Here is a 72,089-nt window from a genome sequence, read left to right as displayed (position 1 = left end):
GATGCTGTTGTATCTGGAAAAAAAAATAATATGGCAAGATGAGAACCCTTGAAATCCGAGGCATTTGACAGGAAACAAAATACTGGCATCGTGACTGGAAGCTGAGATGTCAAAAGTGAAAAGTCAAAAGTGTGGACACACCTGATTAAGAGAATGGGAAACATGCATTCAAAGACATTTTTACTGAAAGACTTAGGCTTACATGTTTGAAATGTTTCTTAGACAAATTTTAAAGAGTAAAGTTGATGAATTTGTTTCCTATATATATGAGAGAGAGACTATTTTGAAGAATGTAAAATATAAGAAATTTTTGTTGGTCACCGCATAACACCTGTCTATACCAAAGGCAGTCTGGAGGAGAAACTCACTCACTTGTATAGCACCCACTTGGCTGATGAAATGGCAGCCATTCTGAGACACAAGACTCCCTAGACATTAGCCCATTGAGGTGGGGAGCAAAGTATTTCCAACTGCAGGTTCACCACAACCTTTAATTCTACACTGAAATGGAACACAACGTTTTATCTTTATAGTTAACAGTAGCTAATAAGAGAAGCAAAATATGCTGCATTCTGTGATTGGCTTATTTGACAAAGCTTTGTCCTCAATAACACAGAGAGGTGCCCTCGCACGCAGTGTGTCTAATTCTGCATAAGGGTGACTGGTCAGGGTAATGTCTTACACATCAGCTGGTTTCACATTTGGCCTCGCTACACAGACTGGTTCCCCTCACGAAACGCATCATTTGCTTATTCAAACGTGGACTCGCTTTTAAGTGCTTCCTTGTCATGGCTGGTTGTTTATCGGTGTCCTCTGCTCCATATGGCGGCATTCAGCTCAATGTCACATCTGGACCTGCGCTGCATGGTCACTGTGATATACAGATGGCGTCTCATTCAAAAACATATATTTGCTTAATATCGCTGTTGCATGGTCACACAGGTTTACAAAACAATTTATATTGTTGCTTTTTAAATAACAACTGCAATACTTAAAACAGATGCAGATTACCCAACAATTTAAAACACAGTCTTTGATTTATGAAAATAGAATAATTCCCCCTGGATGTTAACGTTATATACATATGAATCATGGATTTGTTATCTAATTAAACTGTTAACTGACAAATGGTGGAGGTTACAACAGAGCAACATCTCCAAATGGGGTTTGATTAGTCACACAAAGGACCTTGGTATGTCTGACAGTGAGTTATTTCTGCTTCTTGTTTACTGGTTCAGTCCTTATTCAAATCACATATTGTATGTTAATTATATAACTTTTCAAATGAATCCCATCATATAAAAAGGAGGAAAAAAATGAGAGTAGAAATTAGATATCTACATTGAAATCCTGCCCCCTGCCATGATGCTTAATATACTCGCTTGTTTTTATTTATCATTTTTCATTATATTTCAGTTGTGACAGCCCCCGCATACATATGAGCACTATAGGCTTTAGGACCGTAACAGAGCTCAAATGTTGCCATATTGGCTTCCACTCCATGCTACCTATTTTCTAAATCAAGTGTAACCCAAGCAAAGCTAATTCATTGTTTTATTATTGGTAAGTGCATTAGATACAGTACATTCTTGCATGTTGAAAAGGGTCTGTGTGCTCCAAGGTGCCTTTATAAAAAGTACACTGATGGAGAGAAACCTGCTGAGAAGGCACTGTGTGAAGTTAAAAGAGAAGTGAAACAGGCAAGAGTAAGTAGTGAGAGTATAGTAAGAATATCTTATTAGCAAGGGGGTGAAAGAGTGCAGCATGATCAATACAAGAAACAGTCAGAGACAGGGCACTTTGGAACACTGCATATGTGTCAGGACAGCCCATAGGGAGTGGTGATCAGTAATTGCTTGACTTCACACAAAGGTGGAACTGTATAATATATGTGCAGAGATCATATTCTTATCATTATGTCCAAACCCAAAGCACTGATATCTCGTTAATTGACCTTTACAAAATGGAATAATGGAATACTAAACAGTAATCTCAATGATATGCACAGCTTGGCTAAAATTCAAATAAATGCACAGGACCTGCTTTTAAAAAGCCTTTGTTACCTTACACTATGGGTGTTTGCATGGGGCATCTTATGAGGTTGATGTAACCACAATGACAAATCATACACCTATTCAACAGTAAACCACATATTTTATTTGGAGACAAATCAGAGGGTTCATTCCTTGTAAAAGTAGTCACACTGACTAATTTTTAACAAAAGTTTGATCTAGAAAACATTAAGGCTTTTTTTAAAGAATTTATTTAGTTAATTTAAGTGTCACACGTCTGTGTATGGCACATGATCAGAATATGAGTCACTATATGAAGAACCGCTGCAGATGGGCAAGAAGCATACTTTATAAAGCTGTAGAGGACAAGTAAGTCAAACATCAGGAAATGGAGAACATGGTTAGAATTGCTCAGCAGAACTCTGAGCAGCTCAGAAACACTGATCACGATAAGTACCTTTCCACTGACCTGCCTTAGCTAGAGGTCAGCCATACCTGAGGCATGCCAGAGGCACTTCTACAGCAAATTGTGACAGGCTAACCATAGAGAGAGTAATATGTGGGCTGTGAGCCCATGTGAGTTAAACATAAATAGGTGCATTTCCCTCTGTCAAATACCATTGTGAAAATGTCTTTAATAACATTTCTAGATAGCATTGTCTTACCATAACTCCAGAGGCAAGAAATAAACAATTACCCAATGTTCTGTATATCAGATCAAAATGTGATCATTGTGCTTTACAATGATTTTTTAAACCTTCAAAATAGAATTTTATCTCGCACACATTTGGCAAGAAATCTCATAACATATATGTTATAGATAGATGGTAGATATGGTACAGAATATACTAAAATTTCAAGATTCTTTCTGGGTTCAGCAATGCCAGAGCCACATTATATATATATAAATATATATTCTCCATTGCCTTCCATTGAGTCAACTGTGCCAAACTCATCCTCTATAGCCAACTTGCCTATTGATGCAGAGCTGCCATTGGCCTTTGGCATTTCTTTCTCAGAAGCATCTCATTTACTGAGCTACCTCTACTTCTACAACTTTGCCTGTGTCCCATCAGGAAAAATAAAAACACCCAAACTGGGCCATTACCGGACCACGTAGTATACAAAGAAATACCATGCTGCTTCTCAACAACCAGGTACAGCTGAAGCTCCTATCTGTCACCCAGCTTCTCTTTCCACAGAACACACCTTGATCAGGATTGGATTAGACAACTCTTAGCCTTAGGAGAGTATAGCATATTTTGCTGTTCTAGACATCTGGTTGGCCTGGTAACAGAATGACAGCCGCAGAGTTTGGGCATATCCACTGTACTCTTGGCTTTTCACCAAGTCAACCGGAAGGATGGGGTGTCTCCCAAATACAAAGTAAGGTGAGTCGTCTCTGGAATCATGCTGTCTGCTTTTATATGCATGCGTCATAGTGTCAACATATTCATGCCAGCTAAACCTGAGGTGTGCAGCCAGTATGCAGTCAGCCATTAGAGTTCTGTTTATTCTTTCTTTGGTTCCTTTCCCTTTCAATTGATAGGCTGAGGTATGTGTCTTAGTGACACAATTAATCCAGACTGACTGACAGGAGTAACTGACAGGAGTAACAGGAGTAACAAATCTGTGAGCCAGTGAACCTTACCTTCATACAGAATTGAATGAATATCATTTATGACAAGCCTTTTAAATATTCATATATCCCTGTTTGATAACAATAAACAATTATATCAGCACACTTACAATGCATTGCAACTGTTTTAACTTCAATATTAGGTTTTGAAATCATTTTCACTGCATTCAGCAGACATACGGATGGAAAGCCACAAAACAAAGTAATGAAGTGCACTTGTCAAACCCATGATAGCATACTGCAGTACAGCATGGTTATCCAAATGACCTTCTACCACAAAGAACACCTAAGTGCATAGACGTTTTTGTGTCTGCTAAAGGGCATTGGCAGCATATGGAGAAAATTGGATGTCATTTGACATAGAACATTTTTTTTTTCCAACTGCTGTTAAAGGGTACTTGTTTGCAATGTGATTGGCACAATGAGAAAAAAAAAGACACTTCCTACTGTTGCAGTACCATACATATCAATGGAACATTACCTGATTGAATTCAGATCACATGGGTTTTTCAAGGATAATAAGAAATTTATTTCAATGTTGAAATACAAAATTTCAGAGAGAGCAGAGCTTGAAATTTTATTATGAAAAAAAAAAAACATCTCAATTACAGAAACAGCTGAAAAAGCAGAAAAGTCAGCACAGTGGTGGGAGCTGTACTGATGAGCTATATTTTACTGAAAATGTGGCACAGGCAAAAATACCCCATCAAAAATATAGATAGCTGTTCACCTGAAGAAATACCTCAAATCCTTAAGAATCTGACCAGTGCCTAAAGACCAAGTACAAAATAATTATACTGCCCACATAGTAATGTTAAACGAGGAAGATTTTCACAAGGTAAATTGTTACACACAATTTATGGCCCACAGCAGTATATCATGTCATTGTTATTTCTGACACATTATGATGTTAGTAGGTTTTTCAGAGAATGCATTTATCAACAAAAAATGTCTTTAATGTACAAAAACACAGTTACTCACACCCATTAAGTGCTAGAAGTGTACTAGTCAGAAAATGTGAATATCAGGATGACTTTGGACAATTTTATGAGTATAAATATCATACTACTATGCTATGCTGTCATACACAGACTACTGTGGGAGAAATGTATAATCAGAAAAAAGAAAAAAAAAATGAAAACCAGTTCAATCCAGTGAGTCATTTGGAATTCCATTTTCAGTCTATATAACTACCATGGATCAAAAAAACAAACTCTGTGATTATAGAGGATATCTGAACTGTTCCTCTGAACTGTGTATCACTCTGCATGTGCACACACACACACACACACTCATTGACATACTGTTCTACTGATGAAGTTCCTGCCAGCTACACATTATTATTTTTTTTTCTGTACATCTTAACATTGTACCAACCATTTCATTAAAACAATGGTACCAGTTGTTATGACATCTTTAACCCAACTGAGCTACTAGCAATAGTAAGCAAACTAGCAAGCTCGGCAGCCAATGAGTTTAGCTTACTGTCTCCCCAAGGGAGAGGTGGGAATTAATTTCTTGTGTGTGTCAGCCCACACTGTGAAAAGACAAATTCTTTTCATTTCACTTCCTACTGCTACATGCTGCAAAACATGTTCATATTATGAGGTTGTTTACAGTTAATTAACAACTCAGACAGGGAAAGCACTGTAGCCTATGCAGACATAATTTTTGTGTATATTTCCCCCCTACTCATGTAAGCTATCAGCTAAGAAATAACCTAAATATACAGCTCCCCTTGTTAATGTTATATACAATTGCCACCTTGTGACCTTGGCTTGAATTGTAAAGAAGAGATGTGAACTTGTGGAATGACATTTACATGCCTCGTGTACTCTTCCCCCAAAGAGTTTTGTCACAAGTGGATATTATTATTATGCTTCTAAATAGGCATGAGACGAAATATTTTAAGTTTGAATTTCACAAAATCAGAAAACTATTAAATATTTTGTTGCCCTGAGATCATATCTCAAATTCAAATTACCACTTGATTAAATTACAACTGGCTTTAATACAATTTACATTTTTCTACAGATTTGTCAGTGGAATTTTACTTACTTTACTCAATAAACCCTCAGCAGCACTATGAAAAAAATATTTTGCGATATTTGGGCTCATTTCTGTCAAGTGGATTTAAGAACAGGTACTTTTTGTAACCAGCAGCTCAAAACAATGTGTGGAAATTTTACTTTTTTTTGTCAATTCATTGGTTTTTCTCAACAGATGGTTTCCCCATGACAGCAGATGTTGATTCAGACTCATGCTTTGCAGTCTTGGCTTAGGCTACAACAAATTTATTTAGACATTCTGGGACTGTCTGTGGTTAAATTTAAGTTAACTTCATATTTAGGAATCTACCGTATTTAAATACAGGATGGGTGGCTTTATGAATATTTGTTGCCTTTGTTACTGACAGTAATGGCTATTTTTATTTTCCTTTTCTTGAAAATCTCCATCTGAGCCTTTGAGGCAGAATATTCAGATGTGACCGTCGTGAGTCCTAGCATATGGTATTTTCTGCTCTAGTATTTCATCGTATGGCTGCAGTTCATGATGTTGCTGATAAAATGTAAGTTGCTTACAAGATGAAAAACATATGCAATGGTTGTTAATGAATGTAGTAATTCCTGTGGGTTGAATGAGATCTGTGCTATGTACTTGAGAAAAATAATAATAATAATGATGATGATAGTAGTGATGAACCAAACAAGTGTATTGGGTTGGACACACCACACGTTGTTCATACTCATAAACATATGGGAACATTTTCTGCTCCAGTATTTCTTGATACAGATTCAGTCAGTGATGTATATAGCTTCATGATACCAGATGTAGCTTTTCCACCCTTGGCTTGGTTATGGCCCAAAGAAATGTTATGGTTCAAAAACAACATGATTACCATCTGGGCTTGGAGTTGCTACATGCATTTCATATTTTTAAAACACGGGGTATAAAACCTTGAAGAAATACAAGTAATAATTATATCTGGCCCTGCACATTTTGCATTTTTTATATTTTCAATCATAATAGCATTGCATGCATGGAAACATTACATGTGTGTAGTGCTTTGTCTCAGCATGAACATAAGTATTAACCTTGAAATATTTTGATACCACAAAAATTCCTGGAGAATCCAAACATTTTGGATTGGTATTGAAATAAAGTCAAAATAATACCCAAAAAAAGTGTGTTTACTGCTTATTTCACACATAACCTAAGCATGCATGGGTGATCTGAATTGAGCAATGCCCCACACAATGCAAGAGAAAACACTTGTTTATCACCACATGACTTCCTTCAGTTTGGCAATGAAGTAAAATGTCACCAAGCATAAAGTCTTTAATGACTACAGGCCCCTTTTTTATTGGAGGAGAAATGAGAACCTAACCTCTACAGAGAACATGAATTCTATTACTGTGGTTAAATAATAAAAATCAGATATAAAAGTAATCACCAGAGGCAACAAGCAGATGCAAGGTCATATCCTTGAAGGTTTGCTCACGAAAAAAAATGATTATAGTGTAAGTACAGACATGAATCATGACAATAGCATAATAATAGCAGAAAAGGGAGAAATACACAGTCAAGTGATGTGTTCATTCATGGCGATATTACAAAAAAATAAAATAAAATCCAGAAGAAAACATATAGACATTGGTGCATTGGTACAAGACATTAAGCATTTAGAAAAGAAAACTCAGCACAAAACTTCAGTAGAAAATAAAATTCAGCACCTACTAGGGTGGATCATGCCACCTGTAGACCCTTCATAGGAGGACTCACAGGGTCTTTCATCTAAGACGGGTCTTTGACAGTGCTTTGAATAAAAATTATTTATCTGTGTACATAATGTGCATTAAATACCTGTGTTCATATTTGAGGTGCATGTCATGCAATTTCTTTTCTGTTAAATACATTTTAATTATTAGTCCATTTAATTTCCATGTCTATATAAATGATGTTTTATTTGTGTGTCTAGTAATAAAACATTAAATATTAATATGATCTCATGGAATCTACACTATATGGACAAAAGTATGGACACACCTGTTTTTCAGGGTTTGGGCTAGGCCCCTTATGTGGGGCCTGTGCCCCCCTCTGTGGCCCGCACAGAGCCCTGACCTCAACCCCATCGAGCACCTTTGAGATGAACTGGAACGGAGATTGCAAGCCAGGCCTTCTCGTCCAACATTAGTGCCTGACCTCATAAATGCTCCACAGAATGAATAGGCACAAATTTCCAAAGAAACACTCCAAAATCTTGTGCAAAGCCTTCCAAGAAGAGTGGAAGCTGTTATAGCTGCAAAAGGGGGACAAACTCCATATTAAAGTATATGTATTTGAATACAATGTCATTACAATGTAATGGTCAGGCGTCCGAATACTTTTGTCCATATAGTGTACCTACTTATGTTTTGACCTTATACTGGTTAATCAGCTGGTGTTGGGCCACCTGCACCATTTGGCCATATTCACAGTGATATATATTTGTTCCTTACTGATCTTTTGTTCTCTCTAGGATTCCAAATTTCACTATTTTCAATTTTGATATTCTGATGCTTGTGTGTTACCTGTTCTATGTCTAAATAAAGAATCCTGTTACTGCTATTAATTTTAAACACTAAACATTGCTCTGGTATTTATGCTTCCCTAACCAGGCTGTAGTCTGTCACTAAAATGTAAGCAATTAATTGCATTATATGCTCTTATACCGATTTGCTTTGCCTGTTTTATGAAGAGATGATGTTATATTCAATGTGGGGCTGTTGAACAATGGTGTGATTAGTGGGTCAATGAAGCTGCAAATAAATTACAAGGTGATTTGCTGAGTGATCTTATTAGTAACACATTGATTTGTCTGCTTTAAACGTCACATAGTTTGCAATAAACAATGCTTGCTGCTTGTCTTCTCAACCCAACCATACAGCGGCCCACTATAAAGCCAGGACTGGTGATTATGTGGGACTAATTTATAAATGCTTACAGCATGAGACACCTCAGAGCAGACCGAACAGAATCATATTTTGTGAGTCTGCTCTGGATGTGGACAGCAGTATGAACACTTTTGAAAGACAGGAGGACATGAAGCATGCTTTGCTCCAGCAGTACCAAGAAGATGAGTACTAGATTAGATTTAATATAGTGTCATCATTTTGATCCTAGTTAACAAACTATATATTTTCTCCAAGATTTCAAACAAAGAGGGTTGGGGAGATGAAACATGTAATATACCTTTCAGTTGGGGGCTGTTATCCAACAGTGTCTGGATATTCAACTCTGTTGAACTGAAGTTTTCTTAGTAATGTCAAAGTATCAATACCGCAAATTAGGCCTGTTAATATGAACATAAAACACTTACTTTTTATTTTTGAATGACAGTATCATTTAAACTGCCAGTTTCTTTCGGCATGGTTTGATCATGATAGCTCTGTTGGAGTAACATGGTTCAAAGAAGAGTTAATGAATTACTGATTGCAAGAAGCCAATAAAAATTCAGCACAAAATGAATATTCACACGGCAAACCTGCTATAGTGATGTTTTGGTCTTGGATCAGCAACACTGCACTGAAGGCATCACTGGTACTGAAATATGAACCAATTCAGATTTGAATTTTAGTCTAATACTTACAAAAGCTTAAGCACATGCTCTGTGTCAGTTAAGATATTCAGATATATTGAGTATTATAAATAATTATGAAATATCATTTAATATGGAAAACGCACTACTCTGTACAGGTACACTTTCACCTGGAACAAGCTTTGTACAGGTAAAAATGAGCTTAGAAAATACACATTTGTGTTGTTCTAAAGCATTAGGAACAGTGTTAAAAGGAGTGTTAAAAGGAAGAATGTGTGGTACATGCAACCTATTAAGTTCATCTAAGTATCTTACATTTTGCCATTTTGCTTCTGGCAAGAGCTGGTATGTCCTTCCATCAATGTTACTGACATCAGCTATAGGACAGAACTATCGTACAGTTTCTCACAAACACACCTGTGAAAGCATGCATCTGATGGATCTGTCATGATGTACGGTGTTGATATCTTGACTACAGTGTCAGTTTTTTTTTTTTTTTTTTTTTTTTTTGTCATAATTCAGGAGGAAGCAGGAATTTAATGCTATAACAATTTTCCTTTACGGAAATTTCCAGACAGCACATTCAATGTAAACAGAATGGTTCTCGTCATGCCCACACACCTACCCTTCAGCACATTTCTTTCTATTTTTTCTCACCCTTTTTTGTCATATTTTTTTCTTCTTTTTCACCTCACATTCCCCTGTTTGATTTAATTCAAATTACATTTGCTTTTTTTCTTTTCATTTCTCATATAGCATTCATTGATTTCAGTAACTGTTGAGGTAATAATGTTTGAGATGAAGCAAAAGGGAAGTATTTCTCAGAAATTAGAATTTTAAACAACTATTTAGGGGCTATGTTTCAAATTGAAACTGGACCGAGTACCAACCCAGATTATCAATGAGAATAAAGGGAAAATGGGTCAAAAGTGACATTTAAGAGAGACCTGAGAGGATTTAATTTGACTGACGAGCGGAGGGATCAAATAGTTATGAGTTGATTTGGTAGTGTCAGTCAACATTACACTTTGCCAATGGCAGTAAGCCATTTGATGGAATTCATATGTCTACTTCATATGAAGCCTATGTAGTGCTTATTGACCTTTTCATGTAGCATTTTCACCACTAAGCTGAATGGGCACATCTGCAGCCTGTCTGAGTTCATTATTCTCAGTGAACCACTTGTTCCGGGAGTATAGCAACACTGAACACATAGGGTTTTGTAGAGAACCACATATTTCAAGTGTTACCTCCAAAAATGAGAAAGAAAAAACATGTAGGGAGTGATTTAAATGAATAGTGCTGATGATAAATTTAGCTGAATTTGTGATTTTTGAGCAGTATATGTAGTAATCAGAACAGCATTATATACATGATTAAAAATAGTGTCAGTACACTGAAAACAAGAAAACAAAACTAGATAATATGTATTTCAACCAGACAAATGAAAAATGTGCCCACTGCATGAATATAAAACATGTATAATGTTCTCAATATCAGAATGTGTTTTTTGACAAATAAATTAAACAGTGTTAACTTAAATTGTAGGGATAATTTGCCCCACTGGATTGAGAGGAAAAATGTGTATTCTAAAATATTTTCACAGTAGTAAGTTTAAGATGAACATACTGTAAACCTTCCACATAAAAGAATGTAAAAACAGGAGACATTATTGGCAATTACTTTTTTATTCATAGTCTTCATTTTTTTTCCAGATAGATCACATTGAACACAGCCATTAGACAGTAGCAGTTGAAATAATCCATACAATGTTGGGGCCCACAAATATTTGGTGCAGGCCCCACTGACCATTAGGGTATGGGAAAGTCAGGACCTCAGTCAAATTTCATTCAGCTGGACTCAAACTTGTAACACACTTCAACAACCAAAATTCCTGCCCTGGCATGTACACCAACTGATCCTTCCCAATGTCAAAGAATGTAATTAGACGATAACAACCTCTGAAATGTATACTCCATTAGACAGCAAACAGTATGTCTTACACTTCACTGGAGTATAGTTGCATGTTGAAGAATTACCAGGTATGAATCTGAACACAAGACCTTAGCCAACAAATAACCATAAGCTATTTTAAAGAAAGAGGCAAACTGTTCAAAGTGACAATGTTGTTAAAAAGGGTCTCAAAGTAGGCAAGAATACAATCACTTTCGCATGTTACTCAGACTTTACAAATGCACAGTCAAAAACCATGAAAAATGAACAAAGTTAGTTCTAAAAACACAACATCAACACACAGAAACTATATTTGTCTTTCTGGGTTTGGATTACCACTATCAAAATATCTGTGTTCCATGAAGGTGTGCTAATTTCAATGGGTTTACTTGCCATGTAATGATAGGAAAGTGATGGAAAAAAAAAAAAATGTTGAATTCAAGCGGCGTTTTGTGAAGCTGAGGAAAGAAGCACAGGTGTTAGTATTTCTTCAGCTGGTTCTTTCTTCCATTCTTCCGAGCATGTCAGACTTGTCAGACTTTGAGCAGAACACATCCTTTAAAACTGCATCTCTGGCAGTGTATTGATAAATCTAGTGCACCAAAGAGAAAGACAAAAAAATAATAATAATGAACAAACATAAATTTAAATAATTCTGAGCGTTTGCAAATGGAGGAAAAAAATACGTCTTCATACTGTACAGTTCATAGGGAGCATCTATTGTTAACTCCCATTTTGAATTTAGTTTGCTTTATTAAGTAGAACTTATGCATTTCACAGAATGGCTAACTATCTGTATTTTTTTGTTTTTCTTTTTTTCAGTCTAAGAGTTTGGTCTTGTACTAGGAGATGGACAAGAAGTGGCCAAATATTGGAGTTTTGGTAATGATACGGCTTGGCATTGCACCTTCATTCAAATGTGATTAATTCAGGCTTCTTAAAACAGAACTGCTATGAATAACCTTCATTCTAAAAGGATCTCTACACCTGTTTATGAATGTTGTGTCAGTTAGCTTTACTGTTAAAACTGATTTTTTAAAACTCTGCCATGAAGAAAATGCATAAAGTTGTCAAAACATTACATAAAACCAGCAATTTAAATTCTGTTACTAGCGCTCTACATCAGTGCTTGACTTGAAGAAAAGTAAAATTAAATCAACATGAAACTTAAGTTATCAAGTTTTATACATCTGGAGAGTATGACAATTCTGATGGACACAACAGTGCTATGCACACATAAAATACATAAACTGCTCAAAAAGAACCTTTTTTGGTCCTTATTTACAATGAACACATTCGTAAATCCGTAAATCTGTCACTGCTTCACAGTAATAAAGAGCACTAAAGTTACAATAAGAATTGACCTCTGAGCAAGTAAGGCAGTTGCATGTTTAAAAGGGAAACAACTCTGTTGTATAAATGCCAGGTTTTCCATTAAAAATAAATAAATCAAAGTTTTAGCTGCCTTGGAACAATACATCAGCGTTGAAAATGTATTCCTATGATCATACATGGTTGTTGCTTTTTTCATTAGCTGGCTCATTAAGCTTTGAACAGTTTATATATCAGAAGCTACTATTCATTCTAAAATAATGCACTTTGTCCTTAAGCATAAGTAACATAAGTATGTTTTGCTTTTTTGACATATACACATCAGCTTCCAAGGTCATATTTGTCAAAAAGGTGACAGGTGACAAATTTGTGGCTCAGACTTAAGGACAAAGCAAATTGTGCTTAGACTGAATAGAAGCTTAAGTCTTTTTGACTGTACATTAAACGAGACTCTGCTCTGAAGCGCTGCTACCCAATCCTGTGGGACAAGGAGCAGAGAGAAAAAAATAAAATAAACTCATAGAGTTTGACAGCTACTAAGGCAACAGTTGCCAAATACAATATTTGCTCATGTATATTGCAACACAACTATATATTAATTTGATAAAATACACAATATAGCTCTTACACACTTAACAATTTGGCTCATATGCACAGAAATTCCAGTAAGTCAATACAAATATGTCATTTTGATGTAAACACATTAAATTCAATACATTTGCACATTAAATGAACTTGTGTACAGTGATAATGTGAAGGGATTTATATATATATATATATATATATATATATATATATATATATATATATATAATTTGGGGGCAGTTTATTAAGAAATATTTCACAATTAACTGCACTTCAGCAATTTAGTACTTTTTCCATTTTTAGTTTAATATTTTTTACAAAGTGTATAAATATTTTTGTTGATACCGGGACATTTTTAATATGTATATATGTATATATGTACATATATATTTTCACAGTAGTTGAAAAAAAAAACATCCCTAATGAACAGGAGTGTGATTGCCATAGGGTCTGGTTGAGCAAGTGGATATTACTGTGGGATGGGGAATGAAGAAAGAGGTTCTTCCACAATGAACAAGCTGTATTTTTCTACATCACCCATCTGGAATGTTCCATGTGTCAGACAAATAGAAGGGGACACAGTTTAAATATGAGTATTTATGGTAGGTGTGAACAATTATATTTTTTGTATAATCCCTATCCCACCCTTCAGATTTAAGATACCTTTTTTGCACTTTTAACACCTATAACCACAAATCATAAAATTTACATGTTAACCTCCCTTTAGTCAGACAGCATGGATCAGGAATGCATCCACTTGTCATAATACACCGATTGTCATAATATATCACTTTTCCTCTCATCATGGGTGTTCCCACACCCTCTCCATCTTTGCAGGTTCCTGCTGAGGAACAGAGTGTAGTGATACAGTTGTGAGCTGGTGGGCACTTGAGATGCTTACAAGAAGTCAGAGGCAGCATTTTCTGCAGTTCTCAAAGAATCCGAATGTCTGACAGCATTGTTGTTTTTTTTGATCATACTTTGTTCCTTTAGCTGGGTTTTGATCCCTGGCACATGTGTTTGTGTTAGTTTGCTGGCTTTACTTCCTGATTGCTGTGGCTTCGCTCCCCCGGCAGTCCTGCAAAAGCTTGTCAATATCCCTAATCACTCGATTGGCCTCCACGCCCTCCCTTTGAAGCTCACGGTTGCCCTGGTCCATCGGTTCCAGCCCATAGCTAATCTCGCAGTCGTGGTCCTGGGTAAGCCGTGATTGGACATCCGTCAGAGCCTTGGCCACGGGGTTGGGCGTCAGGTAGGGGGACTCTTTCAGCTGTTTATTTGGTGAAAGACACTGGCCGTCAGGAGATCCATAATGGCTGCTTGTCGATTTGCCCTCGGCCCCCTCGGAGGGTCCTTTGCTGGGGGACATGCACATTTTGGTGGGGCTGCTGGATGCTGAGGGAACCTCCTGCAGCAGGGGGCTCAGAGCGCGTTTGGTTTTTAAGTAAGGTTTGACATTGGCTACCAAGATGGCGTGGTCCCGCCTTTCCTTCCCGAAAGTACAGAAAGTCTTTTTCCCATTGGGGTTAATTGTCTCATAAGCCTCTGTCTCCACCATGGCCTCCATCCCTGCTGGTACGAAAACATTGGTACGGTAGTCTATACCTTCTGCCTGGTTTCCTCCTGCGAACTGGGGCATCCAGCACCTGTCGGAATGTCCTAGCACTCGGCATTCGTCTGTGCAATTAACACACTCTTCTTGTTCTAAGGAAAGAAGGAGAAAACAAATCAGCTATTTTTTTTTTCCCATTGACTTCATAAGTTGTCAAACCGCAAAGGTCCTCTGTATTGTGTTACACAGTTTGTAGGACCCCACTGTGTCTTCTAATTACACATGCATGGACACACAAAGATCATAAAAGAACAAAAAGAAAAACAGAATAATTACATAAAGGATGAAAGCACAATTTCAAGGGAATAGGGGATACCAGCTGGCAGATTTGTATTTTCCATGACTATGATCAAGGGAATGGCTGTGTTTACAGGGAGATGTGATTCCATTCTGAACTGAATAAACAAATAAAAAATAAATAAAAAATTTAAAAAAACAGTTCAATTTGGCAAAAACGGTGCACTGTTATCACAAATTTATGTCACTGCTTTGGGAAAGCTTCAAAGGCCAGACAAGCTATATATTATTGCCAAATGCCTTGTGCATTTCTGTGTCTGCTTCCCTTTCATCTCAATTCAGACATCCTGGATAATGTTTTGATGTTGTGTCAAATGGTCTAGCACACAAAAAATAGAACAAATATTTGAAGCACAATAAAAAGTCCAAGCAGCTGCTGTCTTGTGAATATAAATCATCAACGTGCTCAGGTAGAATATAATTTGAGAAATAACACTTTAGTGAGTCAGCTGAGTATTAACAGAGATGAATACACACGCATAAATACACATATGAAAGAATTTCCTCTACACACTTCCAAATTGGCTTCTTTCTGTGCGTACGTGTGTGTGTGTGTGTGTGTGTGTGTGTGTGTGTGTTTTTTTTTCATTAAAAGTACAGTTAAGTGACAAAACATTGCAACCATTGCCACTTGTAACTGCCACCACAGCGAGTTAGATAGAACATTGCACAGCATGTGCCAAAATAGTCGCATACCCGATGAGCACCAGTTCCTAGTAGTTTCCAAACAGAAATAATTTTCCATGGTATAAAACATTTTTTTTTTAATTTTGAATCAAAGAATATTATGATGAACTATATAAATATAGTCTGTGGGCTTCAAACAATGGTAGACGCTAAATCCACAGTGGAAAAATCAATACATTTCCCCAATTAGACAATATGTTTCATTAAGGTGAAAGAGATCATTAGAAAAAATTCTTATCCTGTATTCTTATCCTATTTGTTGTAGTTTTCAATGAAAAACATTAATTATAGTCTATTGTCATCATTTACATACAGTTCTGTGCCATCTATTTGCACTTTTCCCACTTACAGTGCTAAACACAAAATTACTTTCCCCTTAATCGGTTTGCTTTCATTGTTTTAAATTCCAGGATCTCTGGACATCCTTACAAGTCACAGTGCTATCAACCCATAATCTGTGCTTCGCACCAAAGTGCTTCATATTCTTGTTTTGGGGAGATCAGTATCGCTTCATGTGCGTCACATGAATGCTTATGAATGCTTATAAACAACTGGGGGAAAAAAATGTCAATGCAACACGTTTCTCAAACAGACCTATAATACAGTACATGGGTGGATTTGGAAGCTTTCATGGTTTGTGGTAGTCACAAAGCAGAACCTGACTCAACATGACTTCCTGTTGTCAGATTGCAGATGAAGTGATTGAAAACACTGCTATCGGCAGCTACGGGATTCACTGCTTGGCAGAAAGGCCTCCAATTTTTTGTAAAGCATCACCCTTTTATCATTTTTTTTTCAACGGTTGTCCATAAATCATGCATTCCTGTTTGTTTGCCTATGCAATGTAACAACACCCCCTCTCTGGTCTTTTTAGAATCTTTTTTTTGTGGTATGAAACAGACCATATCGCATCTTTTGTGGGCAAATTTTGTTTATGAAACTGCATGAAACATGGCCTCTGGCTGCTTGGATTTGCATCTATTTTCATTACAATTTAAAGAGAAAGATTTTCAATCTCTTCTCCTCTCTTGACACTGATGACTGGCTAAAGAACTCTGTCCTGGTTTACACAAAGCACTATCCATTTGATGGTGGAGTTTGATGTTGCTTGAAACCTGTGAAATTGCCATGTTTTTCCTCTGCCATTTTAAAACTGGTTGTCTACAGTGAACACATATCAATGTCTAAATAATAAATTCAGGTCCACATTCAAGCAAGTACTTTTAAATGTTTCTGTTCCAGTGGAATATAAGGCCAGTACACCACATCACATTAAAGGCTTTGAAAGAAACCAAAACCACAGAGGAATATTAGTATTTTACCATACTAAAGGTAATAGCATACTAATGCCAATGTTACCAAAATTCTGTCAACTTGAAATATAACCTTCATATTGACCATTGGGCATGTGTTACATCACCACATGCAACACCATTGGCATCACCCCCTGGGCCAGGGAGAGAACTCTGCTTGATAGGAAATTATGTACATGATGATATGTATGACAGCGAGGCCTTATATCAGCTCATTCATTACAACAAAGCAATCGTTTATAAAAGTAACTAAGTATAAAGAAGTATTACTACGATCCATTAAGGTGCATTAAGTATCAGATTAATACACATATGTTTAGCATGACCTCTGGGGAAGACAGAAAAAACTTGAAGACAGATTTTACTGATCTCATCTTATTCTGAATGGTTTTTGAATGTCTCCTAATGATTTATATTTCCAAGATGTCCATTTAGCACACTTCAGTGGACTCTAAACCAAAGCTCTATATGTAATTATGTGTTCAGAGGAAGCTGGGAAACAAGGGCCACCTGTGGTTTCATATATTGCGCTTTGCCAGCTACTGTAAAGAACCCAAATCCCTTGTGAACACCTAATGCACAGACAGAGGCATTAACAGATCCTGCCAGATCTTTTATTAGCATCTCATTTTTCACCCCATGTCTCTGCAGCAAAATATATGTGCAGCAGGCAATACCCAGGCTTCTGAGCTGTCTAGCCCACAACGCCCTGTGTTCATTCGACTTCTTCCATTGAGCGAACAAGGAGGGACGATTCTCTCAGAGCGGCCTATTTGTGAAATGTCAGGAGGAATAGAATTATGATGCCGAGATTACAAACAACATCAGCACACAGGCAACACAAAGCCCGGTAAAGTACAGTGTTAGCTTTCCTATTTCTTTGACTATCCTCCTCCCTCAGAGTGATACAAGGATTTCCCCCTTGGTTTTGATTGCAATGTGGCTGCAGGACAAATTAACAAAAGGGTGGATTGTTCCTTTCTCAAGAATCCTGGCATTCTTTTCTCAATGCTCCTAACATTCTGTTCCCAATACTGTCCGCGTTTCATTCACAGTGCCAACATGCTCATGCTCTCAGCTATTTCCTTCACATCATAACAGAAGTCAGAACGGAGGACAAGCCGAATGCCTAAAAGTCACCCTCACCCCAGACACTGACCTCCTATCTTGCATCGTTGTCCATCTTGACTTAACTGCTCAGCGTTATGATTAATACCCTCGGACTGGAGGAAGTGGTAGCTGAGCGTCAAGGCCCACAAAGCAGCTCACACCTGTGTCCTTGCAGCCAGGGCGAGTGGCAAGGGGGCAGAGTTCCCTGCGGCAGCTGGATCAAGCCCTGAGCATCTGTGACGGACTGCCTCTGCACCTGCTCACCTGGGGGGGAGCTCAGATCATGATCTGAATAAACACTCCCCAAACCATGATGGGACAGGCGGCCCCAGCGCTCACGCATGGCAGCCACCTAACGTTAACTGATTGATAAATATTTGGATTTAGATTTGTCTGCATGAGCAGTGAGGACTCCATTTGTCTCCTCTTCCTCATTTGTTTTTCCTCAGCCTCTCCTTTTCTGAGAATCAAATCCGAAGGTGAGCCCATCTCATTAAATTGTGTATGTCAGTAAGGTAAGCCAAGTGTCAGGAATGATTCCGTATTTAATGGTAAAAACATCTAGCCATCAGAATACCTATTCCTTTAGTCATGTTAACAAAAATTTTATGGGCATTGGTATGTTTTTAATGTATACTTACACGGCACAAATTGTACCCTTCATGCATGATTACCTATACCTTGCCATGCCACGTATGCTGTATGCTGTACCAGATCACATGAGGAACATTTAAGAAATTCTCAATTCCCACCTCATGTACCATTTATGCTTTCACCTATTTGCTCCGCAGCCCCTCTCCTGTTACAGTGCAGAGTATGTTAAACCAGAGCATGGGTTGAGGGCTGGACGGGCAACAGTTTTTTTTTTCCCTGTTGGGTTTGCTGCTTCATGCAAACACATGAATATGATCTTTTTTAATTTAAACAATTTGAAATTGCATAATTTGATATCTGTAAGGCATCCATCTGAGAGCTGGTCAGGAGCGTATTTTCAGTTGATAGGAGCAATTTTTAAAAGAACATATTAGATTTCCACCCTGATTGGGTTAACTGTAAACTTCAGGCAAGCCCTTTGTATTTGCTGTGTTTGGTGATTCTTCTTCAAATTATTCTTTTCTTGCAAGAGTTAATCAAAAACACTTGGTTACAGCATTCTTTGGTAATTATTACCTGTATCAGACTACAACTAGCACCTAAAATCTCTCGGTGAGAAAATACAAGCAGTCACTTCCATCATCAAACCTCTTGATTCTAAACACAGGAATTGTACCCTTGAAAAGGCCCAAAAATTCTTGTACCACTGAGGCAAATTTGTTGCACTCTACTTACATTGTCACTCAGCCACCTTGAATGTACTTATTTAAGACCTTGAGGTTACAATTTACCTGGATTGCTCTTTTAAAAGTCATTCAAAAATATTTCAAAACTGTCATTTTTAAGGTCTCTGCTCTCCAGACGATGCAGAAAAGTAGTCTGTGCATTTATTACATATGCATGAAGTTACAAAAATCCCCTTTTATCAGGATACTCCAATGCCACTTTGCTCCTATTCGAACTTCTGCAGCTGGAGTCCTGACAAGAATGAAAAAAAAAAAAAACATTACACCAGTTCTAGCATCACTTCACTGGGTACCAGTAAAATATCAGATTGATTTCAAACTACTGCTGGGTTTCAGGTTCCAGAACACAAAACAAAACAAAACAAAAATCTGGTGCTCTTCTACAGGAAGCTCCTCTATTATGGAAGAGCTTACCACATTTTGTATGAGAATCAGACACTTTTTTAAAACTAGACCTACATCGTTATGGTAGGTCTTATGGTTCTAATATCATACATATATACCATACATACACAGCCAACATCAGTGAACAAGGCAAAAAGTAAGCAAAACATCAGCTTTGAAAAGTCATAATGACATGGTAATGAAGGTGTATTGCAAGCTTTAAGCAGGTTGTATTAAGTTGCTGTACACTTACTGTCATATAAAGAATAACTTTTTTTTAAATCATTGAATCAGACAGGTCGCCTTTGAGGTATCGTAGCAATGCTCCATTTTCTCATGTTCAATCAACTTCAGTCATTTATCCTGAGAAATGATTCATTCCTCTTTTGTGTTCCTCCTTTGAGGGAGATTAAATTATAAAATAAATATGGCATTCAATGTTTCATCTGCTATTTTTCAACTGGATATAAATGCAGCCAATTTTTCTAAAATGCAGCCAATGTTTCTAAAATGTTGTGCAAGTAATATATTATGTCTTTTGCTGTTTGTATGACTTTCAGACCCATGTTGTTTGAGCAAGCAACTTGCATTAAAACCAAAGCCTTCCCCTCATTATCTGCTACTCATGACAGGCTTCTGGAGGGTATGCTGGTGGAGAAATTCTTAAAACACATTCCTTTAGTCAATAGCATTGATTTTCACTTTAAAGCAACAATTAACTAGTTTCAGAATTACTGTTCAGTACTGTTGGAAGAATTACACAAATATCCTGTCAGCCGGGAGGGTTACAACACTGTAAACTCACTGTGAGTTTTGCAGCGTAACAAAGCACTCCATGTCCCAGAGCGGCTACACTGTGTTGCAGGAGCAGCACTGGAATACATTTACCTTCAGCCAGTCTGCTTTAAACCTGCTGCCTTACAAATGTTTCACTTATGAACAGAAGACCAACAAGCTCTTGGATCTTATAAATCTAGCCTACTTAACATTCTAAGAGTTACCTGGCAAAGACGTGAAGAGACTACTTTTGTAAAGATCAAAATTGTGGAACTCTGCACACAAGTATTGTATATCTGAGGCTCACCTTAAATTGAACAATTTAAATTTCACAAATCTTATTCGCCATTTGAAATGTTAGAGTTTAAATGGTTTATTTGAATAATCAACAATCATTCACAACTGTGAACATTTTTACTAACGGACCATTTCTTATGAGAACTAAATTTTGCTTCTTTTTGTGGTTTTGCTGACCTTAGGCTTGCACTGTGATGCAATTTGGGCTTAACTTGAAAAGCAGGACATTTATTCATACATTTACATTTAGTCATTTGGCAGATACTCTTATCCAATGCGACTTACAAGTGAGCCAGAGTACAACACAAGCCACGGAGTCATGATATTAGAAGTGCTGCAAGTTTCAAGTACAAGCTACTTGGTAGAAACACAGGTGCATTAAAGGAAAACAGAGTTTAGGGCATAAGAAATTGCTTTAAGTGGTAGCAATTCAGGTGATCTGGTGAGCACGGAAGAGCTGTGTCTTCAGATGTTTCTTAAAAACAGTGAGTGATTCGGCAGAACAGACTATAAAATGGATTAGGCAGAAGTGTAGAAGGTAATTCCACCATTGAGGGACAACGGCAGAGACAGTTCTGGATAGTGATTCTCTGCTGCGATGTGATGGGACCATCAGATGCCGTTTGCTAGCAGATCGTAATGGTGGGGAGGGAACATACACTTGTAGTAGACCGTTCAGGTAGGTAAGTGCGGCTTTGTTGGCTGTTCTGAAAGCAAGCAACAAGGCCTTGTACCTGATGGGGGCAGCTACAGGGAGCTAGTGGAGCAAGACGAAGAGAGGTTTAACGTGGGCCCTCTTCGGCTGGTTGGAAACCAGATGCGCAGCCGCATTTTGTATCAGCTGCAGAGGCTTAATGATGCATGCAGTAAGGCCGGCCAAGAGAGCATTGCAGTAGTCCAGTCTTGAGATGACAAGAACTTGGACAAGGAACTGTGCAACATACTCATACAGGTAGAGCCTGTTGTACAGTGCAAATCTGTATGACCTGGCTGTTGTCGCAATGTGGTCCTTAAAGTTTAGCTGGTTATCAAACACTACCCCCAGGGTCCTTGCAGAGCTAGATGTAGTTAGTGTCGTTGAGCCAAGCTGTATGGTTGTTTATTTTCACAATTTGGCATTTTCGTGTCTACTTCTTACCATGAAAAAAAGAGTAATCAATAAGTATTAGGATATCACTCTGCTTATTTTACACAGTATTCATGTGAGGCTGTACATGCTTTAACATGTACTGCCATCTTATACGCGGATGCTTTTTTTTCATCTATTCACAGAGACTGATGTGTTATCCAGAGATTCTGTTTCTCACAGCGGCCCAGCAGCGCCAGATTCAACTGTGAGCCCTAATTCCCCGCTTCCATGTGATCTGACTGTAAACACGAACGCCGGGTATAATAGTGCCAACACCATCGCCTTGGCAACCGCAGCAGGATGCTTCAGCAAATAGATGATAAACCCCCTCCTATCGCTGAGGCTTCTTATGCCTTAATGCCACATCTGATGAAAGCTCAGAAAGCTGGACCCAAAAGCCCGGAAGAAACATTTAATTACGCTTAAAATGACAATATGGAGAGGTACTGACACACAACGCAGTGAGATTGCATTCTGCGCAATGTCAGATGAATTGGGCTTGCGATATAGACGTCTCGTCTGTTTCCAAATTTCCTGTATTCAGAGTTTTAATCATTGAACTGAACCTTATGGAATATGAGTCTGTAGTTAATTTGCTTAATCTATGAAATTTCATTTAATATTATACAATGGCTATATTTTCTGCTCTGAGGAAAGACATGTTTTCATTTCTGCATCTCACAAAAAAACACAGCATTGTCATCTACATACTACCTTATTATTAACATTTCATTTCTCACGAAGCATACTGCCACTGCACCTTAAAAGCAGACGTCTTACTATTGTTCAAAAGTGTGTTCAAATTAACAGTCAAAACACAGTTTGCTAGACTTAATAAGATGTTGTCCCCCCAGATGAAGATGGGTTAAGGAGGAATCTGTCACAAGAAAGAAAATAAAATAAAGTGGAGGAAAAACTATAATCATAGATTGAATTAAAAAAATAAATTGCATTACAGCACCAGATTAGGGTGAAAGATGTGTAAATTCTGGCAGGATTAACAATGGGATGAGATGAGCCCAATTACATTAAATTACAGACCTACGAGGCGACAAAACACCTGTATTGTAAACAACCCCAGATTACATGCAACCTCCTCCTGCACAACACAGCATGAAAACCTTTCTGCCCACGCGAAGCCGAAATGGAGGAGGAGGAGGCATCAGCAGTCAGACAGGATAACCCCAGATGGCCTCCCTTAAAACTATTAGACTGGGATTAATGACACGGTGTTCGCAACCCTTGGGACAGCACTGCAATCCATGATTGTTCTCTTGTTCTGTATGTAACTTTAAATCCCTGTTAAATACAAACATACTAAACCATACAAGGTTAACAATGGACTTATAATGGAGCTTACAGTTCATTATCTGGTTAATTCCTTCATAATATTATATCTCTTGGAACCCTGCCAAAATTACCAATCTAATACTGCATGTTTGCCTTCTGTCTGTAAACATGCCAACATGTAACTAACATGACATTACTGGACAATAAAGAGCACTATTACAATGACTTTGAATACATGGTTTAGGCAATGAACTGGGAACTGGGAACTAGTTCAGATGTTGAGGTCATCAGTAGAATACTGTTTTTTTTTTCTTTTTTTGTATTGCTCAGTGCTGTCTTGGTACCTACAGAGACAACATTTTTGACATAATTGTGATGCATGGATTACAAATAAAGTCATTTTCACCCAAAAATGGCGGAGGCCTTTAGAGTTTTACCATGGTAGAACATAAAATCTCATTGCCCACAAAAAGTAGCCAAGAGGAGGGTGTGTCTTCAAAATAGGCCTATGGCACCATACTTTGGTTCTAGCCAATAATGCTGCATTTGACAGATGAAAGACTTTACACCAACTGTTTTTGAGGTAAGAAAAACAAAACAATCTTCTTGGCTGGTGGACTTTCTCTTTAAAGAGAAAAGGCAAAAAAACAGTCTTGTAGTACAACACTTTAAAATACACATCTCAGTTGAAATGGAAATGATCAATGTCTTCAATAAAAGGATTATTAGGGAGAAAAAACATCTGTTATTTCCTTAATTGTTCTGCATGGTCCTTGTTGCGTTACACATAAGTGGGTATGAGCTCACCACTGTTATTGGAGGAGGTGCTAGAATATCTCGACTACATTATCCTCCTCTGGGTGTGCATTCCAACCACCACGGGTGACATCAATCGGCAAGACACTCAATCATTCTTTTATTTGAGAAAATTATGAGGCGAGAAGCCTCCTTTATTGTTTGCCGTTGTCCTTGTCGCGTCACGGCGCAGATTTTTGTGTGTGTGTGTGTGTGCTATGTCATCACGCTGAAGAGGCTGAAGAGTTATTATCCCAATATCTCCAGTAGATTATCCCCTGGATCCTCCTCAGGGTGCGCATTTCCACTTCTGAGGGAAATATAGACGGGTGAGGGGCTTACATGTCTTGCTGATTTGTGCTTTTGGTAATCAAAAGGATCTCTAAGCACATTTGGGACAGATGGATGGGCAGCTTTCAAGGTTCCCGCGGAAACAAACGGGCGCCATGTGCGCCGAGCTCCCCTAAGCATGTGACATGCTTCCACAATCCATTTATAAACAAAGACTCTTTTTGTAGGATGCTCTGGAAGTTCACTGAGTTTAATTGTGTGTAATATATACCTGTGGGTAGATGTGGGCTTTTCTTTCTGGAATATCAGCAAATGTTAATTGCAGTGAGTGAGCTAGAAGCTCTACTATTGTGGTAGGCAGAAAAAAAAATGCGTGTCAATGTTAAAAAAAAAAAAAAAATCACCGCTCTCTCTCCAATCATCGTTAATCTCCGCTGTTATTTACAGATATGGGGCTCCACACACATTTGCTAACTGGCTGCTCTGATCCCATAATAATGAATCTTAGAAGGACTAAAGAGGGCTGCCAAAATGAGCGGAAGGTTCAGGAACACTTCAAAGTGTCTCTCATTTTGTTTCTTCACAGATATGTGAGCTTAAAGCACAAGTGCAATATGGTTTTTAATAAAGGACATCACTAAGTCCTCGTAATGACCTGTGACAGACAAATTCAGCGTATCCAACCATCAGAAAAGGATTTCTTCTTCTTTGTGTATCTTTAGAGCGCCAGGATTTGGGGCTCACTCGGATCCACATTATAACAGGTAAAGATAGCCAAGTATGTTGCAGGATGATAGTTTTCCAATTAAATCCACATTACCTGAGGCCTGCAATCCCTCAAGGTATTGACATGACAGTTTAATTAAACGTACTCCTTATCTTAATTTACCCGGATAAAGAGGTGACAAACTGGAAACTGCTGAAGAAGACACCAGTCCCTGTATTCATGAAATTCTACAAGTGTTATTTAGAAGGCACCGAAGCCTGTACTGTGCACGGTTGCCAGACGAGCCATGTCACAGTCATGGATATGTATTGAAAGGTCAGTTTTAAACATGAGCAAAAGGAGAGCATCTTAGACAACATTTACTCTAGCACTGGACTTCTGACCCTTTCATCAGCCCAAAATGATCTTCCTGTCATCGATGGAACATCAAGCATGGATGTAGTCATGAGGAGTGTGAGTACAACATTAAATGTGTTTCTGGGACATCTAATCATTCAAGGTACTGAGGTCATAATGAAGTACAGTGCTTGCATTTTTTTCTATAATTATTACTTAGGCCTATTTTAGCACGATACCAATACATGCCCTGAGCTTAAACTTCCACATATAATGAGTGGAACTAGATGTACACAGTTAATTAACAATCACAATATGGGATGGTGATGCAACAGGGCCTCCTCAAATAACCTCCCTCGATGGACTCCCATGGATAGACTTGTCTTTTTACAATGAGCCTGAAAGACAAGGCTGCCGCTTCAGCACAGACACAGCGAATAAATGCCCTGCTCAGTTAAGGAGCGGATTAGCAGTCAGCTGAGAGGGGGAAACCTACACTACTGATTAATTAGGCTAGCGTTTAAAATGCACTCCAGAAACGACTTGCAATCACAATCATGTAATACAATACTATATGAATCCTTACAGTACTAAGTAGCACACAGCTGAAATGAAATACAGAATTATACATTTGTTGTGTGTATACAGTATGTTGACTTTTTCAAACCAACTAACTGTTCTTCCTATTTTGTCTTCTTATTCTATCTGATTTTCTTTATGAAACTCCTACTACAGCTAGTTAGCTACACTTACGAAACTTAGCAAATACCAGCTAGTATGGGACTGCATTAATTGTGCTTTACGTGTCAATATCAAAAATATTTATTGTCATATTCACCATTTTACATCAAAAGATTTCCCACTGACTAAGAAAGACAGAACAGTAAGAATCTGATCCGAACATTCAGACCATCTCTCAAGGAAAGCTTAAAACTACTAACTACTACTATGCTAAGCTTTTTAAGACAACTTTAAATTTTCCCACAAGTTTTTCTTCTTTCCAGTTATTACTATATCACTATTATAAGAGTTCTAGTTACACTTCATATCATAATTTTTCCTTGTGATCAACCCAAAATAATGGGTTGTGTAATAATTACTGCAATGTTATAATCACTAAACTACTGAACAAATGAAATCATTGAAACAATTTCCTGTTCCCATTCATGGATAGACAAGACTTATCTTTATTCTCATGATAACTAAAAGCTGAGATAGAGGTTTTTATACAGAATCAAAAGTTCAATATTTGCAATACCATATTTGTTTTGTTTTTTTTTATTTTGACTGAAGCTCATACTACAAGGAACAGACTTTAATCATTTATAAGAAGGTCTGTATATACTCAAGATAACCATTCATTCATGACTGCCAAGAACTACAATATACAGATGCAGCAACATATAAACCTAATTTAAATCAGGAAGAGGAACTCAGCAATAGTGGAGATCATGTTCAAAATAAAAATGTACAATACAAGAGAGGACAAGAATTATTTGGCCAGTTAATCTTAGGGATTATTAAGAGGCTGATTGGTAATTTGGCGAGTGCACTGGGGAACCCCCCACTCTTTGCAACTAACACAATGTGAACTTTAATGATCAGTACATAAGAACCTTTGTTTACCTTCTCATCTGAATGATACCATCACCAACAGCAGCGTTCCTCTGAATGCACTGGGACATTAGTCTCCTGTTTGAATAGTAACTGCCCCTAAGAAAGTAATGATATCCCTAACTAATGGATTTTTAAAATAAATAAATAAAAAAACGTGCCCAATGTAGACTATATTCACAATTGCTACCATTGTGCAGCTCCAAAACATTTTTTTCTTGTAAAATGTAAACTTGAAACTCGTCTTTGTGACCTGCAACATTCATTTGCAGCACTTAAGGGCATTTTCATGATGCTAGGAGTCAAAAAAGAAAAAAAAAAGTCTTACTGTTTTAGGCATATAAATAAGTTCTTCAAGATGTTCATGACTTATTTTTAGTCAAGTAAACACAAACTGTCCATTCTTTTACACACTGAAGAATCCAAGTGAAAATGGACTATGACCTTCATTTGAATATGGCAATATCTTTTAACACAAGAAAATACATTACGCCATATGCTCAATTTAATTAGGTTCCATACTCAATTATGTGTACTAAGCATAAAAGCTGTAAATTTGTAAAGTGTGTTTGCCCTTTATTGGATTAGTTGCCTTACTAAAAGGAGTCGATACAGCTGAACCGAATTTCCAAGCGAGTGAGCACCTATGCATAGACTCTCTCCTGAATGTATATTTCCGCCGACTCACTTTCTTTTTATTATTATTTGAACAGTGGGTGGTGGACCAGGGCCAGGCATCGAGGGAGCTCCCTGTAACTGTATTTATGGCTCCCACCCACAGAGCAAACCTATTCCTGCTGTTCTCCCAAACAGAACCCTTCCTTCTGGCAGGAGATACTGCTTCCCCCTTTCCTGTGTTCTACAAAAGGTCCACTGTGAGCATGCGGTTACAAACCATTCTGGATTCGGATGGATCTGAGGGCAGGGCCAGTGGGAACAATGCCAGCAGGACACATTGCCCCCCAGGGGGACAGATCCCTAGATTCAGATCCCTAGATCTGCTATGTGTCTGAACTTTGAGTGACAAGTATTACTATTATTATTATTATTATTATTATTATAACTTTATTTCTCATAGAGTAGTATGAGATTAGAGATTGCAATGATAAAAAAAAAAAAAACTGTGAAGGAAAAAAGAAATAATAATACACATACCTTTTCTGTATTTATGATACATGATAAGGACAGAGCATATTTCAGTTGTATTAAATCTGGGCCAGCCTCTATTTAACTGAGAGAAAACTCACAGACTAGAGCTCCTCAATCAGGCATTGGCATTCAGGCCAGAGCAAGTTATATTCAGAAATAATGCCTCCAGGAAGAGCTCATGCTTTTATCTTTCTGGTGCTTAACATTGCACATCACTGACAAACACTGCCTCTGGCTGTTGCAAATATTTGAACTGGGTATGCACTGTTATTTATGTTTTTTCTTCATTTGATGATAGCATCTAGGGTGATGCCATCTTTAAAAACAAATTTATTATTTCTGAGTATTTAAATGATATGGAATTTTAAACTCATTTGAATATGTGTGCATACAGGACATGTTTTAGTATTCTGCCAAGAAGATACTGCATAATTCCATAATTAGGAGTTATTTCAAAGCTGAAAACTCTGCAAATAGGGTAATCTTACGAATGGGTAACCATCAGAATGTCAAATGGATAATTCAACAGCCTATCCTGGTTTAAAAGGGAAGAAAGGGAGATTAGAAAAATAATCCAGGAAGAAAAAAAAAAAACACTTTGACATAACCTCAGAATTATGGCAACTGACAAAAAATGCCTACTTTTTTTTTCTTGTCATGGAATCCTGGGCACAAAAATACCTGCTAATAAGTAAATGATTCTACAAAATGGCTGTTTGTCGTTTTGTGGAATTGTTCAGTGCATATAATGGACACATGACCTGCTAGGAATAGTATATGTTATGTATATGTTAGTATATGTCTGCGTATCCCCAGGAATGCTGTGCCTTCATATCTCCTTACTGATAAACAAACATGGAAGTCCCTGTTCTAAGACAGATGGGCAAAATGGCATTTTGCCAGTGAGTAACAGTATCATAACAATCTCCTTCTGAGCAATAGCACTGGACAACTCTGTTCTATCGTGGAGGCAAAATACCAGAGATGCACTTCTGGGCTGTCTCAGGCTTGGCCTCTTTTTAAAAAGGGAACATGGCACAGTGCCACTTTGGATGGGCCATTTCCCAATTATGTTCCATCCGTCTGTTCCCTTTCTCAATTAAAAATGACCACACAGAAACTGTCATCTAGATGGTTCAGCAATTGAAGCCCTGAGACAGACAGCCCCAGGACAGAAATGTGTCCTCACCGAGCGTCACCCGTGCCCTGATTTTGCCTGTCAACATATGGGCAGCACTCTTGTTTAGTGGTTAAGTGACCATGACTTGAAACCAGAAGGTTGCAGGTTCCAGTCCAAGATGTAGCACTACTGTTGTAATTTGTGCTATACCTGTGACAAATGCACTCTACCTCAACTGCTTCTGTGGGTGATGACGTGTTTTAATATTTAAAAGCTATAAGGTATGTAATTTCTTGGTGAAGTGTCTCTGAAAAGGAAATGCATTATTAATATGAAACTTAAGACACTGGAGGTTTATCACCGGCTATCAAAGTGAAGTTATAATATTGTGAACAACAACAATAAAGCCTAATGTCCCACAAGAACAACAAAAACAAAAATACACACGTGAAATAATTTCAAACTTCGAAGTGACTTTTAAACAAATTGAGTTAAGTAGCAAGCTAAGTATCTCCAACAACAATCAAATCTTCTCTCACCCATAACACATTTTATTTCATCTGTAAAGAAGTGCATGGGTATGGCATGCATTTTCTAATCAACACTCTTAATAGCTTGCTAATGGAGCACAGCACATTTATGCACTTAGCAATGCCTTCAAGTAAAAGGTTAAACCACAATGCCTAATGTATTGCCTTGGGACAGATACAACATGTTAATTATACACACTTATTACTGCTGTGAAGTTCATTAATCAGTTTAAGAGGACACACACCATAATATATCTGCAACACCAAAGTGCAAAATATTAAAGAAGTGCATAATATTAAAATCAACAATAGCACATATCTTTCAGCTGATGTCAAATTCAAACCAGTATTAAATCAACACCTCAAAAAATACTATACTATACTACAACTGAGCAAAAAAAAGCTTTATCCTATACTACAACTGAGCAAAAAAAAAAAAAAAAGCTTTATCCTTTTTTAACATCGTAGTCAAAACAGTATACAACAGAGGGCAGCTTATTCCCCATTTATTCCCCTATAAAAGCATTGTAGTTATCAAAATCCAAAGTTACTTTAAGTAAATGCAGTTGTTACATACTATGACCATATGCAAATATAAATAATTGTATTGAGAAATATTTGTGTGTTGTGGTTGCAAAGGTTACATTTCTGCTAGGACCACACTGGATGAGCTCATTTCTGCTATGCTACTTCCTTTCCAGTGTTATATACTGAAGCACAACACTTCAAGTGTGTCTTGATGAATTTGCTTCCTCTGTCACTTCAGTGAACTGGACTGTTTTTCTAAAGGACCTAATGTCTTCAACTGGGTCAACAAAACTTGTTCGCAAACAGGTTTGCAAAGCATATCAAAGAACCTGCTGGAAAGCTGTTGGGCTTAAAGTAGTCTACTGGAAGGTAGAACAACACTTCTAATGAGAAGCCAGCATTCAGCTGTGAAAGCTGTTGAACTATGATCATGTAAGTCAGAATCTCTATTTATAACAACAGTAAAATCATTTTGGATGTATCAGCAGAAAAAAAAGTTCTCCTGTGCTTCAAACACCACAAAATTAAGTGACATGGGCTATTTCACTCAGTGTGTGTCCCTCATTCAGCAAACAAGTTTAAACACGTGTGTGTGTGTGTGTGTTCTCAATGCAAAAACTAATTCAGGGATAGAAACTTTGTGCCTACACTATAACACTTGCAGTATTCAGATTTAGACTATGAATTACAGCTACATTTGAGAAAAAGTCCAAATTTCTACAGGACCTCAGACCCACACTGACAGCAAAAAAACTGCTGAATGTAAAACCTGAATGTGAATTTAAGTTGCGTTTCCTATTTTATTAGTGTGCTAGAGAGAAGTCTGAGTATATTTCACAGTGTTTATTATAATATCAGTAGTTTTGCATATGCATGCACATATCTGTAACTTCATAATGGACATGAACTGATTTACTTCTGAATAATTCTCAGCATACAAAATGAGCTCTGCCAACAAAGCCCCCCAAAAGGTACTGAATATTTCAAAAATAATAAATTATCACTTAAGGCAAGAACAGAATGATTAACACACACATTTTCTCTAATTGAGAGTAAAGTAGTTTCATTGAGTGTTATCATTTCGAAGTGGTGACAAATTATTTTTAGCCCAAAATGTTATGTTCAGTAATGATTTACACAAGATAATGTACTAAATCTACATCTTTCCTTTCATTTCATGACAATTCAGCATGGCCCGCATGTACATTAAGATATCATGCACCTCATCCTATAGGACAATTAGCAGCAAGATCTATGAGAATTTTGTCATGTAGTATTTATTAAAATAAATTCATTTTGTAGGTTACATCACAATGTACTGAAAAATTCTGCTACTGAACTATAAGGAATGTGAAAGATATGGAAAACACAACCAATGAATACATAATATATGTGAATTCATACACATAGGATTAAACTGTTTGAGAGTAGCTGTTGTAGTGGTACATTGGTCAAATGAAGAAAGAGAAAAAAATATTTTTCAGCAATTTCAATTAACCACATAGAATGCACAGATGTGGTACTATGATACCAAATGACAACTGCCCATATGGTGCCTGTTTTGGTCTATGAGCACATCACAAAAGCTGCTTCCAGCAGATGTTAACACCTAAAAATAATGAGAAGTGCTGATTTCAGAATAAAAAAAAATATGTACCAATAAAATATAATCCCTACAGAATGAGGAAACGCTAGACCTCTATGGCAAAAAATATGAAATGTGTTTCATTATGTCTCACACAGTAATCTATGTTGAAGGCCTTATCAAATATTTTCTTTCAGGTGTAGGAATAATGCCCCTTTTAATGTAAAAGGAAACAGACACATCTATTCTCAGTTTCTCCCACATGCTATCTTATGCCTTTGAAATAACTTCTGATTTTGACCAAACTGCGGTAATTGATCAGGTAACAGTAATGAGCAAAGGTCATATGAAGCAAAGTAAAAGTCCTCAAGGCGGTTGTGTAGCAACCTTGCAAAGGAAAATTACTCTGTGCCCGTTTCTTTCAACTGAATACTTTAGCTGAAATACATCCTTTTGACAAATCACTGACGGTAATGTTTTAAATTTCAAAACAATTCTATAATGAAGGAATAAATGAAAATCATACATTGTAGCCTTCCATAGTTTTGTATCTGCTTTAGATCATATCTCACATACTAGACATGCCAATCTAAGTACACATTTGTGATCTCAGCACCAGGTTTACCACTGATGCTTGGTCATGTGTGGTTAGCAGTGTCCTGATTGTTTCAATTTTCAAATTTTCATTTAACATATTACTGTGTTTAAATGCTTGGTAATTTTGACTAATGTATTATGGTCTTAGAATTGCTACAAAGTTTCAATGTATTGAATCAGAACAGTTTAGACATTTACCCAGCCAACAAATGTCTCCATTTGCAGTCAATTAAGTTTGTGCCAAAATTCTGGCATTTCATTAACTTTGAGCCAAAATAATGGCATTTCCCCAATATTTACCGGAATCTCTTTGATATTAATGGAAGCTATTATTACTGCCAGCATTTACATTCCCTCAATTGAATTTTGTTCCTACCAATTAAAGTGGAAATTGACAGTACTCACTGAATGCCAGCAGTACTTATGCAAATTCTGTCGTCTACCATCTACTGTATTAATGTGTTATAATCACCATCTCTGAATCTCATAACTACAAACACACACACACAGACACACACACACACACACACACACACACACACACTATGGTTCATAACTGCCAGACCAAACAGCAGACCTATTTTCATTGGTTCAAACCTGAAAATGTGTAGCTATGACTGCATGTAAAACCTTAATCATTTAGTGGTGCTGAGAGACTTTTCATTTTGGTGGCTTTCTGGTCAAACTTATTTAACAATTATATCATAAAGAGCTGTTGTATCAGTGAAATTGTAATTAGATAGCTATTGATGCAAAATGTAACATCTGTTTGAGTTTTATTTCCATTAAGCTTTAATAGGTGTGGGAAGGGGACCATTTTGTACTTATCTCTTCTGCCTGAGACTGCTCATCACGTTAAAATCATCACTTGTGTTCCGGTGCACAGAAGATTCACTGAGTTCTTGTCAAATCTCTTCAGTTTAGCCAAAAATCTCTTCTGAGCCACAAAGCTGTTTCACAATGGTTTGATTTTATTTCTGCCATGTTAAATGTGTTCCTCTGAAACAATTTATATATCTTCAGCTAGGTTTATATAATACCTCTAGAAAAAAAACGAAGCCATTTCATGACATTTGTTACATACAGTAACTGTTTAGGAATGAAAACTAAATGATTCACCATTCAACATCTGAAGCCTTAGTCTAACCTCAGCTAGCCTTCCTTTGATGTAGGGGTGGGGGAAAGGTTCACTCCATCACACCATACAGGGCATGCAGCAAGAAATATGGCACAAAACCACAATGCCTTTCTGGCAAACTGATTAAACAAAGCGTAGAAACACAACTGGCATCTTTTGTTAAAGAAGCACTGGACCTCAATGTCGAGATGGGGGCGAATCGAATAGAAAGCAGTCTCTCAGCTACGTATTACGACAAACAAATTAAAGGCAATCAAGCGAGCTCAATCGGAACATTCTGAGAATCCACTGGCATCACTCTCATTTTTCTACCTCTGACAAAAGCTGTATTGTTTTCCCACTCTCGTAGGCTTTGTATGATGGAAGAAAAACAAGTCAAGCATGCTGCTGCTGATGAATGCATTTGAAGATTAAGTTTGTGCTGCTGGCAATTCCTTACATCAATTAATCACCAATTAATATACAGCTTCTAATATATATCTGCTTAATTAATGTAGCACTACTAATTTGGAAAGCTTAATTAATCAACTTTAAAATAGCTTCTCATGTGGTGAGAACTGAACAGCAAAAAGTATATAGACACAGCTCAATGCAAGGCATGGGGAAATTGAGAACATTTGTAAGAAAAACTTGATACTAATCCAATTAGGCTACAAAGACAGATGCACTATTTACCCCGAACTGCTATGAACCAGCAATGTTAAGAATCAAAAATAATGGGGACCTGAATTAGTTGTCCTGTACACGTTAACTTCTAGTTATGCTTTCCCAATAAATGGGAATATTTTAGTTTCCAGCTGGTCCATGCAACAAGGGAAACCAATTAAAGGGGATGGACTATGTATTAAGACAGGCAGAGCTGAATCTCTGAAGATGTACCCAGGGGTGTTCTGACCTCTGCTCAACTCCTAAATGTATGTTTTTAGAGCCTTGGGCATGTCTCCATGCACTGACTAAACTGCAATCTGCATTTCCCAATGTACAGACTGCTTAAACAACTGTAGAGGCTGGATTGCACTAGGGAAATTCAAGAACATCTTAGGCCATTTCAAAGAAATACTAACAACTAAGATGTCGTAATGGATGTTAGAATGGACCACAGTGCATTGTGGAAGTCTTTGTACTTTTTTGCTTTTATGTGCCCTTTGTTCTTTCATTATGCATGGGTATAAGGTGAAAAGTGGAGAAGACTGTTGTGGACTTTTGTGGCTCTTGTCTTCAGCAGAGAATCATCTCTCTCCTTGGAAAAAAACAAAAGGAACAAGGAGCAGGAAACTATTCTGGGGTGCAGACATGCTGGACTTCAAGGACCAAGGGTGACTGGCACCCCAGTCAATCACTCCAATTTATAATACATTCATTATACTATCAATTATTCCATGAAGCCTGTGACCTTACGTAAGTTCTGGCATTGATGTTTTCATGACATTTCCAAGACAGCTTTGTAGATCTCCATAATGCCAAAATTTGATACTGCCTGTTCCTTCATTTGGTGCATTGATGTTCAAAGGGGTTTTGTACCCAACTGCACCACTAAAATATAGTCAGACGGTTTTTTTAAGAAAATATGCCATGGTTTGAATACTTTTCGTATTTGCATAATCCGGCTGGATCCATTATTTGTGTACAGGGAATGTAAGACAGCATCCTCCACACCGATACACTGTATAATTGTTTAATAATTAAGTACTCAATACAGAGACAGCATTCATATTTATCATGGTGAAATGTGCAAGAAAATCGTTGATTTTTGGGATGCCTTTGTTTAATTGTTTTCAGAACAGAAAGAAGGCACTGATTCCACATGAGAAGAGACAGCAGATGGATCAAAATGGGAAGATTTGACAGTTTGATGAGCTGAAGTATTATTCTTAGCCTTTTGCTGCACTACAACGAACAACATCCATCTTCTGCTTCATCTTAATTATATAAAACGGCAGCTTAAGCACTCCTACAGTTGCACAATTGACATTATAACTGGCATTCTAACTGGCACTGTAACTACATTTCTATTGCTACAACCAAGTTAGCAGAAATGGAACTTAAAGATGCAAGAAACCTCTTCTTTCCAATAAGCCACCATTCCCCAACAAAAAGTATGCCAAAAACAAAAGAAATGATGCTGTGCTACCATAGCTTCAGGCGATATTAACAAACAATAAAATTGCTCCTCTGCACTCCAGAAATATGGCCTCTGTACCCCTGAAGGAAGGCAGTTACACCCTTCTATTGCAAGTGGGATAAACAGGCCTGGTCTTTGCTTATTTTTCATCAGATGTGCTGCATGCAAACATTTGGCAAATACAAATTGGCCAGGATCTCTTTCCATTATATTTCATCAAGGTAAAGCCAAATGACAACATAATAAACATGACTGGTGAACTTTTTTTTTTCTTACTGCTGAAACAAGCATATTCTTTTGACTAATCATGCAAAGGATTTACAGCTATTCATTTAAAGTATTAAATTTCATTTAAATTTTTGAATTTTGTTTGTCTTGATTCTATAAAAATACCTTCTCCAATTCCTTACCTTTAAGTTTCAGATGTTTGACTTCAGATTAATAAAAATGTAATGGCACTGAATTTGTAAACTGTTAAGTATTTAATAGATACTGCATCCTACTCAGAAATTAAAACTATATTGGTCAAGCTGTTGCTCTGTTAGAAGTTTCTTCTAACAGCTGTGAAAATAACTGTATTTAAAACAATCTGGAGATCCTACTTTGTCTAGCATATGATAACTCATTTTTAAGTTTCATAAAAAAAGTTGTAAGGAATAATGCTCGGGACTAGTTCCGAGTTTGGACAAAATGGCTGTGCATACATTTATTTTATATTATAATGGATGTTTCAAGATGATAAACTGACACTTCAAGTGACACTGCTTTAAGTGGTGTGGCTATAATGATTTAATGAATCAAGCATGCAAATAAGAGTAAGGTGATGGTGACACAGACTGAAGATGCAAACTGCAAGGAGACAAGGGTAAGGGGTTGATCAAGTGAAAAAGAGCAAAATAAAGAAAAGGGAAACTGTAGACCAAGAAGGGCAAGTGAGAAAGAGAATGAGATATAGCACTGGTTCTCAACCGGTGCGCCGCGGCACACTGGTGTGCCGTGAGGCAAAGTGAAGTGTGCCGTGGAATTTTGAGGAACCCGATGCATTTTTATATAGGTGTGTTTTATACTCTGTGAAAAGACTGATGTTTTCTATTGCGCTATTAACCATTTCGCACATTATTTTTATGCTATGTAGCGCATGTCACGTTACATGGTTCGTTATGTTTTCAATAGCGTTATTAAGCTTCTCATAGTTTTCAGTTAGCATTTGGTATATTTTTCAACATTAGATCGCTGTTACCTCAAAGCTAAAATTAGCTAGAATTTTTCCAATGTGTTGTAATCGCACTGGTTTAGCATACGTGCTAAACAGCAAATCACACTGGTGTGACCGTACGTGTGAAAGGGTTAATGGAGTAATGTTTTGTTTTATTTTATTTATTTTATTTTAGTATTGCTGTTCATGATGCCGCACTATGTCAGACAAGTTCTTGCTCCGATGCACTTCAATAAATTATACGATTGCCTGTCTGATTTATCTGTTTGATAATTATTTGACAGTCTGCTGTAGTGCAATATGGGTCAAATCTCGCTAATCACATTATAGCCTGTAATAATGTGTGTGCCTTGACGTCCTGGTTGAAAACCTTGTCCTGCTATGGACAGCTCCTTCACCCCATTCCTTCAGACGTACCGCTTCAGACTCTACCTGGACTGACCCAGCACACAATTGCTGCCCCCCCCCCAATCAGTGCTGTCGTAAATTGCTGTGCTTTTTAAATGCTTTTTTGTTTCTTGTTGCCGCCTTTACCCTGACGCTCATTGCGCCGTTTGAAGTTGTTGGAAGTTTGCTGTTTGAAGGTGCATCGTATTAGTTGCCCTATACACTGTAGTTGTACAAATGTGATAGTACTGTGTCCTCAAACAGACCTTGCTCTCAGCTGAGAACTGTCTCATTGTGGAACTGTACACATCCTGTCCCCGTACTGTCGCTATACTTACTGTATGCACTTTTGTAAGTCGCTTTGGATAAAAGCGTCTGCTAAATAAATAAATCTTAATGTAAATGTAAAACCTCTGAGATAGAGTGACTGAGAGAATGTATGAACTTTAAGTATCTCCCAGACATCCCAGATGGAAACGCAACTCACCCTGCTCAAGAGGTTGGGGTTTAGATGACGTTGCTTTCAGCTTGAGGGCCTCCTTGGCAGACATATCACAACAGGATCCTTTGTTAGTGTCCTGGTCACTGTCGGCCTGGTCGCTGTCACCATGCCCACTGTCTCTGAGACTAGCTCGCTCTGGGTCCTTAAAAGTAGAGTTGCTAAAACAAAGGAAAAATTAAAATGAGGAACCAGTGTCTCTTACACAGACTAATATGAGAAATATAGTCTGACAGAGAAACACTGAAAGAAATGCAAATGCAATAGCTGGGAAAGTTATTTAATCGGCCTTACCTTTGAACAAACTGCTGCCTGCTGCCCATGTAATTGGACTCTGCAGGAAAATTGTCTGTCTGTGAAGGAGAAAGGGAAAAAGTATATATATATATATATATATATATGTTGTGCTACACAGAAATTTCTCTTGCTGTGCAACAAGATTTCCTGGTGGAAAAAAAATAATAGTAGTAATGCAATTGCAAATTTGTTTAATTGTCATACTTATATATTTGAATAACTTTTAAAAAATGCACTTTGTAAATAAACATTCTAAACGATCTCATAATTTTATTGTTTTTTTTTTTCTTCTTTATGCCTTCCCCCACTATCCAAAGTCCTGTGCTTGAATCACCATTTGCACATTAGGTGTATCTCCCTCCTGAAGGAGCTCTGAAGCAACAATGCAATCCTCCAATCCACTAAAACAGAGTCAACAGCTATTCTTCGAACTAGTAATGCAGCACACAGCAGCGAGTGGCTCCTCACTGGAGGACAGGCACTTCAATGACATCTTGTCTCCACTGAAGTCATCTGTGCACCAAGGGCAAAATGCTCAGTATACAAGAGCAATAAGATGAAAAAACCCTGGCCAAGCAATTTCTTCTACAGCTGTGGGCTCCTGGTCATTGTCAGAAGATAACATGGCTGGTTTCAAACCCAGGCTGTAGGACTCAGACTGCATAACAGACTAGAATCCTGCTGACTGAGCCACTGAGGAGCCTCAGTTTTCCATTTTTTGCTTAATGGTCTTTGAATAGTTTTAAATGTTTAAGATGCTACATAGAATTGATTTGCCTTAACTGATTGCAATGAGAACATGAGGCCTTACAAAGGTTCCTGCTGCATGAGTGCATGCAGCAGGAAAACAGTGTTTATCTGCTATTGCTTTTATTATGAGGAGCAAATGTGACATGGCAGCCCCTTTCATCTAATTTTCAGATAAGTGTGCATGGGCTTTCAGCAAAATTTCAAGTAGGTTTCTCTCTCAGTAAACAAACTCTAAATTTTACTGAAGAATATTAACAGTAACCCATTCTTCCCATGAAAAAAATAGACTGCATGCAAATTCACAGCTCCAACCTGCCAGTTTCTGAACATAACTGGAGCAAGACACGACACAATGGATACCTTTCATTAGGGGAAAATGCAAAGGCATTTCTGATTTGTCCTAATTCCTCTGAGTTTCATCTTCAGCGTTTCCCACAGATTGGCTTTGCCAATGTGAAATGCCATGGCAAAAAAAATCTGTCCACTTTGGCAAGAGATGGACTATTCAAAAAATGTAAACTGTAAAAAAAAGATTCCAGTAGAAAGTCTTGGTGAATAAACTTTGAGTGAGTTATGTCCTGCTCATATGGTACAGACTGGTCAATGTCAGGGTTCTGTAGCAAAGCAACGCTTTTGCTGGCTTTGAAATGTGACAATGCTGATGATTCATTGGATAAGATCGTAAAGTGCCAAATCTTTTTTGGGGGTTTTGAAAATTTACAATGGCTTTAAAATAAGTAATAATTAAATAAATAATAATCATACAGCAAAGATACACTATATGGACAAAAGTATTTGGACGCCTGACCATTATATTGTAATGACAATGTATTCAAATACATATACTTTAATATGGAGTTGGTCCCCCTTTTGCAGCTATAACAGCTTCCACTCTTCTTGGAAGGCTTTCCACAAGATTTCGGAGTGTTTGTGTGGGAATTTGTAGTCATTCATTCTGTAGAGCATTTATGAGGTCAGGCACTGATGTTGGATGAGAAGGCCTGGCTCCGTGGTGCCAAGGTGCTCGATGGGGTTGAGGTCAGGGCTCTGTGCGAGCCAGTCAAGTTCTTCCACACCCAACTCATCAAACCATGTCTTTATAGTCCTTGCTTTGTGCACTGGGGCACATTCATGTTGGAATAGAAAAGGGCCTTCCCCAAACTGTTGCCACAAAGTTGGAAGCATAGCATTGTCCAAAATGTCTTGGTATGCTGAAGCATTAAGATTGCCCTTCACTGGAGATAAGGGGCCTAGACCAAACCCTGAAAAACAGGTGTGGCCAAATACATTTGTCCATATAGTGTAGGAGAAAATCACCAGAAAACTGTATGAGCATCACATACTCCAAATGCTGAATGCCACACCTGCTTTTCACAAGGCATGTGGGTGAATTCTCTCCTTTAATAACCATATTTATTCTATGCAAAGTAATGTGTCTCTTTTGCAGACGCATGCTTCTGGCCCATAGTTAATATGAACTGTGAAAATAGCTTCACTGTGGTAAAGACAACACTCAAACATCTAAGTGTACTACTGAGTGAACCTCTGCAAGTGCCTTGAGACTTTGTTCAATAATTCAATGAGAATTATTTATCACTTAAATGAAAGGAAATCAAGTGAATCACTGCAAAAAAAGAGTTCTTGTTTCATTCATTATGGTAAGGTGAACTGGAGTGCAAATGATTCCAATAAAATAAAATTTGAATGTTATTACGGCAAGAGCTTATCTATTCAAAGCCAGTAATATTCTGCCTTTGAACAATTTAAATGCAATTTTCATTAATTGCAAATGTGTAAAATAAATCTGGTCTGAGCAATAAAACTACTTTCATCTTGGAAAAGGATTTCACTATGAAACATAAACACTTTCCTGCCTGAACCATCTTTATCTTAACTTCATAAAGATAATGAAATAAGTTCTCAAAGAAAGTGGTTATTTTCATACACAATCCATACATTGTAGGTTCTATAGATTCAAATTCAATGAACATTTGGCAGGATAATTACAATGATGGATCAAAAGATTCATGTGAACAATAAGCCTGACAGTCAAATAGGATTCTCTTACGTTTGACCTTTATATTTTCCCTACCTTTTTATCTACTAGTTATATCTAACTACAAAATTGATGAAATATGCAGAAAAAGCAGAAATCTAAGGGATATAATCAGACCTTGGACATTACTGAAAAGGATTGGCATTGAAATAATAATTGCCTAGCCTTCTTTGTAATTCAGAGAACAATAATTCATAATTCGCCCCCAATTCAATTTAACAAACCAAGGAGCAAAAAAAAGAAAACATACAAACCCCACAGTATTGGGCCATACATAATTTATTTATTGCCATTTATTTATTGTTATTGTTATTTATTTGATTTATTTGTTTATTGATTTATTTATTCACAACATATATTTTGTAGTGCTCTTTCAGGTGTCGATCATTTTTGTTGTCAGTAATGATCCCTGGGTCACAGTCAAACTGACAATAGGTCCACAGGTCAGTTGAAGATATCTAATTCTGTTGAATACCGCAACTGTTAATTGTAGATATCCACAGTAAAAGGTATCTCAGAAAAATGTCGACATCTAGACAAAAGATGTAGATGCATTAAATGACTGATGGCTTGCCATTTAATACATTTATTGCTACACAACCCCACTCAACAACTTTTGTTGATTAATCCGTGACAGCAAATATGTTTTACGAAGCTGCAATAACATAAGATTTATTCAAACAGAAATTTGCAGTAATGTTTAAATAATACCTAATATTTAAATAATAACATCTTCAAATGGTTGCATTTACAGCAAGGCAAGAAGAAGGTGACAAACTGCTATCAGTTACTGCAATGGCCTTTCATTTTCATTTCATTCCATTACATATGAAACAGGTATTTTCTGAGTCTCTCTCTCCACATTTTACCTGAAGAGACCCAGTATCATCTGGTAAAAAAAAATTACCAAGCTGAATTTATCTGAGAGTGGCTGCACATGTCTCTGTTGCAAGGGTATAGACTGAAATTCCATAGTCCAGGGCCTTAACACCCCATTCACACCGATACACAAAAATATAAGCACACAGTGCCTAAATGATCCACCACCGGACAACATGCGCCTTCCATGACCTCTGCTACCAGTCAAAAAGTCTTAAGGAACAATTTTATTGTGGAGGCTTCCCTGCCAATTAATCTGCATATAAGATAAAAGTCATCTCAGGTGTACTATATGGGCTCATATTAGTATCTCAGTCTTGTCCATAAAATAGTGCTGGATCTTTATAATGGAATTACTATGCATGTGGATTACACTGATATTATTGATGCTGGGAGATACAATTTTTTTGGAGATATGAAATGGAATTACAGGGTTACTGTCTATGCCTAACTGACCAGAATGCACATATTTTGGTAATCTATTACGATACCTGGAAGAAACATCCTTCTCCTCAGTGATTTTTGGAGAGAGGGTTTGCTTTGCTCCAATGTAGTAACATGGACAGTGACTGGGTGTGCTGGCCCAAGAATTTGTGTCCATCAAAGCAGATTTTCTGTTTACTCTGAGTACCTAAGAGTGATGATTGCCTCTTTCGGCTGCTGTATATGCAGACAGGAAAAGCATTAGTGTGTTTCTTTAGTGCCCTGTGAACTGAAGGTGCAGCACGTAAAGTCCAAAGGAAACCACCCACAACTAGATCAATGATTTCAGGGGATGGGACGTGGCCCTCAAGGTCAAATTTAGCGTTGTATATTTGAAGTTTGCGCTGGTCTGTATTCCCTTTGCGGCTCCATAGATTTCCTTCGCGTTCACAGGCACTACAGCTGAGGGAGGCCACAATCAGTTTAGAGGTGTGGATGGTAAGAAATACTGCTCTGTGTCCTCACCTGTCAACTTTCTCCAATATGAAACACATCTGGTCTTTCTACCCATCAGACATCTGTGCCTCGGTGCCTCACATATGCATATGAAATAGGGGGGAATGAGATTTTATGCACCTTCAAGTATGTTTCCAAGGCGGTGCCATATGCGATCACTGCTTTCATCATGACGAGCTGCCAGCTCACTCCAGAATTGCTCTTCTCTGTCCACTGCTTGAGCCTGGAGAGGTTTATTTTGTGTGGCTCCTATTTACTTTTAATGGTGAATGACTTGGGAGTTGGAACATTGGGAAATCGTGGCTAACAGCAGTTGATTCAATACAGTCAGTGTGAGTGGCTTCAAATGGAGTGCCTAAAAGGAAGAACTGTAACTGTAACTCAATACACTTAGAAAACAGAGGAGATTCATATGCATTTTCATTGATGCCAGAGTGATATGAGAAGGAAAAATGGAGTAGGATATGGATGAAAGTGGGTACATGCCATCACAGGAGGAAATATTCTGGAATGAAGAAATGCATGTCTTTCTGCAAGATGAAAATACTGTCAAATACAGCTTGGATGAAAAAAAATAATAATAATAATAATCCAGTTATTAAAGTTGTATATTGAACCTTATTTTCAGGATTTTTTTCTGTAATGGATTACACTTCAGAGTGGGGTACCTGACATCTGAAATGCAAAACGTGTTTAAAACTTAACAAGCACTCACAACTTTCACACTGAACCTGTTTCCATCTTATTTTGATTCACATGTTACAAAGGAAAAGAAGTATATTTCAATGGCAATCTAGTAGTAATAACTTATTTCCATAAAAGAAGCTGACATGTAACAGGGCAGACACAAAGAGCTATACTGCTATGCACTAAAAATGAAGGAAAGTACATTAAAAGTGAGGAAAGATGTGATCCATTTTACAATCTGAGGTGTGAAACAGGCATTAAAACTGTATGAGGATTTCTTTCATGCAGTAGTTGTTACAAATTGTTATTCAGACATGTTCTTTCGCCAGGTTAATTACCTGATGTTAATTTGAAATCATCCACCTGCAAAAAGGACTACATCTAACACAGTGGTGGAGATTTCTGCCTACAGTCGAAAACACTGCTGTGGCTTACTTTATGTGGGTACAATGATGTTTAGATGCCTGAGGCTTCATTATGAGAACCAAGTAACACCAAAAAAATTTTAATAACAAAGCCTTCGAAAGCATAATATTGGGAGCAAAAAATAGAAAAGTCAACACTGTGGAGGCATGACTGAAAGCATGCATAAAACAGCACTTGCACCCACATAGAGTGACTTGGTTTTAAACCATATGAAAAACCATCGTTATCTTCTAAATCTAAGGAAACACCTCTGTGGACAAATGTAATCTCACAGGGAATGCGGAATGGACTCAAAGGAGGGTATCAAAGCTAAGCACATTACAATAGCGAGAAGGCTGCCACTGACAGCATTCCTGGCTTTGTTTACACAGATTACAGATGCACAGGCAATTATCTTAATCGCTGAGGGAGAAAAGATACAAACTGAAGAGCAGGGGAGGAGAGTTATGACTCCCACTACATTAGGAAAATAAGGAAAAAAAAACACCACTTCAAAGCATATTTGCTTAAATATGTGCAGTTCTTGTACATCAATAATTCAACAACACTGATGTGTCCTATTTTTTTCAAGAATTCCACAGACAGTTTGACAACTAAACTTGCCAATTTGTATTGAGTATCTTCCTTCAAAAAAGAGAATAAATGAAGTTGAAGGAATGAATGAAAGCCATGCAAAATTCAGATTTGTTAAACCGATAAAGGTAACCTAAAATATCAACTTTACATATTCATTATTTGACTATGATACACTTTTTAATGACATGTTTGTGACAAGGCACAATATCCTAAATGATCAAATATACATTTAGATGTGTACTGCAAGATCTGACAATCATAAACCTGATTTTCCCCCCAAAATGCAATCACAGGATAGCCATGACTTTGTAATTCTGTAATTTTTCATTACTGGTAGCCACTAAATCATTATGTTTTTCCATTCCTCAGATTTATCCTTTTAGATAACTGCCACCTCCACACATTTATACCACACTCTCAATAAAGGTTTTCTTAATTTCATCAGAGTCAGTGTTCTACAACATCCAAGAGTAATGAGAAATCATCAGAGGTATGTCAATCAACAAAGCCTAACAATTTGTCAACTTGAGTGAATGTGCACACCAACATTCTTTGCCTTACACTGGCCTGCCCCTGCTTAAAATGAGAAGTTAATGGGTTCTGCCATCTTTGAGTACTTTGTCAAAGCAGTAAATAATTCTAAATTAAAACACAAACACAAAGCTGTGTGTGTGTGTGTGTGTGTGTGTGTGTGTGTGTGTGTGTGCGCCATCTCTGAGTACAATGCAGGGAATCCCAAGCCTCTTTTTTTGTGATCATATTCACATACTTACATTTCCTAAGACAATTACAGCGCCACATCAGGCACACCTAAAAAGTACTAAAATTACTAAAAAGTCTTCCAGGCATGAGGCATAAACCGCAGTATTGCCTAAATGGTGCATATAATACATAAAGAAGAAAGCCATTTTGTATGACAAATTGTTGGCTTGTATGAGCATAATGCACATCTTTTTCCCTGTAATCTTACATATAATTTATTTTAAAGTTAATGATGTAAGGTTAACATTTTAATCGTACTAAATGCACCATATTTCCCAAGTACACCATTTTAATGATGGTCTACCTGTGTGTGTGAACAAACTTGTGAAATCAACTGGTCCTCTTTCATCACTAATGCTTTTTGAACCCCACACAACAATTGCAGAGAGTCAAAAATATGAATAATTAAACAAAGAAAATACCCGGAAGCAAGGACATTTTATCATACTATGTCATACTGTTGTCTTTTTTCCAAGGAAGCACATTGATCTGTCTCATACGCCTTGGAAAAAAGAAGGATGACAAAAGAAAACAAAAGTAAACCAACTTTCAATCATTAAAACGATATTCAAGCCCCTCTGTTTGTTAGAGAGCAGTAAACAATGGCAGACTGAGCATTAATAAAAGGGGGGAAGCCACACCACAGCACTAAAAACACTACATTTTTAAGCATGAGTCAGATCCCCTGTAATCTATTTACGGCCCCTGGGGAGTTTGCCCTCCAGGGACCCTTGCAAGCGAGAGCTATATTGGTATTTGCATAGGTTATCACACAACACTAATACACCTGAGACATACCCAACAGAGATAACACCGAAAAAAAAAAAAATTCAACGGACATCACTCTAATGATTTTCCTTAACAGCCGGTGGCACAGAATATGACTCATCGTCTTCATACCTTTTCATTATGTCTCACGGAGCACAAAATGGAACTGCACATAACATTTTCTGGCACAAAGACTGGGGCCCAGAGGAACCGGAGTGACAGTTGAGCGGCCGGAGGGACACTGATAAAAGACCACCACCAAAGTGCAGCTGCTTTTCAAAATAATGCAGCCGAAAAAAAAAAAAAATGAAAAGCTTGCATCACGGGGGCCCCACTGAACACTAGTCCACTACTGACAAGGACATTGAACTAATTCTCAAGCTTTTTTGTCTTTGAAGTGTTCAACATGTCCTCACTTCAACGTATATTCGCAGATAACCTTGATTGAAGTTTTCAACATTGATAGTCTTCAAATAATAACTTCAAAATAAATAAATGATGGCAACACCCGCTACCACTGTAAATGTAACACAAACACACAAAGCGCAATTGAAGCACATAATTTCCTATTCCTATTTATTTTCACTCGAATCAAGTCTCAGTTCATCTCAGGGAAGTAAACACGGTATAAACTTTCAAAACTCATATTCTGACTGGCATGTGGCTTCTCCCAACAACAGCTGCTACTGATTTAAAGATGATTTCTCACTGCTTACCTATATCAATGCTGATCAGTGATTTAGGGGAAGAGAGCCATGAGAGATAGGAGGCCTAAAGACACACATGCCACTCTAATTATTTCCTGTTTCTTCCAAAATGTACACTGACCTGTAGATTCACACAGCACTGGGGATCAGTTTGCACTGGAGTGTACAGAACAGATGGTAAAGGGCAAATTCACTGTAAATGAAGATTAAGCTTTTTTTCAATGTGTTCTTCTGTAGTAAGTAAGGAATAATGTCCCCATTTTTTGTAATAACTAAAAGCTTAAGCTAACATGAAAGCATTCCATGGTCTTACAACCTGCCTCAGGCAATTTAACCCACATACAAAGCTTAGACTGCACTGTTCCACCTCTCTCTCTCTCTCTTTCTCTCTCTCTAGATTGTAGCAAATTGTGCTTGCAAATGATGTTATTATATATGTATATATATATATATATATATATATATATATATATATATATATATATATAAATGATATATATATCATTTGTGTTTAAGTTTGAATGTAACTCCAAAAATTGGCCAAACCACAGATATGATATGATGCTAAACTGTTGTTTTTCTTACTGTGTGAAGCGCACATCCATTCTATCAGTGGGATAGCCTGATGATAAAGGTAGAAAGGTAGTGACTAGGGAATGTGATGCATTGAAGAAAACATAAAGAAGTAAACAGGGACTCCAGCACTGTAAAACTTCTCCTTTGCTTTTCTATATACATGCTAACTAAAAAGTAAGGTACGGTAAGGTAAGGTAAGGTAAGGTACAACTAGCAAAATTTTAGATTTTCAGAGATGTAAGCATTTAAGGTATTGTGCTTTTTATCATCATTACAACCATCCCACAAACAGACACAAGGTGAGGGGCTCCAGGAACAACTTGCTGCTCGTTGTAGAAAAAGAGTTTTGCTTGGGTAGCCGACTCACTACCAAAGTAAGTATTACCGGCACCACATCAACTGCCTGAGCCGGCTGGCACTCCCCAACTCATCACTGCTCTGTAAATCTATTTCTGGACTTCCCAGCCAAATCCCAAATCTGCCTTCAGCGTAAATTGTATCCCCTTTAACTCCACTGATCCAATCCATGTGGAGCAGGGGCAGAATCGCAAGTGTGCGAGTGCTCTTTGTTTTGGGTGCAACTGAATGCAAGCATTTTAATGCGAGAACAGATTACCAACTCCTGTTCCTAATTCCTGTTGTATGAAGGGGTTTCTGGGACTTTGATTTCAACAAAGAGGGCAATAAAAGCAATTTAGTTCCAATTCAGAAAGCTTTGTATTCCAACACTAAAGAACTGGTGCTTTGAATATCAATGGATTAACAGGATCACTTTGCCTCAAGGAGATAAAAAATAATAAGAAAAAAAGATTAAGAGATTTTTTTTTTTTTTCCAGAATAAAATCACTAAGTGTGCATACAGTAGTCATCACAGATAGAGCTGTTTTATGTCCCCCTCTTTTCACAGTTGTTTCATAAGTATGCACTTTAAAGCAATGAGACATTTGCAATAGACTGAAACACAAAAGTAGAAGTAAAAATCTTCAAACAAACACAAAACTACAGTTTTAGCTGTCTGTAGACTTTATTTTAGATGTGTGCATTGTTAGTGTTTGTTGAAACACAATCACTCCATTTATCTTTGATTACCCCAAGTGCCTTGTCACCACAGCCTGAAATGTAATTATTCAGACATCTGTCGTCAATGGCTCACAGTGTTTTCCACTAAAGGGTGAGTGAGGTTTTATCACAGTATTCAACGACTCAAATCACCCACTCAAATGGAGGCCCACAGATATGTGTAACTGTCCAGGATGTTTAAATGTTCCCGTTAAAGTTACATCACTAACCCCAAACTAATCTCACCAGACAAGTTTTGCACATCAGTCACACTGCTTTTAAATGTGAAAGATCATACTCTGAACATAGCCATTTGAATAATGATTTTGTGAACCTAAGAGAGAAGGTTCTGTAACATATTTATGTCTTTGAAACCTTTGAAGATACACCTTTGACAGGATTTGTGCTGAACCGTGAGATCGTACATTCATAAATCTGTTTTGAATGACTACCAGTTTTCCTAGAGGAAAACCAATTCATGCTCGTAGTCTGTGCAGTCATGACAGGTATAGAATGTGACTCCAGTTCTTCTCAGGTCAGCTGTTGGGCATCTATATTGGTGTGGTGATTCTGACAAGGAATGACTGCAAAATGATGGGTTGTAAAAAGCAGGGACATAACATACTCAAATCCTCTAAATATGGCTATTTTGCAATAACAAACAGACAGCTGTGTTTCAGAATTAGACCAGCTTGAAGAAAGAATCCCACATGTTGAACTGCTAAAAAAAAACAAGCAAGCCTTGCTTTCAAGTCCACTGCTTAACTGAAGTGCAATCTACAAAACAGCCACAGCACTTCAGTGACATTATTTCTGTGTGTACTCAGAAAACCTGCACAGATACAACTAAAATATCACTGAAAATAGAAAGGTGGGTGCAAGGTTATGAAAAGGTTCAAGGTCCAAGGACGACTACAATGGCCTTGTGTAATTAATCTTATTCACTTCCTTAAGAGTACAGCATATCAATATGTTCCATATGCAGAAGTGATTCCAAACACCTTCCACCCAATCACAGGCTTAGCTAGGTGGACAGCCACACTCAAAGGAAAAACAGATTTGCAGGAAAAAGAAAATGTGCTCCGCTCTCCGCTCTCCTGGATATGTCAGTATTAAATGCATTTGTTTGTTTCACCATCCTCAAAAGTGTTATAGTACATAACTGGTAAAAGTGAAGCAACATTGGTAAAACACTACAAAGCTGCATGTTTTACACCTGTGAAATGAAATGAAAGGGGATATTTTTTTGAAAACACCATAATCTCAAGAACTGGGGCTGCTTTGTAGCCTGCTTTTCTTTTTTATTAAAAAAAAACTCATTTTCCCTCTGTGGTATCATTATTTTAATTAGTTGTTATCTTTAATTGAAAATGTTGACAGACTTGGACTTCAAACGAGTGTTTCATTTCCATTAACATGTAAGAACAGAATGTTCTCAATGTATGTATAGAGCAAGAATCAGCTAGTTGCTGCAGTAATCTCACTGCTTCTCACCAAGCAAGTTTGTTACAGTGCTTTACCATTCCAGCTGCTTAAGTTTCTTATGGCATAGTGCACAACACACTTAAGATGGTCTCTCCCTCACATAACACACTATACACTTTTTAAAATGTTTTCCTATGAGCCATATACTGAACAGTAACCAATTATGTTCATATTAAACAAAAGAACTACAGAGGTAACTGTTTGACTTGCTTGTATATAAGATGATACTTAGTCTGCAAGTCTGAACAACCCTAAAACCATGACCAAATATTCAACAACAATACTAGCCAGACAGGCATTCTCTTCATATTAAGCATAATGTCTGATACATTTTCACAAAAATTTCAAAAATAATTTTAAGGTTAGTGTCACATCAGGCATCTTTAAAAGCAGTGGGTATAGGTTTTACAAGACAGCAAATCAGAAAAAAAAGAAAATTTCACTCACGACTGGAGACTAACCCCAAGATTTGACACCAAAATGCATCCACATGTTTAAGCTGCTATTCCACTGTGCCCACCATGTTCTGCCATGCATTGCTTCATTAATATAGGCAATACCAGTCGTATTAGCTATAGGATTCTAATGACTAATTACTAAAAATTAAAGTCAGTAAAATGGGAAAAAGGATAATATTAATCAAGTTGCATTATTCATTATTGCAAGAATTTACTGTAAAATGCTAAAGCTTAGAGTTAGGAAATACAGACATATACCACACACTTTGCTATTCAAATGCATAAAACAGTAAAATTGTCATGAATAATGCATGTATTGGAGGTTCACAAATGCCTCCTCACACCATTATACTTCGATACAGTACCTTTTTAATCGAAGCTCTGCAGCTCTTAGAAGTACTCACTTTTTTAATTATAAAAGGTTCAGTCACAGGATACAACATCCAGATCAGTAGATCCAGATCAGTAATATAAATGATGCAGAAGAACACGCATTTTAAAATACAAGCAAGCACCCAGATTAATTCAATAAGAAAACCGTAAACAAATTTCAAAATTGTGATTTAGACAAGCATATGAAAATAAACATGTTGTTTCACGCCTCATCTGAAACCACAGTAAACACCAGTTCTGTTTCTTGCAATTCTACAAGCAGATATTTTTTCTTGCATGAAAACATAAACCCGAGAGCTTTTACACCAGGTATCCATTGAAGTGTGGTGCTAATTTCAATACAATATAAATGCACCACTGCATTCTAGGGCAAGACCTACAAATGCTCATATGGGGCAGCCACAGTTCCTGGTTAGACGGATGCTGTCACAAAAATCAGAGAGGCGCTGTGATGGCTGGTCTACAATTTTCCACATACACTAGAAAAACACAACTTCAGTCTCCAGGGGTAACCCTCAAACCATCCATCTTCTGCCCCATTGGCTACACAAGGTTATTTAGATTAACATACATGAATGCTCTCACGATTACACTTACATGCCTCAGAACTGTCTCAGGACTAAAAAAAAATTCCATGCTTTCATATATACATATACGAAAGACATTACAGACAAGTAGTAACATTGCTGTCACTTATCACGGAAGGTTGTTGCTTTGATAGTACCTGGAAACAAGACAAGGGGCGTATAAATGCAGTTACAGGGCCTAAATTCATGGTAAGAAGTAGCAGAGCTCTTGACATTCTTCCAAACTGGAACCACAGTTATTATTCATGCCTTAGCAGTCACCCTTATACTGGGTGTCTCACATAGCTAATATTTGAAATATTATTTATGTAACTGGACCAATTACATGGATTGGAACCTGCACTCTAATTATAGGTCCAATTCTTCTCCCAACTAAATCACTTCGCAGTCCCATGCTCCACATAATTTTGCATGGCCCTGTGGTGCCATAACTAACCTGAAAGTTTCAAGTGGAGACACTTGCTTAATCTTGTGCTGGTGGCAGGGGATCTTAACACTGTATTCTCCCCCACATCAACATTGTGCCCATTATGTTCAAGACATCACGTGAACGCAATGCACCGACTTGCTGCCGTGACATGTATACTAACTTTACCTTCTAAATAATGTAAGTGGTGGAACATACGGTCCCAGGATAATCCACTGGAATACCATCATAACATGACTTTCGAAGAAATAAAGTGAAACATCCAACATAACAACAACAATAATAATAATAATAATAATAATAATAACAGTAGAATAAAGCTGTTGTCAGTTGCTTAACAATGTGAAAAAGGCATGCTAACTGTCTTCTTGGCTACACACATCTGCAGAACTTTGTCCCTTGCAAATGCATCCATATTAGCTTGAAACAGCAAGATTACCACTCAGCTAAATATCCACCTTATCACCTAGTGTGAAGTTACACAGACCTCTTGTGTACCCACTATGGTCTTTCTTCTCACGGTTGTGGAAGTAACAATAAACCCCTAGAAATGGTGTTCTGTGCAGCCATCCATAACTGGCCTGTCTGGCTGCTTCAAGTCAACTGACCTCTTTGCCAAGCCACGGCTACTAAATAGGGCCTCAGTTCTGAGGCTACACCAGTTTTCCCACTTTCATCAGAATAGGTCACATGTCCAGAATCTTCTTGCAATAAAAAGAACAAATTATTTTCATATTTGCAAAACACCCAGACAGAAAAAGAGAAATACAGTTCAGTAAACTTGCATAAGATAATCACTTTTTATATGGCTGTGACAATACAATCACTGTAATCGCTGTACACATTGCTCAATTGTACAGTAGCAAAACAGGAGCACGATGCTCTGAATCCCTCCTCCATAGCAAATTCCCCCTGTTCAGCCAACTGTATACAAACCATACGGACGACAGATGCCCCCTAGAGGATAGTTTTATGTCATTGTCATTCACCCCTTCCCTTGATCTGATCTCATAGTTACAGCAAGTATTTGGTTTTAAGTGGTTTGGGGAAGAGCAGTGGGAGCTCTACCCCCTTATACATAAATAAAATATAAATTGTTTTACCCTCTGAAAAATAAATATATGATTTTCTGGTTGAACCCAACAAAAAAAATGGAATTCCACTGTGAGTTGGATAAAATCATATCACAACAAGGAATTATGCAGTGTGGTGTGCTTGTGTTCTTCCTACTGAGATCTTGCTACAACGTACTTTCAGAACAAAACAAAAATCTGATTTTATAAAAATTATTCTATTGCTGGAAATAGCTATTGCTATTACATCTAAAGCTTGTGAATTCCATGCCACTTTTTTAAATCCCTCTCAATCCTTTTAGAAATACTGTACTGTGTTCATTGATTTCTCAAAGTAATGTGCTTTAACACTTTAAGTTGATTTAAGCATCCTAACCTGCCAGTTCTTGACTGTATGGTTCTTTAAAAATCAAATTAAGCAGATTTCTACACTTAACAGGGCCTATTTGAGCAAACTAATTTTGTCTTTCATGTCCAGGCAACTCATTCTGACCTGGCAACCGAACTTCACACTATAAAATGCCACTATTGGCTGAGCAATATTGTGTGTAGTGTCGTGCTTCTAAAATGGTTCCCTTCAAAAGCTGGTCTCTTTATTGTTCCTTTCTGCCAATAATGATAGATACCTACAGCTGCAATGAAACCATAAAACAATAAAGGGTATTCTGTCATACACTGTGTTTCCTGTTTCATCTTTTTGCTGCAATACTTCCAGATTCACTTAGTCTAGATTTAGGCTACATTCTTTAACAGTGGTGCAGAAGGAGGGTTTTCACATTAACAAATCAGCAGCATTGAAAAACAGTCATATTTACAGATATATTGTGTCCATTTTATTTACTCTGACATCTCAATAAAATCCCATTCACATGTTCTTAAACATGAAAAGGGAAAAAAAACACCAGCATACCAGTCTTCTTTAAATACCCATGAAGATAAGAAATAAATAAGTGAAAACAGACAAATTTGTTCTTGCGGGTTGTAGGTGTACAGCCAGCATAGAGCATTTTAACGTGTCTGACAGGACAGATTTAACATGACTTAAAACAGGCTTAGCACTACAGATATGCAGTAGTTGTCAGAGGCTTAGCAAAGCCTCCACAAAGAGGTCTTAACCAGGACTGTGGAAAACAAGAAATCCTGTTGGGTCTTAAAGCACAATCTGAGCACCCATTTTGTTCGAACAATTCCCTTCTTATTTTACTGGGGGCCAATTTGGTGAACTGAGAGGTCTTATGTTCTTTAGGGCATCCAGCGTATTCACAAAATTTGAGTATACATGACATCGGTGGAATTGCATAGAAATCATTTAAATACCCTAAAGTGGCAAGAACTGTAACCAATAAGCTACTCTGCTTCAGGATGAATAGAAACACAAATCTACAGACATGCAAAAGACAAAATTCCTATCCCCAGATTATGGCCATTTGTTTTTAAACACAGTATACAAGCTTATGATGACTGCAAAATGCATAAAAAGTGCCACATTCTGTTTGCTGAATGACTAAATGAGGCAGACATTGAATGCAGTATTGAAAAGAATCAATGTTACAAAAGTTTGATGTAGAAAGTCAAAAATGAATGAATTATGCTCAGACAGGCTGTACCTCAGATATCCTCTATAGAGATGCATAACAGCAACTATATGATGTATATAATAACCAACTATCTATGCCTGTCCATCAGCAAAATGCATTCGAGCCTGAGAAAAGGTTTTGCAGTTCATTATTGATTATCCTCCAATTTGTAGATTAAAAACCAACTCACTCAGCAGACTTCGCTCTCTAAACGTGCAAAATCCCCTCCCCTTGCCCCATGAAAAGGTGCTGATAGATGGGGTCATGAGGCAGACATAAATTGTGTTTCCTACCTGAATTATCGACATCCTATTAACCGGAGTCTCGGTGGTATTAGTCATGGGACCTGTGAAGCTGGTGTGACAGCCGACGTGTCCTTGCGGGACTGTCAGGTTGTTGGCGGAGGGCTTGAGGTACATGACCTCCGACCTGGGCGAGCTGAGAGGCAGGCGCGTCTGGTAGTGGAAATACATGGGGGAGGTGGCGAGCGAGGGGCTGCTCACCACGTTCATCACATTCATGGCATCCCGCTCCTCCACCTCGCTCTGCACCAGCATGATGTCGTTCTTGTTGATCTTCTTCTTCTTGCCCTTGCCCAGCTGCGGGTGCGAGTACTCCGCGATCCGGCAGTTGTAAGTCCTGATCTCCTTGTTCTCCCGCTTGCACTTGACGGCGATGGTGACCATGGCGGCCAGGAGCATGATAGAGATGATGCTTAGGGTGACAATTAGGGGAAGTGACACGTCCCAGTTGTGCTGCTCCTCGTTGATCCTGGGCTCCCCTTCCGGCAGGGGTCCCGTGTAGGCTTTAATGATCAGCTTAGCCGCGGCCGAAAGGGTGGGCTTCCCGTGATCGGTCACCTTAATGATAAGCTCCACGACTGGGGCCACATCTTCCCAGGAGGGATGGGAGGTCCTAACCTCCCCGGTGACCGGGTCTATCTCAAACAGATGGTCTTCGTTCCCATCGGAGATCTCATAGGTTAAGCGACCGCTCTCTCCGTAGTCATTGTCCACCGCCCTCACCGTGGTCACAATGTGCCCCACACCCACATTCCTGGGGACATGGATTTCAGCTGTGTCATTTTGCAAAAGGGGCAGCACAATGACAGGTGCATTGTCATTTACATCCAGTATGCTCACCCTAACAGTAGCATTGCTCTCCAGGTGAGGGGAACCTGAATCTTTAGCCAGCACCTTAAACTCAAAGTACTTTGTCTGTTCATAATTAAATGATCTCAGGGCATATATGGCACCATTTGTGGGATTGACAGACACATAGGTGTAGATAGACACGTCACCAACATTCGATGGCAATATGGAATAAGAGACAGTTCCGTTTTGACCCAAATCCGGATCATGGGCTAGAACAGACCCTAGATATTCCCCTGGGATATTGTTCTCAGGCACCTGCAGGAGGTAAACTGTTTTGGTAAACCGAGGAGCATTGTCATTTTCATCCAATATTTTAACTGTAAATGATTTGGTTGAATTTAAAGGGGGAATGCCATTGTCTTTGGCCACTATTGTCACATTGTACTCATCCTGCACCTCCCTGTCCAAAGGTCTGTCTGTCACTACAGTGTAGAAATTGTCATAGTTTTCCTCCAGTTTAAAAGGCACATTGCCCACTACTCTGCACTGGAGTTGGCCATTTCTCCCTGAATCTTTGTCAGTGACTCTGACCAATGCGATGACTGTCCCTGGAGGAGCGGCCTCACTAACTGCCCCCTGCCGCACAGACACAAACCCTATAGATGGCCAGTTGTCATTTCTGTCAACCACCTTAACAGTGACTTTGCAATGGCCTGGAATCGGATTGGGCCCAAGATCCTTCGCCTGAACGTCAATCTCAATAACTGAGCTTTCCTCATAGTCAATTTCTCCCTGAATCTTTATGACACCTGTTCTAGGGTCAACAGAGAACAACTCTCTGACTCTATCTGGGGCATAACCCCCAAAGGAATACACAACCTGTCCATTGTTTCCTTCATCTAGGTCAGTTGCATTTAGATCTATCAACACCTTCCCTATGGGTGAGTTTTCAGGAATCTCTAAGACATAGAATGGCTGTTCAAACATTGGGCTATTGTCATTAGAGTCAGTAACCTTCACGTTGATTTGCATTGTTCCTGATCTTGGATATTCCCCTCCATCAGTTGCTGTTAGTATTAGGGTATGGCGACTTCTTTCCTCTCTGTCTAAGGGTCTCTGAACAACTAACTCCGGGAACTTAGTCCCATCTCCTCTGGATTTTACATCCAAAGAAAATATATTGTAATCGTCTCGCGTGATCTGGTATGTTTTCAACCCATTTTCCCCAGCATCAGGGTCGTGTGCGCTCGCCAGAGGGAACCGAGTGCCAGCCGCTGCATTCTCTGAAATGTCAATATCGATCTGATCAGAAGGAAAGCTTGGTGGATTGTCGTTTATGTCCAGTACTTCCACCTTAATCATGCATATCTCTTTATCGTTTGCGAACACTTCCATGGAGAGCTGGCACTTGGGGTTTCGCCGACAGAGTGCTTCCCTATCGATCCGCTGCTTAGTATACAGCAGTCCGCTTTCGGGATCCACGTCAATCAGATGGGGGGCCGAATTCTCCAACACCCTGAAGTTGGATTTTTTGCCCCGCTCTCCTGGTCCAAGTCTGGCATCTTTGGCAATGTTCCCGATCACAGTCCCTGGCCCCTGCTCTTCCGGAACAGAATAATTCAAGTTCTTCAACGTCAGGGCTTGTGCCCACAGCAGTAGGAAAAGGAAAACAGAAAGATACATCCCCCTGCGGTTTGAGCTTTGCTATTCTCGATCCGTTTTGGCTTCAGACCTGTTGATTTGCTTAGCAAACTGGCAATTCTCACCTTTTAATTTTGATTAGGCACGCAGTTCTCTTCATATTAAACAACGATCTAGCAGTTGGCTCCTTTTTGTGTATCTTCTTCACTGGTTGTTTTTTTTTTTTTTTTTTTTTTACGTCAATCTTTAATTGCAAATGGTGATGCAGTACATCTAATTCAAATTCATTTGAACGCCAGATTGATCTGTGTAATATTCGTGATCCGGTGTCTGAAAAATGAACGTGCCGTAGTGCTTGCGGTCATCTGAAATACAAAACAGAAATCAGAGATTCCCCAATCAACATATAAGATACCGTGAAATTGCAATGTTTAGTCACTTTCCAATTTTCTTTACCACGTATTTAACTGGTGACAATATACGGAGACTGATATATACCATCTAGTACAACGAAAGCATTCATGGGCAGCTTTTTTAACAAATTAAATAAGCAGGCTCTTTAAATCTGTAGATTATTTAAATATGTTGCGAAATATTAAGAATGAATGCGATCCAAGGTTATACATTTACTATGATGTCGACACTTCAGCGTGTATGTGGCATCGTTCGCCTAACCCCATGTGTATTTCTTACTAGTTCGTTTTGAGCTGCATGCATACATAGGAAACACATGTTAATAAGATTTTTTTTTTTCTTGGCACACCATACAGCACAGCTGCTTACTTGTGTTAATGTAACTGTCGTTACTCTTACGCAATTCGATGCAAATGTCCTCATAAACTTCCCATGCGCAAATTCCCCTATTCTGTCCATTTAATCTAGCAAAAAAAATAAACAAAATACAAGCGGTATGTAATCGCACTACTATATGTCACCACCGCACAGATTTCAACAAGCTGTTGCGTCCAGACACTGTAAATCAGACAACCTACCTCAGTTGTGCATACATATTGTAGCAAGGGACATCTGTACAGATTGTAGGATGATTGTAAAATAACCATATATCAATTTACCCCGTATCATTTGGTCCGAAATTTCATCTTGCTTCACTAAGTACAACCTTTATCTTCTTCGACTCTGGAAACCCATTAAGTCCGGAGTGAACTGTTCTGTGTATGATATAGTTTTAGTTGTCCGGAAAGTACGTCTGCAATACTAGTACACGTTGTTCTTACAACATCTCCATGTGATTACAAAGCTACGGCTTGTGTCACGTTGTCTTCTGTGAGTCACCTTTCTTTAGAATGCCTGTGAGTGGTGAGAGGATCCGGATATAAATTATTGATCCAGAGTGGATAACGTTATTAACAATGTGATCCGTCCTCTTCTATGCTGCGTGAATGCCGGGTACGAGCAACTTTGAAATAGCACAACGCCTTGCTTCTACTACGTCGAGTGTAAACGTCAAACAGTCAGGAGTCAGTTTGTCGATATTTACCGAGAAAAAATAATGTCACCTTCTGTCTCACATCAACTGTTGAAAGCAGCAGGATTATAATTGCGCTCACCCCGTGCGTCCCAACCCTTCCCAACACTTTCCAGTGACTAACTCTGAGCGCATCATAGTGCATTAAAAACGGTTACTGATCTTCTGCCAACCAATGAATGAAACAAGGATACGGCTTGCCCTCGGATTCTCGACCAATAGACGCTGTCTTTTTCGCGTTGAGGGAGGGATTTATGAATCAGTCCAGAGATTACGTGATTTGACCAGTTAGTAGTGGTGTGGTGAAACTACAGAGGGTACTTCCATAGCGAGCATTTTGTCTCAGAATTGCCAAGCAGGTCAATTTTACACAAGTACCAGTCAGTCACCATTGGTTTATCTTGCGAAGCTTCAAATATGAGACAGTTAATATGGAGACCTGTCAATGCAAACTGAACACATGGAAACCTGTTACACGCTAGGTGTAAACAGACGCAATTGCCGTAAAACACTCAAGACAAACTTTTGAATGTAGGTTGTCTCAGGAAGACTTGCGTTTTCAGGAAGTTTGTAAAATGTAAAGAACCTATACTTTAAATTTGTAGTTGAGCACACGAACACTGTACATACACCGTTACACTACTGAATGTAAAGAATTGCCAACAGGTATTGCACTGCGAATAGAGCAGGGCTAGGATTAGGGTTGTGCTCATTAGACACTCTCCTCCCCCTCCTCCCGAAAAACATATCAAAAGAACGTTGGTGTCATCATTTATCTATTAATTGGTTGTAATTCAAGATGTGTAAATCTGTGCAAGATGTGTGACTACACTGACACACAGTTTAATTGTTTTTTTTTTATTTTTTTTTTTATTATTATTATTATTTTTTTTTTTTCCAAAGGGCAATTTTAGTTTCAAGACTGATACATCCAGCAACATAATGACTAGCTTTTAAAATTTATCTCAATGGCCTTTTCATGGCCTTTCTGTGCTACAGTTTGATTGGGTCATGAGGATCATATTCTAAAGAGCCACTTGAATAGAGGACTGCCTAATGCTCATGCACGCAAATATAATTTTACAAGCGAACTAGTTGCAATTTCATATCCAGCATGTTTGTTGTCCAATCTAAAAAACATAATGACTGATGATTGCCAGTGAGGTGGCTTGCCAGGTTTAATTCAGTTTCAATTCAATTTACTTCAGTAGAAAGTAAAGCACGTCCCACCACATTTAGTAATGGTGATGGTACAAGAGGAGAAGAAGGCAACTGTCACAGAGAGAGGAAACATTTACATCTGAGATGTTGATTCACACTGCTTCATCACAACATAACATCAATAAAAACACTTAAGTGTAAGTGTTACATGTAAAGGATTGGGCTGTTAGTTGATGAAATTTACTAAATCCACATTATTCGTGTACTGACACAAGTGGATGAGCTTGTGACACTAACAGTGTATTACTTTCAGAGAGCAGTAAACTGCTGCTTAGGTGACAGCATATCTAAAAGAATTCAGAGGCAGTGAGAGGAGGACACACCCATATGGTGGCCAAGAAATGAAACTTACTTACTAACAAACATACTATTTAGCATGATGAAAAAATCTTTAAAAGAGGAACACTCTATGTGTTAAATTGTCATCATGAAATGGAGTTCTCATCTTGCAAAGCTTATAATAGGTAGGATATAAAAAACAGCAAATAACACTGTCATTGAGATTTACAGCATTCTGATATAGCTACTGATATCACTAGATAAGTGAGGGTAGTATTGTGTATCATGGCTTCTCCACAACAGAATACTAATTTTTGGATATCAATTTAATTCTACTCAAGTGTGCTGTCAGTTTAAGAACAGATTGTTGTCACCCATATCATTCATTCACTCTTCACTTGTCCTGAAGACACTTTATGAAATTGGGTCTCCTATGTGACATGGGAATTGGACTCCTCATTGTCTCTTACCGGATTCCTTTCCATGGATTGCCAGAGCCATTGTCATATCATTACTAGTTTCTTGCTTTGAGGTGTTTCGATATTCAATGGCTTTTGATTATCAAGAAGATTGCTGCATTTGATATTATGGCTCCGTAATGGTTCTCTGCAGTGCGGAAGTAGCATATAGCTCCTTGGCCCTATGAATGCCCTTTTCCCTAGTGAATACTTTTGGCAGCAGTGATGAAACATGTCATTTGTTGATAATCTTACATAACCAATGCCCTTTATTTAGTTTCTTCCTGTACCTAAGAAAAGAAAAGCAATGTGCAGAGATTGCATGCAATGCCTGACACCAACACCTGCTGTCATCTCGCTGGATAGATATTATGTCTGTTTGTGTTTGAAGATTTTTTAATTAACTTTTGTGAATAAAGACATGTAGTTATGCGCTACGGAATATGCAGTGCTTTGAAAGTCATTGAAAATGATTACATTTGATTATGTTTTCATTAAGTGACAAGGTGTCTATGTATTATTTCAGCTGTATGTGATCTCTGTATGCATCCCATTTTACTATGCTGCCTGCCAACCTTAATAACATTGAATAACACTAAAGAGCACTGAATATTATAGATGAAGGTTGTTTGTAATTTCAAAGGTTTGTGCCATTTGATCAATAGCAAAATATTTAAAAAAATCTGCAAAAGCTTATGCATTTTCTGTTTCATGTAATTTACTCATGCATTTGATTTGATCATTACCAATGGTTAAAAAATCAGCTGAAAAAATATTTCACATACTAATGACTGCTCTATGAACCAAAGTGAATCAGGCTATATTTTTTCTTGTTAGCTCAGCTATCCAGATAGTTCATAGTTTCAGGAAGCCAGCTTTCACACAGATCAAAGGCTGTTGAGGACAGAGTGCTATCTCCATTTCGTATGAGAATGGGATGCCTGAATGTTTTGGGTACCACCAGGCTAGAGGGAAAAGGCATAGCAGAGAAACTATTCTTACTTGAGTGGGGAAAGGGATTTTTGGACTCATTCAATGAGATAGACTGAATGTGTTTAATTCAGAATGCAAAACTTGAAAACCAAAGGTATAGTTCAGTGAAAACCGACAAACCCACTGTACTTCATTGTGATGTTCTTTTGTCTACCTATGTTTGAAATATTAATATACATTCTTGCTCAAATTCCACATGCAGGGAACTACAGATGAAACAGAACCAGATCATATAATGTAAATTATCTAATGAACAGTTTTTGCCATTAGAACAAATTAAATTTCCTTAAGAAACCCTGTCACTGAGAATACATTTGCAAATATGGACATAAATAGCTGGATTACAAGACAATCAGGAAATTAGATTTCAATTTAATGACAGCAGTCTTTCTTCAGGTAATAACAGCAAATGCATTGCTCCGGCAGCCCATTAAAACTATGTCTATCTCGCCAGGGAGAGGGGGGTTTATGCAGCACAAAGTGCATTTTTTATCCGTGAGGAAAATTCTCAAAGGAGGTGGTTTCAATCTATGTGCCCTTTCCAGTAACATTTTCATTCGCTCATTTTAAGTTTCAGCTGCATGAGATGCCTTATGAAAAACAGAAGTCTGCATTGCAGGAGAGATCAGGGTGTACTGGCTTTGCAGTGTTGAGTCAGATCATACTGGGTATGAGTAAATCAAGGAAGTTGATTCGTCACACTCAAAGAGTTTCAGCTGTGTCTTTGGAACTTATATTATTGTTCAAAAAGCCTGGTACCAAATAAGGGTACATGTCATCATTTATGTCTTGTCTTCTTCCCTAGAACAACAATGCATTTCAAAATGAGACTCTTGTATAAAGGAAGCTATGTAACTCCCTGAAAATACAGGGATTTAGCTTTATTGATCTGTTCATCTGGTAGATAATATGGAAAACAACATTTTATACTGCATGGACATAAAATGCCAACTGTAGATGGATAACCAAATCAACCCAGAAAGTGGTGAGGGGTACATTATTTTAAATGCATTTTCATGTGCATCTAATTTAAATGACCATTCCTGTGAAATCCACAGAGAAGGATGTAATGGAACCTGCAGTGATTTGACTAAGGTTGACACACTGGCCCTAACTGTCACAATTTTTTTTTCCTCCCCCAGGTATGCTTTGTACGTGTCTCTGTTTATCAAGCATCTTGCTGTTACCTACATTTCAAACTGGTGTTGGGTTTGCCCTGGGTACCTTTAACTTGTCTCAGACATGAACATCGAATTTCTGCAAAGTGTACTTTGTATGCAGGGAGTGGGTGTCGCATGCCCCAGCTATAAGTCACATAAATCAGACTTGTGTGCAGGTATGAGGTAAGTACACCAAGCAAGGAATTGTAATTTCTGTTACATTGATTAAAACCACACAAAACATATCAACCTCTGACAGCAGTTTGAATTTACATGAATTCTTACCTTTTCTTTTAAGGTAGCGCCTGTATTTTTATTCATATTAAGTTTTCTTTCAGAGACAAGATGACAGCAAACCTGTTTGCCACTTTTGTTTACCTTTTGTTCTCTCTGGAGAGGTTGCAGTGAGAATGTACTTTTGTATTTAGCTGACCTTGAATCTTATCCTCATGTGTTTGCGTTTGATTAACTGTGCAACTATACAGTACAATAAAAATGCTAAAGAAACAGAGCTCTGGTAAACCATTCACATTTAAGTCACTTGTTACATTCTTAAGTTGTTATCTTTTATATCATCATCTGAGATTTTCTAAACAAAACGTACCCACCCATTTAATCTTGAAGGAATGGTTTTTCAATGCTCACAGATTTCATTCAAGCTTCAAAGATACAAACTTAAACAATGCTTCACGGTTGCTGAATAAAGTACAGGAACATCAGGCAGCATCAGATGTTGTGTGGGTTTTTGAGGTATAATACGTTGATAACTTTTTTCAGTCATTAGGTAAAGAGGAAGTGAAAGAACATACTTGCATCTTCAAATGAGACTGGGCTCAATGATCAGCTCCACCATAAACATTCTTAAAAGCCCTTCTTGTTGAAAATTTTCTATTCTATTCTATTCTAGCAATCTATTTTCCTTTGAAAGAGTTTCAAAAATCCACATAAATGTGTAATATTGAATGTATTAAATGTGAATTTAATACATTCAATATTAAATTAAATTAAAGGTTAAAGATTAAGAGCATATACTTGTATGGAACATTTTTTCTATGAATTTATATATACACTATATGCAGCATGTTTAAAATACACTTGATCCATAAAATACTATTAAGGTTATTATATTGTCATTTTCAAGTGTTACTTATAGTACTACTATACTATTGTCTCTCTGGATGTATAGAACTAAAAACAATGGAAGATTGCCAAAGAGAACAAATGCTCTATATATGTGATTATTGATTGAATGTGAAACCTTGCCAAGTTGGAGTCCACTGAGTTTCTGTTGACTTACACTGGCCACATAAGCCTCCTTATATGAAGTAATAATCCCTTCCAAATTCACTCACATGATTTTCACATAGACAAAGGTAATTAGTATATTGTTGTGTAAAGAGAGTTGTAGTTCCAGCAATATTAAATCCAAGAATTTGCAGACTAGTGGAAAATACAAACCTTTTTTGTACAGATGACCTATGATGTTTTCTAGACTTACATAACTAATGTAAATCAAGAATGAAATACAGTATCAGAATTTTGAAAAACATGACACACAGAATGGTTTACATGGTATAACATTACTCATTTCCTTTTCCATTTCATGTAGAATGACAGATTTTCAGGAGAATAAAGATGGTTTGGTGATTGCAAGGATGTTTGTAAATTGATTTGTAAATATCAGGCCAACACGTGTATGTGTTAAACACAAATTGGAATGGTCCAAACAATTTAAAAAATCAAATCCATTTTGATTTTCAGAGTCATGTCTGTCTCCTGTCCAATTGAAAATGCTACCTTGTCCATATTGTCCCTATGCAAGTGATAGAGATTCTTGTTTTTGTCTGTCTCTAATTCTCTCTGCATTCCTCTCATTCATTCTCTCTCTCTCCATTTCTCTTTCTTTCTCTTTCTCTTCTACCAGAACACGTGTCCAACACTATCCTCATCAGTTCATTACTGTCCCTCCAATGTCCTATGCTGCCCAATATGCTGACCATTAAGAACTTGTAGGTCACCTGGTAACACTTCAGCAGCTCAGTCTGATACTATGAGTCGCCATCTGTTGAAAACTTTGATGAACAATGAATGGCTTTGATTTTCAAAACCTGATTTCCATGCCAAACATAGCATGCTCCCCCATAATGCTGATATGGCCATGTTGGATGATCAGGGGCACTGTTTGGACATTACACAGAGTGTTTTCTGTGTGTACACTGCTGAGAAGAAAGCTATTTCAATAGATCCGTTTCTCGCATCCTCCATGGGGTTGCCTGTTGTTTTCCCCTTTGCTGTTTTCTGAGGAGTAATTGCTAGTCCTGGCCGTGTCTGTCCCATTTAAGAGGAGCTGAAAATCGTTGGTTATGGGGGTGCTATGCATCAGCATCACATTGGACGGCGACAAGATAAAACCAGTGTGGAGGCCGATTGGAGGAGTTGCTGGAACAGCCCGCAGGGAGCAACGGCAATTTTACCTTCTGAGAAAGGGACGGCCTTCACATGGAGGCTCGCTAGCAATAGAGCAGCCAAAGGAGGGACTTGGCGTTGAGAGAATACAATCCCAGCCCAATCTGTGATACTGAATGTGTGACAACACAACCTCTTCTGTTGAAATGTTTTTGCCTATTTGTGCATACACACACACATACACACACACACACACACACACACACACACAGGTCAGCACCTGTAATTATATGAATTGAAATGAATGCCAACGTTGAGCTGAGCATCAAGAATTTTTATACCAAAGTTATCTTTACAAAGAGGAGGATCAAGTGGACAATTTTTAATGAATTCACAGGATGGCTTCAAGGTTGATATCAGCATTCACCTGTCAAATGATTTCAGTGCCTGGGCAGCCACTCAGACTGTAGTTTAGAGTAATTTTATTTGTTTTATTTGTTTTTCAGTGAAGGCAAAAACAGTGAAATAAGCGCGCTGCACAGCTGCACACATTGACTCAGTGGCTTCTATTGGCAGCATGAGCATTTTACCTTTTTTAATGTCACTGCTGTCAATCTCCTGAATGCTTCTGGACACCAATGGGATGGGACCCCAATTTCTCCTAATACTGTAATGAATGTTATATACCTTAAACGTGTTTTTTTTTCCCCCATTGAGAAAAGGCTGACAAATGCGAGAGTGAAAATAAGAGGGAAAATAAATGGTGAAAAGATTCACATTTGAAGCTATCCACTGGTCCTTGAGCTTTGTGCTTTACTGCCCATTGACATTCCTTGGCTGAGCCTGTTTCTCAAATGCTACAATAATGCTGTCCTTATGCCTTTATCTTTATCTTAAGAGTGCAGATTGTCCAAGGTTTTATTTCACCACTTCATAAACTCCTGACCACTATTTAAGATCAGGTGGATAGACATTGCAGCTCAAGATTGGGAACTCTTTGGCTGGTCCATATGAGACCGAACTGCCTCCAGGAATACCTTTGCCCTGAAAACATTCTGCCATGTCAGATACCACCTTATCATGAAGCGTGTGAGAAGTGCCAGGAGGTCAGTCAAACACTTTCTTTGTTTAGATGTGGTTCATCTTTTAACAAGAAACAAAGCTCATTTTAATGTTCTTTGTAGTTCACATCTCATATGTATTGGGGAGAAATATATATCATTAAAACAACTGTGTGAACAAGAAAAACATATGTTTTTAACATATATAGATTATTACATATACATTTGACTCATTACCACCACCAAGTGGCGATATCCATAATTCTTTACTGGTCTGTAGAATGCAAATCAGTCTGACCTCCAAAAACATAACCGTTCAATTATCTAATCAATTGAGAATGAGGTAAAAATATGATGGCTACATACTGCAAATGTGGGAAAAACAGATGACCCATTTGAAATATCTCTGATTTATAAACATCTCACTTTTCCATGTTATTGCTTGATTAAAAGGGTAGTGTAAATATGGACACACACACACACACACACACACACACACACACACACACACACTCATGCATATGCGTAAGACCAGCAAAACTTTATCTTTTATTAAACTAGGGTAAATATTATCATTATGCAAATATTTCCAAATAGGTCCTTTTAGCATTTCTGTTGACTGATTTTGCGCTCTAAAGCTGACTTGCTTGGTCAACAAATATCTCATTACTGAACTATGTTGTTGTAATATCTTCTTGTTTGCTTGCTTACTGTATGCTCTCTATATACCCTTAAGCTTCTTTGAAAAGAAAGACATTCTGTAGTAATGATATAACCGAGCTAGCCTGGGTGGCTTTAAAGGAATTTCAGAGATAAAACACCTGAATGAATGGACGCCTTAGTCGATTTGTGCCACTTCCTTTCAGACGCTGACAACTCTAGTCTCACAGTGGCCTTAATCTCTGTGTCAGCAGAGGCAAAAGCATGAAAACAGGCCTTGTCGTTTAGTCTTGAGCTGGATTAAACCATGGCCATAATTATGGGAACCTCCTGTGCGTATGTGTGTGTGTGTGTGTTTGTGTGGGCGTGTGTATGCGTGTCTTTGTGTGCTTGTGTGTATATGTGTGAGCCAGAGGTATTGACGTTTATCAGGATAAATCTAGAGCCACATTTCTCTGTTGTTCTTTATGTTCTGTTTTATATCTTTGAGGCTGTTATAAAAACAATTTAAATCAGTGATGAAGCACAATCGAACATATTTACTGCAGGAATATTATCCTCATATGACACTTCTGCACTACTGCTATGCCAAAATGTCAAAAGGTCCAAATATTTACCTTCCATGCCTTACTGAACAATAGAGATAATTTGGCGCCATTAAATTTGCCTTCAGACTTGTATTCAGGCTATGTCAAGCAACACTGAGAAACTATGAGTCCCATTAGTAATACTTAGGTCACACTTTCTCTTAGGCATACTTTGTCATATGTTTTTAAAGTTATTATTGATTTTTTGTATTACTAAAACTTCATATAATGTCTGGTCAGTTTATCAAAAAAGGAAACAAAAAATTTGTAAGGAAATGGGAATGTCCTGTAAAAAATTGGTTGGTGTCAGCAACTGCATTTGTTAAAACTGTTGTAAGCATTTTGTTACAAAAGTTGCCTCTGTTCAGAAAGAGCTGTACAGGCTTGTGTTTATTTCATCATTGACAGAAGCATCACATGTCACATGACATAACATCCCAGATGACATCATGCCATTGCCTTCAAGAATAGACCCAGGTGCCAAGAAGATGTAGAGGATCCTGAAAATCCCAAACTCCAGGGAGACAATTGCCACCCTGCAGGAGATGGGTCATTCCACTGTACATAATAATCTGATATTACAATATCCACAGCCTTTGCAATATGAGATGTTTATAGGAAAATCTGCATTATTCTGTTATTTAAGCTTGTGCTCATTGTCTTCAAAGGTTGGTCTTTATTAAGTAAAGTAGATGGCTTGAAAAGTAAATTGTTTGAAAAAAAAAGAGAATCATTTGTTCCGTTTTGGATTTTTATTTCCTGCATGAAATAATCTAGCATTCGAAGTACAGAGCTGGATGCCAGCCAGAGACTGCACCTGCTACTAGACGATGATAACAGAGGATGACATATGTCACACCACAAAATCAGTTTCTACAAGTTGAAGTGTCAAGTTCAGGGTCGGATGAAATCCAATTTCATTCTATAGTGGAATTGGAAAGTTCAGATCTGAAAGTATTTTCTTGTATCCACCCCAGACAAAATAAAATAAAATTAAAAAATCGCAGTTTGACTGAATCTGCAAAAACACAGAACAAAGACACACTTAAAAATTCTGATATAAACATACTTAAAATTTGTTATGCATGTGTCAGATGCTGGAAGGCTTACCTGCCAATGGAAGGAGGTGGAGTGGAGTGTCATGAGTGGAGTCTTTCACTGTCTAGGAGATAACAAGGTACACCTGTATCTGTGGAGCGAGAGAAAGTGGCAACCAGGTAAGTTAGGGAATGGTGTTGATCTTTATCTGGAGCAGAGATTCTGGATGTGACAGAGCAGCCAGGCTGACGGGGAGAGCTGAGCCAGGTTCAGCACAGGGTCCCTGCTCTTTCAGAAAGCATCAGTGGTGTGTGTGTGTGTGTGTATGTGTGTGTGAGAGAGAGAGAGAGAGAGAGAGAGATGGGTAGGTTGAGCACTGTTCTGCATAGCCACACCCATTCGCAGAGATCTGTGGACTGATGGTGGAGGATGGTGAGATGCTGCTTCAACCTGGATGGAAGCAGAGCTTGTACTCTCAGACTCTTAAACGTTTGTCTTATTGTATGTTACGTTTCTTAGGTATTGCAGTTATGAGTTAAAGTTAGAGTTTGGGGCAGCATGCCAACCTCCTCCTGATTTCCTCCTGGCCCAGACTGCACTTCTGGTTCAGGATGGATCCAGGAAAGGTTAGACGGTTGACCCAGGGAGAATGAAAACATTAGACCTTCTGTCAACTGTGCTCATTTTAAGAGGGTTTGAAATAATGTAAAATGCAAGCAATGAAAGTACTCAGAGAGTCTGGTCCTGATAACTGTAATTCCACCTGTTACAGGTATAAAATGATAGCTTCATGTTGTATTTTTTCTGATCAGCTGAGTTAGTTAAAACATCTTTGCAAATAGCAGCTCCTTGTCATTTCACAGCCTCTGTGCATATCATCTTCTGCACAGATTTGTGAGGTATGCCACTTCTGCAGAAATATATGGGAATATCTAGATGCATCCTGTAAAGCTTTCCTGGTGATTACCGTTCCTGTCTTCAGTATCATTGCCAAGCACTGCCGTTTTTAATGTAGGGACTGTAGAATTCTGTGGTTCACAGCAAGGTAATTCTATGGAGTATTAAAAAGCCTTAGAAGTATAAATAATCCCTTTAGCAATAGCATAGGTCTTCCATATGATTTGTACCTGTACCAACATTCAGTGACTCTTTGAATCTGTACTGATCCAAACAGAATACTCTCTTGAGGAGTGTCTAAAGGACTTGTTTTGGTCTCGTCAATCATAAACTACCTGGAGGCACCTGGGACACACACACACACACACACACACACACACACACACACCTTTCAGCATGATTAGTTCAGAGACTTTGTATCCGCAAGGCTTTATCTCCAAAAGGCTATTTGATGTGCTGAAGAGATTGATCAATGGGATGCAACTAACCGGAATCCTTCAAGAAATGGACTTATCAAATTCTCACAGAAATTCACAGAACACGTGATTGGGGGTGTGATGCTATACACCCCCCGGGTGTTGTCAACACCTTTTGAAACCATGTCACATACATACACACCGCATATTTGCACTGGAGGTGTTTTATGTGGTAGCTCAAGGGAGTTTACATTTAATAGATGCATTCCAGTATCCATCAAACACCTGCATTTGAGCATTTGATAAAACCTTTAAATATAGTGCAACACACTTGTATGGATAACAAAATCTGATTTATTAAAAATAAATAAATAAGGAAATAATGGTGACAACACAATATTTTATTTAAACCAAGGTTCTTTCATATTTACATTTCTTTACTAATGAATTTATTAATGTCTACATGTATTCATGTATGTATGTCTACATTTTACATGTATTTATTTCTGTAGTTCTACATCCAGTATGTGGTGTGTCATCCCAGCCTGGTACTGAACTAACCTGAATGGACCATTGATACAGCATGTACCAGACATATGTGCCATACATAATCGTCCATAATGGTAATCGACTTTATTCCATCTTGCTTCTATGAATATTCCAAATCTGTGCTCTCAAATGCTCCGGGATGTGTCACACCAACATGATAGTATAAGTTCCCTCTGTCCATGCATATCAGTTAGGTGATATAACTGGTAGACCTACTGACATCAGACAGCCACTGTTTAGCAAGCTAAGTACTGGAGAGCTGCAGGTTGCTGACCTCTGATTTTGCCTCTTCATTTTCCCTGCAGCAGCAAAGACTAGGTAGGAAGTCCCCCTGTCACAGTCACTGTGACTGATGTCGACCAGAAGCCCAGTGAATGGGAACTTCTGTATCAACAGCGATCAAAAGGCATTTCATTGAATGGGTTATGTCTAGTCATGTCACTGGCTAGCATTGTCGGTTTTGTGAGTGAAGCTTGACAGAGATAAGGTCGCTGTACAGCCTGGCTTTTTACAATCTCTATGGCTACTATATTTTACCCTAATTACATCCACCTCAGCAACTGTCCTAATTCCCTCCCTGCAAAATAGGGCGTAGTCACTGGATACACGGTTTGATTTAGTAACAACCACATGTCTCTTGAGATGGTTTGCAGTATTGGCCTTAGCTAACTGTCACTCTTCGTCTACAATAAACCAATGGCATGTAAGACCAGTTTACCTCATTGTCATATCGAAGGTGGATAATTAATGCATTAATTAATGAATAAAAAATAAATTATCCATATTTATTTATTTGTTTTTCATACTTATTTACTCTCAGACTTTATTCATTCATTGTTTATTTATGTCTTTATTCTCCAATATTGTATTTATTTAATTAATTATTCATTCATTTTTAAATTAGTTAACTTTCATCCTCCATATAGCGGCAGTCTCCACAGCTATCTTGTACATTTTTCTTTGCTTAATTACTGAGCTTGCCTTGGTCTTATTTTCACTACCTTGTTCATTTACTCATGACATTTTGTTGGACATTACTTATTTGTACCATTGGATAATTGGCTGAAAGCAGATCAAGGTCATTGCTCAAGGGCACAACAATGGGAATTAGCATTGAAGAATCATCCAGTATTCACACCTGCAGTGTTCTGCTTGCAGACCATGCTTCCTCCAGTGCACACTGCCTCCCCACTGCTTCTTGTGCAAATAAAACAATCCTCTTTCCCAAGGTGCCATGGATCTACTTTGATCTCCTGGGAGCAGTTACTATCCAAATATAGGTGTGATGACCGTAGCAATTTTCTGCGATTATTTGGCATTACTTCCAAATCTCACACAATTATCTCTTAACTGGATCAAGACAATAGGATTGAACTTCTGTATTGACTTGTTTGTATTCAGTCTTGTCCAGATGAGTCCATATAGATGACATATAAAAGAGATATAGCTAATCTTATTTGTCCTCTTTTCAATATGAAACAAAAACATCCTTCACAAGGTCGACAACAAAAAGGTTGACCATGTAAGTAATGATTTCATTTCATAGTGTTTCAGAGTATTAAGTTAAGATACAATCCCCCACACCAGGGAATAGGTTGTTGCTGCTATACTGAAACAGGATTATTAGATGAGGCATTAAGCCTGTCATAGGAGTCTAGCATTCTGATCCTTACAAACAACATAAGAATATAT

At 37.9% G+C, this 72,089-nt stretch overlaps 1 protein-coding gene across 5 annotated transcripts; it reads right to left on the bottom strand.

Annotated features, from left to right (window-relative positions):
• Window positions 1–13,821: 13,821 nt before the first annotated feature.
• Window positions 13,822–58,780, bottom strand: LOC118789497 (protocadherin-17-like). 5 transcript variants are annotated; one of them, XM_036545953.1, is made up of 5 exons: window positions 58,179–58,780; window positions 54,745–57,551; window positions 38,264–38,322; window positions 37,958–38,130; window positions 13,822–14,803 (listed from the first exon to the last, which is right to left on the bottom strand). In XM_036545953.1, exons 2-5 carry the CDS (start codon window positions 57,226–57,228, stop codon window positions 14,139–14,141), a joined length of 3,381 nt encoding a protein of 1,126 aa, XP_036401846.1. In that variant the 5' UTR covers window positions 57,229–57,551; window positions 58,179–58,780; the 3' UTR covers window positions 13,822–14,138. The 5 variants fall into 5 exon arrangements, with proteins under 5 accessions (XP_036401846.1, XP_036401847.1, XP_036401848.1 ...); XM_036545954.1 differs by having other exon boundaries at window positions 58,260–58,780; XM_036545955.1 differs by having other exon boundaries at window positions 58,685–58,780.
• Window positions 58,781–72,089: the final 13,309 nt, after the last annotated feature.

Source organism: Megalops cyprinoides, chromosome 14 (assembly GCF_013368585.1).
Source record: "Megalops cyprinoides isolate fMegCyp1 chromosome 14, fMegCyp1.pri, whole genome shotgun sequence".
NCBI lineage: Eukaryota > Metazoa > Chordata > Actinopteri > Elopiformes > Megalopidae > Megalops > Megalops cyprinoides.
This window is presented reverse-complemented; position numbering and strand designations above follow the sequence as displayed.

Excerpts from the sequence above, each read along its gene's own strand:
- LOC118789497 (XM_036545953.1), bottom strand. The coding sequence starts at position 57,228 with ATGTATCTTTCTGTTTTCCTTTTCCTACTGCTGTGGGCACAAGCCCTG. Across the intron at positions 38,323-54,744 it reads ATAGGATGTCGATAATTCAG|ACAGACAATTTTCCTGCAGA; the intron begins GTAGGAAACACA and ends TCTCCTTCACAG. Across the intron at positions 14,804-37,957 it reads ACCCCAACCTCTTGAGCAGG|AACAAGAAGAGTGTGTTAAT; the intron begins GTGAGTTGCGTT and ends TTCTTTCCTTAG.